We start from the raw sequence: 72,089 nt of genomic DNA on the forward strand, positions 1-72,089 counted from the left end.
CAGGACTACTCTCAATAATCTACCAAGGGACTTAAGAGTCTGGGGAGGTCCCAGCTGATTGGAAGCTAGCCAGTGTTATTTCAATTCACAAGGAGGGCATGAGGGAAGACCCAGAAAACTACAGACCTGTTAGTTTAACCTCAGTACCTGGAAAAATTATGGAGAAGATCATATTGGGTTTATGATTTTATTTTCATACTGAAAGGCATTTAAAGGACAAAACAATCATCATAGAATCATAGAATCATTACGGCTGGAGATGACATCTGAGATCAAGTCCAACCGTCAACCCGACACCACCATGCCCACTAAACCATGTCCTGAAGTACCACATCCACAAGTTTTTTGAACACCTCCAGCGATGGTGACTCCACCACTTCCCTGGGCAGTCTGTTCCAATGTTTGACCACTCTCTCAGTAAACAAATTGTTCCTAATATTCAGTCTAAACCTCCCCTGGTGCAAATTGAGGCCATTTCCTCTCATCCTGTCACTAGTTACTTGGGAGAAGAGACCACCACCCATGTCACCACAAGCCCCTTTCAGGTAGTTGTAGAGAGCGATGAGACCTCCCCTCAGCCTCCTCTTCTCTAGACCGAAGAATTCCAGTTCCCTTAGCCAGTCCTTATAGGACTTGCTCTCCAGGCCCCTCACCAGCCTTGTTGCCCTTCTCTGGACACACTCCAGCAACTCAATGTTGTTCTTGTAGTGAAGGGACTAAAACTGAACACAGTATTCAAGGTTCGGCCTCACTAGTGCCAAGTACAGGGGCACAATCACTTCTCTACTCCTGCTGGCCACACTATTGCTGATACAGGCCACGACGCTGTTGGCCTTCTTGGCTACCTGGGTATGCTGCTGGCTCATGTTCAGCCAGCTGTCAACCAGCACCCCCAGGTCCTTTTCCACCGGGCAGTTTTCCAGCCACTTTTCCCCAAACCTGTAGCATTGCATGGGGTTGTTGTGGCCCAAGTGCAGGACGCAGCACTTGGCCTTATTAAAACTCATGCAGTTGACCTCAACCCATCAATTCAGTCTGTCCAGATCCCTCTGCAGAGCCTTCCTATGCTCAAGCATATCAACACTCCCACCCAACTTGGTGTCATCAGGCAAAGTCAACATGGGTTCACAAAGAGAAAGTCCTGTCTAATTAATATGGTATCTTTCTAGGATAACGTCACCTGCCTAGTGGATAAAGGAAAGGTGGTGGATGCCAGTTTTCCAGATGTTAGTAAGACTTTTGATATGGTCCTTCACAGGAACCTTCTGGACAAGTCATCCAACTGAGAGATAAGCAGGTACACGCCATGCTGGGTGATGAACTGGCTGGATGCTAGGGCACGAAGTAGTGACTGGGACTATATCTGGCTGGTGGCCAGCCACTGGCGATGTTCCACAGGGCTCAGTTCTAGGGCCAGTTCTGTTGAATATCGTTATCAATGATCTGGAGGTAGGAGTTGAATACACCGTTGGTAAGTTTGGTGATGATACTAAACAGGGAGGTGCTGTTGACTCTCTTGACGGACAAGAGGCTTCGCAGAAGCATCTAGATAGATTGGAGCATTGGGCAGTCATCCACAGCATGAAATTTAACAAGAACAGTTGCTGGACTCTGCACCTGGGATGGAGTAACACCAGATACAAGTACAAATTGGGAGAGGAGTAGCCTGGAGAGCAGCCTTACAGAAAGGGATCGAGGGGTGCTGGTTGATGGTAAGCTCAATATGAGTCAGCAGTGTGCCTTGGCAGCCAAGGGGACAAAGCTGCATTCCGGGGTGCATCAAAGATGCAGTATAACCAGCTGCCCAAAGGAGGTGATTATCCTGCTGTATTCAGTGTTGATGCAGCCTCACCTTGAGTGTTGCGTGCAGTTTTGGGGCCCATAATTTAAGAAGGATGTTAATGTCCTTGAATGTGTCCAGAGGAGGACAAAGTAACTGGTGGAAGAGCTGGAAGGCATGTCCTGTGAGGAGCAGCTAAGGACTTTGGGCTTATCTAGTTTGGAGAAAAGGAGGCTGAGAGATGATCTCATTGCTCTCTACAGCTTTCTAAGAGGGGAAGTGGAGAAGGAGGTGATGATCTGTTCCTCTTGGGATCCAGTGACAATGTGCCTGGGAATGGCTGAAAGCTGCATCAGGGGAGGTTCAGACTTGACTTTAGGAAACGTTTCCTTACCAAGACGGTGGTCAAACACTGGAACAGGCTTCCTAGGGAGGTGGTTGATGCCCCAAGCCTGTCAGTGTTTAAGAGGCATTTGGACCATGCCCTTAATAACATGCTTTCACATTTGGTCAGCCATGAAGTGGTCAGGCAGTTGAACTAGATGATCATTGTAGGTTTCTTCCAACTAAACTATTCTATTCTAAGTGTCTCTGAGAAAATTATAAAACATTATTTTAATATTTCAATGAAATGTAACAATAAGGTACTTCTCTGACTACCTCTTTTAATAGTACTAAACAAGTGCCTGAATTAGGTTTCTGTTTGTTTCAAACATAACCCATAATGCCAATATGGTTATTTACTTGTCTGGCTTTTTTACAGAATTTCATAATACTCATATTTGTCAACCAAAATAAGAGTACCTGTGACTCTAAAACTGCTTTGAATTGTGGTTTTTTGTCCTTTCTTGATATTTGACTTTTACTCATCTTTCACTCATCTTTCTACTCATATTTTCAATTTGTTAGCTTTGGTTCTTTGATATTTGGTGAGAAATATTAATAATACTTCTTGTAAATATACCAAATGGTTACATTGCATTTGCTTAATACGTAAAAAGTGTGATACAAACCTGATGGAATTTTACATTAATTAATGCTGAATATATGAATAGCATTAGAGGCTAAAAAGAGAGAGATGCTAAAATTGAAACATATAGTTATGAACACTGACATTTTGATTAAGAAGAATGTAGTGAGTTCTGAATCACAAAATTTAAAGTCAGAGTATATTACAATTCTTTGCATTGTCAAGGACAGAATATAATATATTTCCTACTTTGTTCTACATCTGTCACATTTTGGCCTGTATAGTATTCTTTCAATGCAAATTCATATACCAAATAGCAAATAGAAAAGATCATTGTCATCATTATTTGTCCTGTGGCTACTGAAAACATCTACAAAGAATAAAGTAGTTTGGAATGTGAAAGGAAAGAATGAAATAAAAATGAGATTCATAGTCTAAAGTTATGACATAAGTAACTAATGCTAGGACATAATTGGCAAATAGAACTTTGTAGACAATAAACTATACCTCCACCGCTCCAGGTGTCTCAAAATTACCCATTCACTATGTCCAAATCCAATATTAAAAAAAAGAAATTTTGATTGTGTTTGACAAATTGGTTTTAATGTGTTTCTTTAAATTAAATATAACATCTTAAAATAATGGCTTTGGTATGATTTTTTAAGAGCTTATTCATCTAGATATCATCATCAATTCCATTCTCTGAGAGTTTATCTCCTTTAAAACCAGTCAGGAGCTAAGGAGGAACACCCACAAACTGTTTGATGACTTATTTTAAAAATTTTATTTCAACTTATTTAATTAGTGAAATAATAGTGTAGTCAGTTAGTGATTCAAATTCTAGCTTATCAAATGTTACCACAAATTTTATGAAACTACAAATCAATTCCAAAGAAAGTTTTGACCTAACAGAATATTGTCCTGAATGTAGAGGCTGTATCGGAGTGACAGAAGAGCTGCAGACTATTCTGCCATGCCTGTCCATACATTTTGCTGCACATCCAAAAGTCTAAAACCTTACTTACTGAATATTGACTGCAACAGGGCTGTACAAAAGGGGGGAAAAAAAAGTAAATAGGTAAAATAAAACTTGTGGGTAAAAAGAGCTCAATAATGAAAAAAAATTAATTGTGGTAAGCATTGTGTGGAGAATCAGTAGGAATGTTATTGCAAAAGTTAATAAAACCAAATAAATTGGATCTAAATTAATTTTTAAATAAACAAACCTGAAAGTCAAAATAAAATAAGTCTTAAAATGGACCTTTTTAAGGTCCAGCTTCAATTTTAAACATTGTATTGTATGACACAGTATTTGCAAAGATGTCCTTGTGATCAAGTCAGAGGTGCATTTTAGTGTTTTCCTGTGCAATGTGATCTCAATATCAGGAGATTACACAGAAGTTGGTCATGGATTTGCAAGAGACAACAAAAGGGTTCTAGATTCCCAGTAAGTCTGACTGTAAATTCTAGTCCCTCTCATGTTCTGTGATGATGTTTTAGTCTCAGAACTACGCTATCCATCATCCATTTTCTCTATCATAATTACTCAGGTCAGAATCTCACATTCTGGAAAAAAAAGACACCCCTGCCAGTGGAATTTAATCTCTTTTCAAGTGTTTATAGGGATATTTATAAGTATCCTAATAAATTTTAAACTAATAAAATGTATTTATCTAAATTCCATAATGGCAGAGGTCTTGATTTTTTTCTGAATTGTTTTAGGTACCCCAGTGTACTGGTTTTGGCTGGGATAGAGTTAAATTTCTTCAAAGTAGCTTGTATGGGGCTATGTTTTGGACTTGTGCTGAAAATAGTGTTGATAACACACTGACGTTTTAGTTGCTGTTGAGAAGTGCTTACTCAGCATCAAGGCCTTTTCTACTCCTCAGACTGCCCTGCCAGTGAGTAGGTTGGGGGTGCACAAAAAGTTGGGAAGGCACACAGCTGGGACAGCTGACCCCAACTGACTAAAGGGATCTCCCATACCATAAGATGTCATGCTCGGCACTAAAATTGAGTGGAGGGGAGGTTGGCAGGGTGGCCACTGCTCAGGGACTGGCTGGATATTGGTTGGTTGGTGGTGAGCAACTATTTTCATTTGCATCCCTTGTCTTTCTTGGGTTTTACTTTCTCTTTTTGTGGTTTATTTTTCTGCCCCTCTTTTCCTTATAGTTTGGTTTTTTTTAATAATTAAAATGTTTTTATCTCAAGTTTCTCACTTTTACCCTTCCAATTCTCCCCCCATTCCACACGGGTGAGGGGAGTGACTGGGCTGTGTGGTGCTTAGTTGCTAGCTGAGGTTAAACCACAACACCCAGGGAGGGAAAGCTGCAAGAGTTAGCTCTTCTGTGGCCATCAGACCCCCTTGTGGTGTAGCAGGTTTCTTTTGTTTCATGTCTCATGGCACTGTATGATCCAGCTTTTCAGTTGTGTGCCAAATCTGCAGGTCCCATTCATCAAAAGCCCTATCTTTCAGGAGGAAAAGTAGGGAAAGAGGGGAAAAATAAGCAGTGAACAACTAAATAAAGATGAATTTATCAAGTTATGAAAAGAAAGGAAGGAAAGCTCTGAAACAGTTCTAGCTGCATTCTCAGCTATAGTCAGACAAATAAATGCTGCCAAGAGCAACTGAGGGTTCATGGATTTATTTAACCTAAAGGATGCTTTTTAATCATCCTTTAAAGGATTTTAATCATCCTTTTGAGGACTACTTGGAATGCATTTTGGTAGCTGACTTAGATGCATTTCTCTCAATTCCTTACATTTTTTTTAGAAATGCTATGTTGCTTTGTTTTCCATCATTTAGCCCCCTTTATGCTTGCCCTGTGGGCTGAAAAGTTACTACCAAAGCCAACAAGGTGAATTTCCCTCCCTTTTCCAAAGAACTAGCTATCCCTTGAGACAGAAGGGAAGTGAAAAGAACAGTGTGAAGAATGGAGATGTAACTGATTTTCCTTGTTTTGGGTTGACATAGAGGAAAGAGTTGCTTTTCCCTTGGTAGCAGCTAATGCCTGTGCCTCTGGCACTCTGGAACGGATTCTGCACAGCACAGAAGCATCAGTCCATTTTCTTCTTTGACTTTACTCTGTGTCTAACACAAACTAGAATAAGCAGCATGTGGCCTGCAAGGTTTTACAAAAAAAAAACCAAGGACCTTGTGCCTACGTGTCCTTTCTAAATGTAATTTCTCTATACATATATATGCATATATATGTGTGTATGTATATACAAACTGGACATCTATTCTTTCAGCAAATTCAGTAACATTTTGATCTCTGAAAAACTCTTTCTAGGTGCCAAGAGCACAGTAAACGTAGACAATCAGCATGACAGTCTATTCTTTGCTTTTCCATAATAGCTCAGTGACATTACTTAAAAGCATAATAACACTTGTATTGAAAAACTTTCTTTCTCCAACTCCTGTGTCTGTCTAGGAGGCCATATAAATGTTAAATGTAGTGGAGATGAAGGCTGGAATGAAAAGTTAAAAATAAACATTGGCAATGGCTTAAGGAAGGGGATTAGCAGGAAAGTAATAAAAGCCATCCTTAAGGTGTGTCTGAGGTCTGCTCAACTTACAACCACCAGACTTTACTTTAGCAAAATCACTTTAGAAAATATTGAAAGCAAAAATTGTTAACTGAGACAAATCCTGGGAAAGGAGAATAAAACTTAATTATTAATATTCCTGCCGTAATACCCTGGAAGGGAGATGTGCAGCTTTTTTAGTTCAGTGTTTTACAACTGACTCCAATGGCAAAGTAATTTTGCAAGGAAAAGATGTGTATTTCCCAACCAGAATTACTTAAAAGTAGAAGTGTTGGTTCAGTTTAGCACTAGGAGGTGTTGTGGAAAGAAGATTAGGTTTACACCTGTGAATATGACTCCAGAGTGGGCTTTAGCTCATGTGGGGTGTAGGGTGTATCCTGTAAATAGTCAGAATCAGTGGGTGAATCCTGCCAGGATAGTAAAGATGGCCCCTGTTAAGAGGATGTAGGGTAAGTGAGCAACTACATAGTATGTGTCATGAAGGGCAATGTCTAGTGAAGAATTTGTGAGGACAATTCCTGTTAGTCCGCTGATGGTAAAAAGGAAGATGATGCCTAGGACTCACAGTATTGGTGTGTCTCAGTTGATGGTCCCTCTGTGTGGTGTGGCTTTTGGTGACCAAGAAATCAGAAGAGATGTTGGTACAGAACTGGGTCATTGCTTCCAGCAGGATCAAAGAATGTGGTGTTTAGGTTTCAATCTGTCAGTAGTATGGTGATGCCAGCAGCAAGAACTGGAAGTGAGAGTAGTAGTAGGATGGCAGTAATGAGGAAGATCATACAATTGGCGTGGGGGGGCATTGTGAGAGGGCTGGGAGTTTTATGTTGATAGAAGTTGTGATGAAGTTGATTGCCCCTGAAATGGAGGATACACATGCCAGGTGGAAGAAGATGGCTAGATCTACTGATGGTCCAGCATGGGCTTGGCTGCCGACTAGTGGTGGCTATACAGTTCATCCTGTGCCTGCTTCAGCGTCTACTGTGGAGGAGGCTAGAGGGAGTAGGGAGGAAGGGGGTAGCAGTCAAAAGCTTATATAGTTTATTAGTGGGAATGCTATGTTAGGGGCACCGATTATACTGGAACTAGTCAATTTCCAAATCTGCTGATTACAATTGGCATTTCTATGAAGAAGATTATTACAAAGGTGTGGGCAAGTAATGATTACATTGTAGACCTGGTCATGTCCTAGGAGAGTTCCTGGTTGTCCAAGTTCTATGCCAATGAGTAAGCTGAGAGCAATGATGACTATACTGGCTTATGTGCTGAAAATTAAGTATAGGGTGCCAATATCTTTGTGGTAGGTGGAGAATAGTCAGCAGTTAATGAAGGTCACAGGTAAGATGGCTGAGTGTTAAAGCGTTAGGCTGTAGTCATTTTTACAGAGGTTTAATTCCTTTTCTTAAAGGAGCTATTCAGTACAATGACAATATTCTAAATATTTACCAAGGTCTGGAATTAAACCTTTTGGTTTGAGGTGGATTTTTTTTCTCCAATGTCCTCACAAAGCAACAAATGTGATCTTTGTGACTTTAATATCTATGGATTTTGTACACCATTTTGAAATCCTGCTGTTCTACTGAACTCAAAATATTTCCAATAGCAACTTGAAGGAAGGTCCAATGAATTTCTCTTGGGTGCTTTCTGGGTTGGTAAAACTAACTGCTTTCAGTAATAAGCACTCTTTTTCTCTGTAGTTTCACGGAACCAGAAGAGAATGAAGCAAGAAAGTCAAGTCCCTGAGACCACTGGGACAGTAGTCCATAACTAGCAGAGAGTTTCCATTGTTTATTGTTCTTTATGTGTTGTTACCCTTTATTAAAATGCTTTAATAAAAAAAATCACAAGAAAACTTCATGTTTCCAGATAAACATAAATGAAAGTATCGAGCCACCTGTCTGAAATCAAAATGGCTGATGGTAACCTATGGCTGCATAAAACATGCATTTCTAAACACTAATTAAGTAGATAGTAAGTTTTTATTATTATTATTACTGTTTTATTTTATTACACTATATAGTCTATTATCTTTTAGTATGAAACACTCATGAGTTATCTGAACCTTGAATACTTAATCTCTGACAAAGGAAATATAATTCCCTCTGTAAAAATCTAAACTGCTCATCACAGATATGGTCCATTGTTTATTCCTGCTTCCCCTGCAGAAAGTTCTCATGTAAGAGGGAATCAAGACTTTTCCAGCTCTCCTGCTAAAGCTGTGTTTCACAAGCTCCCCAGGAAAACTCAGGTGTCAGAAATGCTCCTCATTGTCTGCTGTCAGTCAGAGAGTGTCATAGTGGCTAGCAGCAGTCATTAGAAGCTCTTCCAAAACAAAGACTGTTTTACTGGCTCCCAAATCATCCAGAGCAGCTACAGGTGTATTCTACTGCCCTTAAGCTATCCTGGGACAATATATTGGAGCTCTAAGGAGTTCTGCGAGTGTTACAGTATTCTGACTTCCAGTTGCAGGACATCCAAAAGAGATACAGTGCTTTAATGTTAAACAATTACTTTATAACTGCTTGTAAGAAGCCAGGTTAAGGTAAAAGCAAATTAAAATTACTTATCACATCCAGTTACAAAGATTTTTATATACACAGGTGACATAAAAGAGGAGAAAATAATTTCATCTCTTTAACCCAATATTAATTCCAAAAGAACACTCTTCCGCTGTTTTATCCAGATGAGAAGCTATAGATGCTTACCTGAGTAACTTCTGTTGTACCTTTTCAATACCACCTCTGTTATCACTAAAGAGAGCATCTGGCTAGGGAAGAATGCCATTCTTTGTTTGGGATTTATTCCAGTTTCATTTAGATTCTAATCTCCCCAGCCTCATTTTCTTCTCCAAGATTATTGATCCTTAGTTTATTTCAGGGGACAGTTTCAGCCCTGTCATCTTGGATTATGTACAGACAGTTTATCTGCTCTTATCTGACATCTTAACAAATCTTTTACTATAGAAGGGGGTACAACTCTTCTTTCCCTGCTATTGTAATATGGCAATCCTGAGTAAAACCTTTCCATATACCAATTTACATAAATGTACAAATCAACAACAATGTTTTCCCTGCTCATTACCAATTAAGACCAGACAAAAGACTAATTCACCAGTCTAGGACAAACGAATAACCTGTTTGAGATCTTTAAACTGTCATGTCTTCAAAGACCAAAAAGGTACAAAATGTGAAGTTTAGCAAATTCAAATTGCCTACTGAAGTAATGTCTGAGTTGGCCGAGCCCAAAAGGTGAAGCAGCAGAAATCTCGAAGCCTACTTAAGACTTTGCTTCACCAGAGGTTTTTACTTATATCTTCATATTGACTATACAATTGAATGAAAGCCTCCAAAGATTATGCAGGTTCCATGAGTTGAAAAACACTACCTTCTTATAGGCAATCATAATGTGCTTCCATGTGATGGGTAATATCCTTCTTCATATCATGGGAAGAGAAGCTGGTCAGGCAGTTTCAGAAAGGAAATGGAACATGGATTCCTTCAACTTTTGTTCTTCCTACTTGTCTCTTTCTCCCCACACTCAGTATGGGACAAGGAACATTAACACAATAATGAAAGGTAAGAAATATTGTGCCCCAGTTAGTGAGATAAATTCTGTGACATTCAAAAGTACATACTTTATGTCAGTTTCTGGGAATGTTTTTCACTCTCTCCCTATTGCATAAAAGCAACATCACATTATTTCCTTGGATGTTTTTCAGAGAGCCTGACATCATTGCATGCTCTAAGAGTTGGATTTGGTCTGCTTCTGCAGATGTTATGTGACAGAAGGAGACATTGCTATTTGCCTAAAGCGCTCTTTCTCATGTTAAGCCTGGTATTGAACCTCTGGTGTTTACATCAACTTTTACTCCATGCTGGCAGAAATGAAACACCCTACTAACTATCGAATGAAATTTTACTAAGGGGATTTTGGAAAAAAAATAACTGAACTGTCAATGAAAACTGAGCTTAGAAATGTATTAACACTTAAAGAAAATTCCAACTTCCTTGTGCAAAGTTTAGCTGAGCTAATAATTGCCTAGTACATATGTAATGAATGATTAATTGTACTTTTCTCATCTAAAATGCATTACAACATACAGTAAAACTAAACAACTCGACAGCATCATGATTGTGCTTACTTTAAGGTACGCTTCATTTTACATTTTGATTCAGTAATAGGATCCACAAGTGCCGTCTATGCCTACTTTTTTTAATGTGACATAGATTTAAATGAGCAACACTTCTTAAGAAGAAATGTGGTCATGTGTAGATTACAGCGTAAGACTTGTTAACCAGACTTTGAGAAAAACTATGCAAGCTAAAACTATGCAAGCACAGTGAACTCCAATAATTTTACTTTTGTTAACATAATTTTAGCCAAACAATATATGCTTCAGCCAACTTAGATTTTGCTCTCAATCAGAGGTCAAGATAAATTCACCTAGTGCAAGCCACAGAGGGTACACTATGTAGTTGCCTCTCTGAATGAGCTTCAGTTTGTTTTAAAACAAAGCCTCAGGATTTCTTTTTAACTTGGCTCACTTCCCATAGAATGAAAATTTTGGCTATGCAACTATAGAATTTTCCACCTATGCTTTGCTGGAAAAGCAAAAAATTCCAAGTCAACTCAGTGGAAGATGCTTTGAATATTTTACACTGAAACAATGTAATAACGCACACCTAGAGGTAATCAACACTGAGTAAAAAATACTGCTCAGTAGGATTGGTTTGCTCCTTGTGCTCTTACTGATTCATTTTTTGAGCCACCTGATGAAGAGTCGAAATTCAGTGACACTGCAACAAGAGGTCATTTTTCTGCCTCAAGAAATTCCTCATTAAGTTTCAATTATTTTGCCAGTTTGTACAACAGTCTTTCAGTCTTCCTTACATTCCTAACACATGGAGGTGGTTAATGTCTCTTCACATATGTTTCACAGCAGGTTCTGAACTATTAGAGCACGTAACAACTAAAAGTTTTTTTCCGGTAGAGCATGTAAATGTGACCCCTGTTGGTTGATGTGCCTATAGTACCTGATAAGAAGAATCACTGAATCAAGTATTACATTGCATGGAGGCAACTGTTCTTGTCAAATCACATTCTGATCTTTAATAATAAAGCAAAAGTAACCCACACTGTAGGTGCATTTCAATAAAATTATCTGTTTATTAGGACTGGCCAGAAAACATAAATTTTTTGTGATGTGTTGAGATTTTACACTTAGTTTTATTTTGGTTTTGTTTTTTTTAAATGGGGTAGCAAAATAAAAACAAAACCCCTGCTTTGATTTGTTTGCAAGTTGGATGCAGGGGGCATAAGGAAAGAAGCAGGATGGATGTGCCTTCTTCATGGCTGGAACTCTTGTCTGGTGCATGGGAGAGACACATTCAAGGCTCTGCCTGAGTCACTGTAGTGACTAGTTTTTCCATATCACAAATAATTAGGCCAACCACCAATCTAGGGAGTCCTGTGGGCTGTTTCTTTGCAGCTTTGATCAGAAAGACCAGTCTGTTCATGTCAGACACCATCATAACAATTAATTTTGAAAAATGTGCAAGTGAAAAGTTCCTAATTCAATTACTTGTGTTAAACCTGAGCCTCAGTGTTTGCTATAGATCTGATATGTATGTGAAATCTTTGCCTGCATATGTGCCCGTCTATTCTTTCACAAATTTACATATCTTCCCACATATAAAATTGCCATCACATTACTCCACATTTTACAGGAGTTTTAGTTCTGATCTCCTGTCCTTTGTAGAACAACGATCTGTTGATTGCAAAAGTATGGGCAGATTTACTGTGGGGCTTTGGGAGCTTTAAGAGGTTCTCATTAACAATATCTAATGTCATATGTTTAAGTCACACACTAAAGTCATCCAAACACTTGTGAGATCTTAAGACCATCACTTAAATGACATCGTAAATAAAAGGTCACAGAAAACAGTACAATGAGGTTAGGGAAAGTTATGCAGAGAAGCCATATTAAAACAAAACAAACAAACCAATAACAAAAGCACAAACCATCTAACAAAAAAACAGAGAAGTTATCCCATAAAATTCAGGGTAACAAGGGTGTACCCTTCAAATAGATGTAGCAGTTCTCAGTATCAGAGGAGCAGTACAGTACCTTGAGAATGATGCAGTGTTCTCTGGCTATTCTGTATTGCAAAATGATTCGGAGATGAAAATCAATTACTTAACAGGCTTGCCTACCCTAGTTTCCCTAAAACCTTTGTACCTGAGTAAGTGTTACAAAAATCCTACTATTTAAGTTCTGAAAGTAGCAAAAGCAAGCACTGTATTTGTAAACTGAAGAACACAACTAAATCCTTCATGTAACTCAGAGGGAGTTTCTTCTGCTAATCTGTGAGCAAACAAGGTGTATTCATACAAAAGTACCGATTAATCCCTCTTCTTTTCACTAATGTTCAATTAAAACGTGGAATTAAATATAAAATTCTCGATGGAGTTTGACCTTAACATAAAAAAAAAAAAACCTGCATTTTTTTTACTGTATAAACAACTTTTAATTATCTCATATAAATGCAAAATATATTTCCATAGATACACTAATAGTAGAATAACATTTGAAATTATTACCATAATTTAGCCTGAATTTAGAAGAATGAGAATCTCACGCTGTGCTAGCATTTTTCAACCTCCTAACACTATGCTAAACAGCATGTTCCTCTCAGAATAATGCTGATCCCTGAACACTAATATCAGTTAAAAAAGGGGTGGGGAGGGAGTTGAGGGGGAGCGTTGATGTAAACACATTGCAGTAAATTTATATTACAAATGGACTAAAAAAAAAGCTAATGTTTTATCTTTAAAGGCACATATATCTATCCCAGTCAACTGGTCTAACATCTTCCACATATTCCTTAATGCAAGTCTCAATCAGAAAGGCAAATAAACATTTCAGCTGAAGATCTCTCTTCACATTTTTATAAAAGATGTTGTTTTATTAAAAAAAATCTCAGTGAAAAAAACATGTAATGTATTAATGAAAACCTTTAATAGCTATCAAATTTAGGAAAGGTCTGCTTTATAACCCCATATTACAGTGATTCAAGGGAGAATTAGTCTACAAAAGAACCAGACTATCAGGGCTTAATATTTCCCTTATTTTCAGAAAATCTTGCATGAGCAGCTGAGCATTACAACAGAACATTGGCTGGTTTTCTCTAGCACAGCTTTTGTTATGTTACCTACAGAAAGGATTTGTATCTGTTTCTACTTCTCTCAAAAAACCCTAGAAAACCAGGTTTCATGTAGGTTAGGGAGAAGGTGCCCCAGCTGCCCCCCCCAGGCCGGCGGAGCGGGCTCCTGACGAGCGGCAGCTCTGACTCAGCGTGGGCGGGGCCCAGGGCAGCGGCAGCCAAAGCCCCTCGGCTACCAGAGCAGCCCCCGGGAGCGCGAGCGACCCGCAGCGCGGCGAACAGGGCGTGGCGCGTCAGAAGGGCGTAGCGCGGCAGTTTGCGCGGGCAGGGAAGGCATGCGGGCGGGGTACAGTACAAGTGGCCATCGTCCTCTCAGAGGAGGCTCAGCCATGGTCGCCACTCGGCTGAAAACCGGGGCCAGAAAGGACATGGCAACACAGGGAGAGCTCCCGCTCAGGCACGCGGCTGTCCAAGTATCCGGCTGCAAAGAGTGCCTGAGCCTGTCGGTTGTTCCAGAGACCGACGGGGACACCACTTGCGTGTGGTGCGACCAGGTGAGCAACCTGCTCAGCCTGGTGGCAGAGCTGAAAGAGGAAGTGGAGAGGCTGAGGAGCATCAGGGAGTGTGAGAGGGAGAGAGATTGGTGTAGCTGCACCCAGCCATCCCTGAGGCAGGGGCAGCTGGTGAAGGCTCCACAAGCAGCAGGGGATCCCCTGCCCTCTTGCTGCCGGGCAGAAGGAGGGGACCTAAGAGATGAGGGGAAATGGAACCAGGTTCCTGCTTGGAGAGGCCGGCGAATCCCCTCCCAGCCTCCCTCACCGTCCCAGCTGCCCTTACACAACAGGTATGGGGCTCTGGAACGTGAGGGACAGGAACATGAGGACCCTGACGAAGGTCCGTCCAAGGGGGTGCCTAGGGTGAGTCAGGCAGCCCCACGCATCAAGACGTCCTGTGTTAAGAAAAAAAGGAGGGTAATTGTCATAGGTGACTCCCTTCTCAGGGGTACAAAGGGCCCAATATGTCGACCAGACCCAACTCACAGGGAAGTCTGCTGCCTCCCTGGGGCCTGGGTGAGAGATGTCACCAGGAAACTCCCTGGTCTGCTTCAGCCCACTGATTACTACCCACTGTTGGTCATGCAGGCTGGCAATGATGAGGTTGCACTAAGAAACCCCAAGGCAGTCAAAACGGACTTGAGAGCACTGGGGCGACTGGTCGATGGAGCGGGAGGACAGGTGGTGTTTTCATCAATCCCTTCAGTGGCAGGGAAGAATGCTGAAAGGAACAGGAAAGCACACCTGATCGACACATGGCTCAGAGGCTGGTGCCGTTTTCAGAATTTTGGGTTTTTTGACCACAGGGCAGTTTACAGGGCACCGGGCCTCCTCGCAGCTGATAGAGTGCAACTGACTCCAAGGGGCAAAAGGATTCTTGCTCATGAGCTGGCAGGCCTCATCGAGAGGGCTTTAAACTAGATTTGGAGGGGGGAGGGGATAAAACCAGGCTCACTAAAGTTGAGCCTAGGGGTGGTGTGCCAGAGTTGAAATCGATAGCCCAGCTGAAGTGCATCTACACCAATGCACACAGCATGGGCACCAACCAGGAGGAGTTGGAAGCCATTGTGCAGCGGGACAGCTATGAGGTAGTTGCCATCACAGAAACATGGTGGGATGCTTCTCATGACTGGAGTGCTGCAATCAACGGCTATAAGCACTTCTGAAGGGATAGGCATGGAAGGAGAGGTGGTGTGGTGGCTCTGTATGTTAGGGAGTGTTTTGATTGCATAGAAATCAATGATTGTGAAGACCAAGTAGAGTACTTATGGGTAAGGATGAGGGGGAAGGCCAATGAGGCAGATATCCTGCTGGGGGTCTGTTACAGACCACCTAACCAGGATGAAGAGGCAGGTGAGACATTCTATAAGCGACTGGCAGAAGTCTCGCATTCGCTGGCTCTTGTTCTTGTGGGCGACTTCAATCTACCAGACACCTTTTGGGAGTATAACACAACAGAGAGGAAACAATCTGGGAGGTTCCTGGAGTGTGTGGAGGAGAACTTCCTGACACAGCTGGTGAGTGAGTCCACCAGGGGAGGGCTGGGACCTGCTGTTTACAAACAGAGAAGGACTGGTGGGAGATGTGGTGGTCAGAGGCCATCTGGGACTTAGTGACCATGACATGATAGAATTCTGTTGTGAGCGAAGTAAGGAGAAGGGTCAGCAAAACTGCTACCAGGGACTTCCGGAGGGCAGACTTTAGCCTGTTCAGGTCACTGGTTGAGAGAGTCCCTTGGGAGAGAGTCCTGAAGGGCAAAGGGGTCCAGGAAGGCTGGACAGTCTTCAAGAAGGAAATCTTAAAGGCGCAGGAGCAGGCAGTCCCCATGTGCTGTAAGAAGAGCTGGCGGGGAAGACGACCGGGCTGGCTGAACAGGGAGATTTTGCTGGGATTCAGGGAACAGAGGAGAGTTGATCACCTCTGGAAGAAGGGGCAGGCAATTCACGAAGAGTACAAGGATCTCATTAGATCAAGCAGGGACAAAATTAGAAAGGCAAAAGACCAGCTAGAGCTCAGTCTGGCCACAGTCATAAAGGATAATAAAAAATGTTTTTACAAATATATTAACAACAAAAAGAGAGGCAAGGAGAATCTCCATCCCCTACTGGATATGGCAGGGAACATTGTCTCTAAGGACGAGGACAACGCTGAGTTACTTAATGCTTTCTTTGCCTCAGTCTTTAATAGCCAGTCCAGGTATCCACAGGGTATTCAGCCTGAGCTGGAATGTGGGGATGGAGAGCACAATATACACCTCATAATCCAGGAGGAAGCAGTTAAGGACCTGTTAAGCTACCTGGACACCCACAAGTCTATGGGGCCTGATGGGATCCAGCAGCCAAGAGTGCTGAGGGAACTGGCAGAGGAGCTTGCCAAGCCACTCTCCATCATTTATCAGCAGTCCTGGTTAACAGGGGAGGTCCCAGAAGACTGGAGGCTTGCCAATGCGACACCCATCTACAAGAAAGTCCAGAAGGAGGATCCTGTGAACTACAGGCCTGTCAGCCGGACCTCTGTACCGAGAAAGATTATGGAGCAGTTGGTCTTGAGAGTGCTCATAGGGCATGTGCAGAACAACCAAGGGATCAGGCCCAGCCAGCACGGATCCATGAAAGGCAGGTCCTGCTTGACCAACCTGATCTCCTTCTATGACCAGGTGACCCACCTAGTGGCTGAGGGAAAGGCTGTGGATGTTGTCTACCTAGACTTTAGTGAAGCCTTTGACAGCATCTCCCACAGCATTCTCCTGGAGAAACTGGTGGCTCATGGCTTAGACAGGTTTACTCTTCGCTCCATGAGGAACTGGCTGGATGGCAGAGCCCAGAGTGTTGTGGTGAACGGCGTTAAATCCGGCTGGCGGCCGGTCACAAGCGGTGTTCCCCAGGGCTCGGTTCTGGGGCTGGTCTTGTTCAATATCTTTATCAATGATCTGGATGAGGGAATTGAGTGCTCCCTCAGTAAGTTTGCAGATGACACCAAGTTGGGTGGGAGTGTTGATCTGCTGGAGGGCAGGAGGGTTCTGCAGAGGAATCTGGACAGGCTGGATCGATGGGCAGAGGTCAACTGTATGAGGTTTATTAAGGCCAAGTGCAGGGTCCTGCACTTCGGCCACAACCCCATGCAATGCTTCAGGCTTGGGGAGGAGTGGCTGGAGAGTAGCCTGGCAGAAAGGGACCTGGGGGTGCTGGCTGACAGCCGGCTGAACATGAGCCGGCAGTGTGCCCAGGTAGCCAAGAAGGCCAACAGCGTCCTGGCCTGTATCAGCAATAGTGTGGCCAGCAGGAGTAGGGAAGTGATTGTGCCCCTGTACTCGGCACTGGTGAGGCTGCACCTTGAATCCTGTGTTCAGTTTTGGGCCCCTCACTACAGGAAGGATGTTGAGGTGCTTGAGCATGTCCAGAGAAGGGCAACGAAGCTGATGAGGGGGCTGGAGCACAAGTCTTATGAGGAGTGGCTGAGGGAACTGGGGTTGTTCAGTCTGGAGAACAGGAGGCTGAGAGGAGACTGTATCGCTCTCTACAACTACCTGAAAGGGGGTTGTGGCGATGAGGGTGTTGGCCTCTTCTCCCAAGTAACTAGTGTTAGGACAAGAGGAAATGGCCTCATGTTGCACCAGGGGAGGTTTAGATCGGGTATTAGGAAAAATTTCTTCATGGAGAGGGTGGTCAGGCATTAGAACAGGCTGCCCAGGGAGGTGGTGGATTCACCATCTCTGGAAGTGTTCAAAAAACATGTGGATGTGGCACTTCAGGACATGGTTTAGGGAACATGGTGGTGCTGGAATAATGGTTGGACGTGATGATCTTGAAGGTCCTTTCCAACCTAGTGATTCTGTGATTCTGTGATTTATAAGAGAACACAGAAGTCATGAAAAGGAGGGAAAACAAAATCCAGGAGATCACAGGTAATAAGAGACAGGAGACCAACTTTGAAGCTAAGGCTCTGTTACACTGTCACCAAAGACATAGTTTCAAACATTTCACTGTATGAAAAACCACATGGAAACAACTGCATTTCTGAGGCTGTTACCTGTATTTTACCCCAAATTTGTGGTGTACTAAAAGTTAGACTTATGAAACTAATTAGTGATTTTTCATTACTTATTCTACACTACATTCCTTTGGCTCAGTATGTTACATGATTTTGGTGTAAATCTTGGTAAAAGGGAACTTTTCTCCTCTAGTTAATTCCTATATGAAAACAGAGTTTGAAACAAAGAAAAAGCAACACATGGAAGCACAAAGGAATCAAATGAGGCTGCAGTGTCAAAAGAAGATAATGGCAGAACCGCCATAAAACTGGCAGTTTGACAAATACAAAAAAAGATCTGAAACCCAACATTTAAGTGTAGTGAAATGAATGAATTCTAATTAGAGATATCTAGAAACAGGGTGGCATGAGGATGGGATGGGGATGGCAATGACACCAAAACAAAACCCAAAAACCAATACAAGCTTTCTCAAAAAACAAACAACAACCAAACAAAAGAATGGAAAAGTCCTTTCAATCCCTGGAAGCTCATGACTACTGTCAGATTGCTGCGTTCCCTGTTATTTTCACTTCCATTCACCCTGCACTATCTTGAGAAATAAGCTTGTTCATGAAATTTTACATAGTTAGTGTCTTTCCCTTCTGCGGAACTCTGAAATTGAAGAAAAGCAGAGCTTTTTTGTAACCCATCTTAGAAAACTAAACTAATCCACAAATCTTCTCCTTTTCAGAAATTATTTCTGTGTTCCTTATTCTCAATTTACTAAAGAATTAAAGATTCTTTGCTTCTGATATCGAGCAAAATATAGTTAAATTTCAAATCAGTTTTGGTCTCTGAAGAATTTTTCCTAGAGCTTTTTTTGATTTTGATTTAGAGAACAAGTAGAAACCAAAGGCTTCATTATTAGTTGAGAACTAGATCAGAGAAATGTTTTCTCCACTAATTCCACATATTATCCTCTTTTTTTTTCACATTTGGTTCAGTTTGTTTATGTCCAATATTAAAGGTATAAACTATTAACAGTAAGGTTACAAATAGTCTGGAAAACATTATTTCCTATTTGTACTAGGGGTGGTCTGTCTATCACTGTGCCTCAGTAGTGACTTTCAAATATCTGAAGATAGTGTCTATTGTTGCTTTAGGGTTTCTTTTTTTCTTTGTTTGTTGACTTTTTTTTTGGTATTCAGTCTGCATGCATTAATCCTTGGAAGGCCACAGAGTATAACCTCTATTAATGTTTCTCTTCATTTCTTTTTATTAAGCTGTCTTGAAGCATTTAAAATTCAGCTGGCCAGTCTTAGATTCAACTTTTCTCACTACACTTTAAACACATGATGCAAATCTATTATTCTACCAGTATTATTCCAATCCATGTACATTTGATAGAAGAAAACGGAAGTTTTTTTCCAATGACAATAACAGGTTAAGACAACACAAGTAGCAGATCCTGTTTTTCTAAGGGACTTTTTTTTCATACAGGTTTCGAAGAAGTCTCTTCTATTCATTTTTGCCTTTTAGTGAACAGTTTGAAGAACAGTTAGAATATCCCAGAAACTGCAAGCAAAACACAGAATATGATGTGGGCCTGGTGGAAGATGGAAAAATGTTAAATGGAAACACGGTGCTGGCAGCAACTTGGCTAGGTCTGTAATTATTTGTACGTAAGGAAAAATTTATGATGCATCTTCAAACAAAAAAATAATTTACATGTTGGTGTGCACAACAACGTAATTGAGTTTTACTCAATGCATTGAAAATATTCTTTTTAAAAAATCACTGTGAAAACAAAAAATAATAGATCTTAAAATATGAGACATGACTTGTTTAAGAGTTTTGTGATCATTAGAATTCAAATACACAATGCAGTGAAGTACATTTTTTGTTGTTTTCACTTTACCAATTGGTGCATACTTTACCTAAACCACTACTAATATGTGTATGTCATTTTGAAGTGTTTGTTGTAAAGTACAACATTTTTTGTTGTCAAAGGAAAGCACTAGAGATTATTCATTAAGCTTCAACCTAAAGCTCTCCCAGAAAACTCATTTTGATCACAGATAGTGTTAATTTTTCAAAATAATGCAAGATGTATATACACTAATACAAGAATGATGCTGGACTCATTTAGCATAATTTATCACAAATCAAGATGAATATAGTTCCCATCTAGAATATTGCCACTAATTGTCATGATAAGTAAGTGAAAATAACTTGGAGTGGGACAAGAGCTGCTATGAATATTCATTAAGAGTATCATTTAGAGTACTGTTAAAATAGTTGTTATATTTCCATATGCTTATTTTCTTAGCAAGTTTGTATCGCTGTAATTATATTACTTAAAATGTTTTTCTCCTGTTTAGGAGACACCAGTGAAAGGTTATTTACCTGTCCCATCCTTTACTTAAAAGAAAGACATTATTTATGGCTTTTTTTTTTTTCTGATTTGAATTATTACCATTCAACAGTCAAGTGAATAATATGATAGCAACATCAGAATGGGATGATGGTGTTGTAAATGTGTATTTCAATGACAGATAAGCAGCTTGACGAAATTGGGGGCTCTATCTTCTTACTGACACCTTAATATAATTTTTGAGATTTGACCCCTTTTGTTGCAGTTATTTGGAGTTATTTGTTGTAGTTTAAAGGACACTACCATTGAAAGCAGTCCTTAGAAATCTAGTAATTAATTGTATTCTTTCAAATATAGAAAAATCTAAAATAAAACCCAGCCACGCAAGATACTATAATTACTTCATTTCCAATTTATTCTACGTGTATTTCTGTGGAAACTTTTCTAACTCTTTTTTGATAATTTTGATCTACTAACAAAGGTAATAATTACCCCTTTTCCTTTAATGCTAAACATTCCAGTTTTAGCAAGAGAGATTTAAATTAAAATATTATTTCCATATTTGAATATGGGAGGGGGGAAGAAAACTAAAAGAAACAAGGAAAAAAAATCATACCTGTTTCATACACTTTTCTGGTTTCAGCCGGGATGGAGTTGTTTTTTCTTCCCAATAGCTGGTATAGTGCTGTGTTTTGGGGTTGATATGAGAGTTATGCTGATAAAAACTGAAGTTTTTAGTTGTGGCTAAGTAGTTGTAGTGCTTATACTAAACCAAGAACTTTTCAGCTTGCCATGCTCTGCCAGTGAGGAGGTACACAAGAAGCTGGGAGGGGGCATGGCCGGGACAGCTAACCCAGACTGGCCAAAAAGATATTCCCTACCATACGACGTCATGCTTAGTATGTAAACTGGAGTTAGCTGGCGGGTGGGAATCGCTGCTCGGGGACGGGCTATCGATCACCAGGTGGTCATTGGTCATAACTTGTTCTTGTACATTGCTTTGTCAGTATTATTATTCTTGTTTTTATCATTGTTGTTTCTTCCTCTCTTGCTGTCCTATTAAACTGTTTTTATCTCAACGTACAAGTTTTTTCCAATTCTCTCCCCCATCCCACTGCAGGGCAGGCGATGAGTGAGCAGCTCTGTGGTGCTTAATTGCTGGCTGGAGCTAAACCATGATAAAACACAATACTGAAGAAACTGAACTGAAAGGTTGCTTCTTCTTGATGCTGTTATGCACTTCTGATTGGTTTTCTTTTCTTAGTTATTTGTTTGCTTACAGATGTTAACAGAATGATTTGTATGAAGTGCTGTGAAGCTGAGGAATGGAAATGGCATGTTGTTTGCTCAGTTCAGACCATTTGTGGTATGTTTTTTGCTCTGGCTATCTTTCTTGAGGAAAAGCTTGCCAAAATTTAAAGAAACAAAGCAAACCCCACACGTAGTGTAATTTTTTCACTGCCTGGTCATCTTAATGAGTTTTTGATAATATTTAGCTAACAGTCTCTTAATATTTCTTGTATTTCTTCTGGTAATATTTTAGCTCATGAATGCACAATTTCATAATGCATATGCAGGACATATGCCAGAGAGCAGTGATTTTTGTATTCATTTTAATAATTGTACAGATTTTTCACTGATTTTAAAGTTTAGGAAACATTAAAAAGTTTAAATGTTAATTCTTTGCTCTTTAGAAACCATTTTCTGAGCTATCCTTTGCTTTCTATCATAGTTCAACAGGTATAAAAAACCTGTTTCTGAAAGATCTAAATCCTAAAGCTGTCATGGATTTGCAACATTTCATTTCTTATGTCACCAGCCTGAGGAGGTAATGTATTTGAATTTCCTTGTATTATGTTTTCGGTAGGAATTGTAGTTCGAGTCCCATTTTCTTTACATTGGCCAGGTCATTTAAGAACTGCAGCTCCCAGAATCCATATCATGAAAAGAGACATAGAGACAGGAACATTTCCCAAGAGAAGGATGTCTTGTCTGGGTAAATTGATTAGTCAGTTCCTAATTATGGAGAAATGCTAATTGTATACTGTACTAGTTTTAAATTAACTGTTTCAGGATAGTTCATTAAGCCAAGGGGAATCTTTTAAACTGTTTTTCCTGACAAATGTTAAAATATTAAAATATCCAGAGAAGCTGAAATTCTAAAATTCATGTATCTCCACTCACTCTAGAAACTTTTGAGGTGTATGGTCTTACCAGGAGCAAAAGGCACAAACTTGTCTACATTCTCTCAAAAGTTTCAATTAATCACTGCTGCAATATATTTCTCTCCAAAACAGAGAGGTCTTTTTTTTATTATTATTAATTTCATTTGAAATTTCCTTGGATGCTGTTCAAAATTTCTTGTGTCTATAAAGTCTTCAAAAAATGGTTTAAGATTTTTTCTATTTTTCTCTCCATGCAAAGGGATGCTAAGCCGGCTCACAATTTATTAGTTTTGATTTTTACTCTTTTTAAAAAGTAGATTATTACTAAACATTCTTGTACTAGATTATCATTTTATATGACATAGGAATAATATTTATTCATGGCTGCCTGTAGGATTAGGTGTTTAAAATAGAAGCAGTAACCTTGTTTATTTGGACTTCAAATGTTGCAACTGAGACTAAGGAAATACATGTTACAATTGTATTAGAAGTGCTGCACAGAGACATTTTTGTTTTATAAACTGGTTGCTATTCTTAAAAGGTTTGTCATTCAAACTTTTCTCTGGAGATAAATGCATAGGACAGCTCCCATGCACAAGTATCCTGTGAGAACATCAGACCTATTCTCCACACTCTTTACTGACTTGCAGCAATATGATTTGGTAGGTTGACCTTGGCTGTGGCTACCAATACACAATACACCAATACACTTTCTCACTCCCTCTTCTCAGCAACACAGGAGGAAAAAAAAAGATGAAAAGCTGATAAGGACAGGGAGATCACTCACCAGTTACCATCATGAGCAAAACAGACTCAAACTGGGGAAGATTAATTTAATTTATTGCCAATTCATAACAGAGTAGGATAGTGAAAAATAAAAACACAACTAAAAACACTGTTCCCCCAACTTCTCTTTTTCACAGGCTCAAATTCACTCCTGACTGTTCTACCTCCTCCCCTCCTTGAGAAGCACAGAGGGATGTGGAATGAGAGTTGTGGTCTGTTCATAACAGGTTCTCTCTCCCACTTCTTCCTCCCCACACTCTTCCCCTGCTTTAGTGTGGGGTCCCTCCCATGGGATTCAGTCCTTCAAAAATTGCTCCACTGTGGGTCCTTTCCATGGGGTACAGTCCTTCAGGGACAGACTGCTCCAGCATAGGTCCCCCGTGAGCCACAGTTCCTGCCAGGAACCTGCTCTGGCAGGGGCTCTCCATGGACTGTAGTGTGGATATCTGCTCCAGCATGGTCCTTTGTGGGCTGCAGGGACAAACCTACATCACCATGGTCTTCTACATGGGCTGCAGGGGAATCTCTGCTCTGGAGCCTGGAACACCTCTTCCCCTTCCTACTTCACCAACCTTGATGTCTGCAGAGCTGTTTCTTCCACATTTTCCTCACCCTTCTCTCCCACAGCTGCTGCATAGTCTTTTTTTACCCTTTCTTAAATATGTTATTACAGAGGCGCAACCAGCATTTCTGAGTGGCTCAGCTCTGGGCAGCAGAAGGTCCATTCTGGAGCCAGCCGAATCTGGATCTGTCTGATATGAGAGCAGCTCCTGGTGTCTTCTCACAGCAGCAACCCCTGCAGATCCCGTGCCACCAAAACCTTGCCACCTAAGCCCAAAACATATTATTAACTCAAAGTCCATGCTCTCACTTCAGGGTGCTTATTTTCCCTCCCCATTTCATATAGGCATAAAGAATAAACCTTAGATGACAAATCCACTCCTTAGGCATTGTCGTGGTTTAGCCCCAGATGGCAACTAAGCACCACGCAACCGCTCGCTCACTCTACCCTCCCCCAGTGGGATGGGGGAGAGAACTGGGAAAAAACCTGTGGGTTTAATAGGACAGCAAGAGAGAAGGAAACAACAATGATAACAACAATAATACCAACAAAGGAATGTACAAGAACAAGTGATGCCCAATACAGCAATTGCTCACCACCCGGTGATCGACAGCCCGTCCCCAAGCAGAGATTTCTGCCCCCCGGCCAACTCCAGTTTATGTACTAGGCATGACGTCATATGATAGGGAATATCTCTTTGGCCAGTCTGGGTCAACTGTCCCGGCTGTGTCCCCTCCCAGCTCCCTGTGCAGCCCCAGCCTCCTTGCTAGCAGGCCAGCACGAGAAGCTGGACTGTCCTTGACTACTTAGCAACAACCCAAAACATCAGCACGTTATCAACAGTTTCTCGTCCCAAATCCAAAACACAGCCTCACACTAGCTTCTGTGAAGAAAACCAGCTCTACCCTGGCTGAAACCAGGACAGCATCCACCTCTTATTCCATACCATTTGCGTCATGCCCAGGCCCTACCTTTTTCAATACATTCCAATCATTCATCATTACTCTTCCTGTCTTTTAATATATACGCAGAGATACCATTCTTTTAGTCCATGGGCCATCACTTTAAAATGTTTGTGGAGTTCATTCAATCCATGACTCTGGGCATCATCTATCACAGCAGTCTCTCAGGGCAGGGGAGATGGTATGTGGTGTTGGATTGTTACCTGTCACGGTCGATGTCCATGATCTGCAGGTCGAAGATGTCAATCTCGAGGAAGTTGTTGGGCGCAAGCTGCTGAAGCCAGTTCTGGTTCCATCACCACTGCACGCTGCTTGGTTTCAGTGAAGCTCATTCATCATCAGTCTGGGTGATTCTTACTGTAATACCATTGATATGGTAGATAGCAACCATAGTAGTAATGTCATACTGTATTGTGTAACAATGAACATAATACAATTCAAATCATTGACTATTTTCACCCAAAATCAAGTCTCCTTGAGGTACACATTGGACTTCCTCATCCTTCTGCATTACCCAGCAAGTGCACCCAGGTCCATGGGCAAAGGCAATCCCACAAATGGGTTTGCCTTTGCCTGAGGCAGGAGTAACCCAAACTGTCTTCCCCAGCATATTTCTCACCACATGCACCACAGGGACTTTACCCCCTTCTACAGTACGTAAAAGTTTTGATTGGGGAGCGCTGGCTCTATTAGTAGATCCCTTAGTGTTGACTAACCAGGTGGCTTTTGCTAAATGTTTATCCCAATGTTTATCCCAATGTTTGAATGTCCCATCACCCATTGCTCTCAATGTAGTCTTTAACAGTCCGTTGTATCGTTCAACTTTTCTGGAAGCTGGTGCATGACAGGGGATGTGATGTACCCACTCAATGCCATGCTCTTTGGCCCAGGTGTCTATGAGGTTGTTTCGGAAATGAGTCCCATTGTCCGACTCAGTTCTCTCGGGGGTGCTATGTTGCCATAAGACTTGCTTTTCAAGGCCCAAGATAGTGTTCCGGGCGGTGGCATGGGGCACAGGATATGTTTCCAGCCATCCGGTGGTTGCTTCCACCATGGTAAGCACATAGCGCTTGCCTTGGCGAGTTTGTGGAAGTGTGATATAGTCAATCTGCCAGGCCTCCCCATATTTATATTTCAACCATCGTCCTTCATACCAGAGGGGCTTTAACCGCTTGGCTCGTTTGATAGCAGCGCATGTTTCACATTCATGGGTAACCTGTGCAATAGTGTCCATGGTCAAGTCTACCCCTTGATCCTGAACCCATCTGTATGTTGCATCTCTTCCCTGATGGCCTAAGGTGTCATGGGCCCACGAAGCTATAAATAATTCATCCTTATGTTGCCAGTCCAGATCCACCTGAGCCACCTCAATCTTAGCAGCCTGATCCACCTGATGGTTGTTTTGGTATAATTCAGTGGCCCGACTCTTGGGTACATGAGCACCTACGTGATGTACTTTTATGACTAGATTCTCTAATCGGGCAGCAATATCTTGCCACAATTCAGCAGCCCAGATGGGCTGCCTCTGCGTTGCCAGTTGCTCTGCTTCCATTGCTGTAGCCACCCCCATAGAGCATTTGCCACCATCCATCAGTCAGTATAGAGATAGAGTATTGGCCATTTTCCTCATTCAGCAGTATCTAAAGCCATCTGGATGGCTTTCACCTCTGCAAACTGGCTTGATTCACCTTGTCGTTCAGCAGCTTCTGTGACTCATCGTATAGCAGACATGTTGCTATACAGCATACATCAGCATAGACGCCATACAGCAGCTTTCCACCTTCTATGTTTGCCTACAATATGACAGGACCCATCAGTAAACAGGGCATATTGCCTTTCGTTCTCTGGCAGTTCATTATATGGTGGAGCCTCTTCAGCACGCGCCACCTCCTCTTCTGGTGATATTCCAAAATCTTTGCCTTCTGGCCAGTCCATGATCACTTCCAAGATTCCCAGGCGATTAAGGTTTCCTATTCGAGCCCACTGTGTAATAAGTGTGACCCACTTACTCCACGTAGCATGATGTGTAGAGGGGACCCTCCCTTTGAACATCCAGCCCAGCACTGGCAATCAGGGTGCCAGGAGGAGCTGTGCTTCAGTACCAATCACTTCTGAGGCCGCTCGAACTCCTTCATATGCTGCCAATATCTCCTTTTCAGTTGGAGTATAGTGGGACTCAGAACCCCTATATCCTTGACTCCAAACCCCTAAAGATCGACCTCAGGTCTCTCCTGGTGCCTTCTGCCAGAGACTCCAGGTAGGGCCATTGTCCCTGGCCACTGTGTACAGCACATTTTTAACATCTTGTCCTGCCCAGACTGGCCCGAGGGCTACAGCATGAACTATCTGCTGTTTAATTTGTTCGAAAGCTTGTTGTTGCTCAGGGCCCCATTTAAAATCATTCTTCTCCCGGGTCACTTGATATGGAGGGCTTACAATCAGACTATAATTTGGAATATGCATTCTCCAGAAACTCACAACACCCTAAAAATGCTTGTGTTTCTTTTTTGCTAGTTGGTGGAGACATAGCTGTTATTTTGTTGATCACATCCATTGGGATCTGGCGACGTTCACCTTGCCATTTTATTCCTAAAAACTCGATCTCCTGTGCAGATCCTTTGACCTTACTTTTTTTAATGACAAAATCAGATTTCAGAAGGATTTGACTTATTTTCTTCCCTTTCTCAAAAACCTCTTCAACGTGTCGCCCCATACGATGATGTCATCAACGTACTGTAGATGCTCTGGAGCTTCACCCTGTTCCAGTGCAGCCTGTATCAGTCCATGGCAAATGGTAGGGCTGTGTTTCCACCCCTGGGGCAGTCGATTCCAGGTGTATTGGACACCCCTCCAAGTGAAAGCAAACTGTGGCCTGCACTCCATCGCCAAAGGGATTGAGAAAAACACATTAGCAATATCAATGGTGGCGCACCACGTGGCTGCCTTTGCCTCCAGTTCATATTGAAGTTCTATCATGTCCGGCACAGCAGCACTGAGCGGCAGTGTGACTTCATTCAGGCCATGATAGTCTACTGTCAGTCTCCACTCTGAGACAGTCTCTCTCCGTCTTTCCAGGCCATTACTGCTAATGAGGTGGCATATGATGAGGTGCACTCCGTACAACCTTCCACCACATAGGTCACGCGCAATTGATTTCATCTGGATCTTTAGATGATTGACCATTGACCAGGTCACCATAAATCACTTCCAGCACAGCTAGCTCCCTCAGGTACTGGATACCTTTCTCCATGGTGGTCCACTTGCCTGGGTGACACAGAACATCTTCCTTGAAGGGATACCTTTCCTTCACAGCCGACAGCAGTCGCCTCCAGAGGCTGAGGACTCGTGCACCTTTTCCAATAGCTTTGTCAATGCCCCCTTCCCTAGAAAGGGATCCCAGCTGCTTGGCTTCCCTACCCTCTAATTCCAGGCTACTGGCCCCATTATCCCAGCATCGGAGCAGCCAAGTGACAATGTGCTCACCTGGACGGCTGAAATCCTTTCGCATATCTCAGAATTCACTCAGGGATAGAGATCAGGTAGTTACCGTCTCTTTTATGAGTTCTTCCTCTTCCTCCTCTTCAAGTGATGACTCGCTCTCTTCCCTCTTCAGTCCTTGTGATGGCCCTGCTTCAGAGCACTCTGCCTCCTCACTCTTTTCCTCTGCCTCCTTCTTAGAAGAATCTTCCTCGTCCCTTACTAAACGACCTGACTTCCACTTCCAAAATTTCTTCTTTTGTATAGGGGCAACTGATATCGGGTCGGGCTGGTTCTCTGGTTCAGCTGTAAAAATCTCAGTAGCTACAGTGCCTGTTGCAGGGGTTGGAGTAGTGGCAGTGCCTGTCACATTGTCGTCAGATCCAGAGACCCTCTCTACCCTTTGGATAGTGTTAAATAGAGCTCGGTAGGCATGGGCCAGGCCCCAGCACATTGCAATGATTTGTGTCTCCTTGTAACTGCCAGGCCGACAGCATACTTCTTCCAAATATTCTGCTAGTTTATCAGGTTTTTGCACTTGTTCAGGAGTGAAGTTCCAAAACACTGGAGGTGCCCAGGCATTTGCCCATGCTGTTCCACACACCCTGCCATTCATAACTATCCAACCTTGGGGCAGTTCTCTGGGTGATATTCTTAAATTGTTTGCTAACCTTAGACAAAACCGAAACAATGTTCTCAGAAGTAGCAATAGAAGTATTTTAACTCCCCAAGGGTGTTCAAAATGCTGAAAAGTTATTGTGATGAAGGAGGAAACGTTATGACAGAGGGTAGCAAAGGTACCATTCTGCATTTCAAAAGACCTTTCAGAGGCAGAAGTATAATTGCTAATTGTCTCCACAAGATAGTACCCTAAATACAGTGATGGCTTTAGTACAGAGCTCAGATACCACATTAAGCTCAAGGTCAGTGTTCTAAAAACAAATCTCCCAGGCAAGACATTACTGATCATTGCAGAGTACAGCAACCTGCAGACACCAACACCGATCTTTAACATGTACGGCAAAGACGAGAGCATGATGCAGATCAAATAAACTGATACCGTGACCTGCAATCATTATTATCTCAAGCCTTTCGGCCCCACGCTGGGTGCCAAAAAAGACTGTCATGGTTTAGCCCCAGCCGGCAACTAAACACCACGCAGCCACTCGTTCAGTCCCCCCTCCTGCAGTGGGACAGGGGAGAGAATTGGGAAAAAACTCATGGGTTGAGATAAAAACAGTTTAATAGGACAGCAAGAGAGAAGGAAACAACAATGATAACAACAATAATACCGACAAAGGAATGTACAAGAACAAGAGATGCCCAGTACAGCAATTGGTCACTACCCAGTGATCGATAGCCCATCCCGAGCAGAGATTCTCACCCCCTGGCCAACTCCAGTTTATATACTGGGCATGATGTCGTATGGTAGGGAATATCTCTTTGGCCAGCCTGGGTCAGCTCTCCTGGCTGTGTCCCCTCCCAGCTCCCCGTGCAGCCCCAACCTTCTTGTTAGCAAGCCAGCACAAGAAGCTGGACTGTCCTTGACTACTTAGCAACAACTCAAAACATCAGCACCTTATCAACATTTTCTCATCCCAAATCCAAAACATAGTCTCACATTGGCTTCTGTGAAGAAAACCAGCTCTATCCTGGCTGAAATCAAGGCAGGCATAAATAAATACTCTTATCCTAAGGGTTATGATCATCCTTGCAAGAAAGAGAACTTTGAAAACCAGTTTGGAGCTGTTTATTTCTCAAGAGCTGAGGACAAACACAGACCCTATCTTTTTCTCCTGGTGCAAGGAAGCATGTTTAGTGTCTAATCCTCCACTGTAAATCTGTATGCAAGATTACAGTGCAGATACAGTTATTGTATAGACATAAGGGATGAAGCAGAGAACAAATTATGAATGATAGTCACACTATTTCTTTAGTTTCATTTTATCTATAAATCCATAATTTACTAATATTTTACTACTGGAGAATGATTAGATACTATAGTGACTCTGAGTAGAGACATACTTTACTGTCTGTCAAGTTTCTAGCTTGCAAAATTTTGCATAGTTATTGATAGACTCAAGGGAAGATATTTTATGACATCTGAGGTTCTCCCTAAGACTATGACGGCCTTCTGTTCCGCTTCTCTTTTCTACAATGTCAGTAGAAGCAGCCATAGCTGACAAACCGGAAATGTATTTGAGCCCAGATGTTCTTCCTGTATATGAGCATCACTCCTATTCTTCCTTACCACAGGATCCATTTTCCTCTCTTTTTTATTCATATCTGAACAGACTTTAGGGTCTTGCAGGATTATAACTCGAACCTTGTTTCTGGCCACACGATCAAAATTTCTTCGCATTTTACCTGATCTCAATTTGGCCTCACAATAAGTCAGCTGGTTTCTACTGACTTCAAAGTAACTGAGCCTTCCCATGCATATGCTTCTAAACATGACAAAATAATTTAAATGTCAAAATAACATCAATGACTTCTCAATTTTTTTATATGAAGTATTTCTGTTAACATTTCCTTACCAAATATGGGAAAATGTGATCCTCCTGAAGTGTAGTAAGAAAAAGAACAGTAATGTCTCTAATTAATATTCAAGTTTGCAAACTGTACTCAAGATGTAAACAAGTTTTAAAATGGTCTTTTAAATCTGAAAGATTTCTGTATGGAAGATGAAATGTTTTGATTAGGGAAATTTTAAATCAAATGTCACACTTTTATATTCCTCACAGACTTTATAAATTACTTTTCTCCATAGTAAAAAAAAAAAAGGTGAATTATTTATATTTTTTGACAGAAAATCACTAGATGAAGAAATTTTGCTTCATGTCTCTTAATTCTGAAACCAGTCCAAAGAAAAAATTGCTAAGAAGGGGATCCAATAAGAAAACAATTAAGAATTTAGTCCAGATACTCAGTTCCCTGGTTCCATTGCAATTATCTGAAGTACTCCGAAGACTTATAATAAATTCCTGGAATCATCTTAACATGTAAAGATGATGGGATAAGCCAAAAAAAGATAAGCAAGGAATAGTTTCCGAAGTATTTGTTGGCAGAATGGGGCTTAATAACATTAATGACGAAGACTGAAATATTCTGACAGACACAAATATTATAAGTAAATAGCCTCACATCCTTCCTGTCTAGGCTAGTTCTGGGATTTTTATTAACTCAAAGAAAATTTTATATTGACAGACTCCAGTGTTACACAAAAAAGACTGTAAAAATATATGTCTACATTCCCATTGTACACTACAATTAATGAAAAACAACTAAAACATACTCTTATGGTAAGAAAACATCTCTCCACAGGTACTTATTTCCAAAAAAGTAAACTCTCCAATTTCCTAGAGCTGTGTTTTAATCCAGCATATGAGGATAAATAAGGAACAACTAGAAGTCTCTACTGAGAATGTGAAAATCATGCTGATCTGGTTGTTAACCAGTAAAAAATCAGTTAAACCAGCAAAAACTCTGTTAAACCAGCAAACTCACAGAGCAGAACCAGGCATTTAGACTATCTGTATAGAAGTTTTCCAGATTCAGATACCTGTATTGGAGGTGAATAAATGCATATATTTTTCTTCTCTTGCTGAGGTTCATATTTCTTCATCAGCAAATTTTCTTCTCTGTGGAAATCCTAATTTCAAAATTTTCTTTTTTTTTCATTGGCTTTTGTAGAATCTCTCCACATACTGTGATATATTCATACACATAGTTAGTCAATCCATTATGATGAAAAAGGACCACTTACATCATTCCCTTCAACGCTAAAAAAATAGAATTGATTGTACACAATTTTAACTTTCATAGCAATATTTTTACAGTTTGGGGTCATCTCTTTTCTTCAGATCCTGCCTGTGTTCTTTAAACCACGTAGCTGGCAGGTCTCATAACAATTTCTTCACAATGTTTTTAATTTAATTTAGAGATATAACATCAATATACAGGTAAAGAATTCCTGTAACTGCAATATCATGCAATACTAATGCATACTACAACTGCTGATCGAAGCAGGGTCTAAAGTTTTATTAGTTTCCATCCTCATCCTGAAAAACTGTCCTGGTTTTGGCTTGCATGGAGTTAATTTTCTTCCTGATAGCTGGTATTGTGCTGTGTTTTGGATTTGGGATGAAAAAACGTTGATAACACACCGATGTTTTTAGTTGTTGCTAAGCTGTCAAATACCTTTCAGTTTCCCATGCTCTGGCCTACTAGCGAAAAGGCTGGGGGTGCACGGGAAGCTGGGAGGGGACACCGACAGGACAGCTGACCCAAACTAACCAAAGAGATATTCCATACTGTACGACGTCATGATCAGTATATAAAGTGGGGAACTTGGCGGGGAGGCACCACAGCTTGGGAACTAACTAGGCATCAGTCAGCGGGTGGTGAGCAACTCTGCTGTGCGTCAATTCTTTTATATTTTTTTTATCATTATTATTATCATTATTATGATTCTTTTTTTTTCCCTGTCCTATTAAACTGTCTTTATCTCAACCCATGACTTCTACCCTTTTGCTTTTCCACTTCTCTCCCCCATCCTGCTGGAAAATTGCCTGCTGTTAAAGATTTGGTTCTATTGTTCTGGCTTACAAATTAAATGTTCTGTCTGATCTTTGGCACAACAGATAGTTCTGACACCTTTATTCATTACCTGTGGAGAATGTTTTTTAATCAACATTCTTATTGCAAATGGAGACACATTTTCTGTGTCTCTCGTCTCTTAGCAACACAGCTTATTGTCGCTGGCTTGTCATTTCAACAGATCTGTGTTCAGAATGCTTTTCATGGCTGTTAATTCTCTGTACAGATTCACTCATTTAATACTTTGATATCCCATATCAGAGCTAGTTTATTTTACTGTAACCAAGAGCATATCAAGCACCAGAATAACTTAAAATGACCACTACCTAAACTTCAAAACAAAACGAATTCTAAAAGAAGTATTTTACTTTTTAGAGACTATGCATAAGGTATGTGTTTTGGACACTGATTTATTTGTGGTCTAAAGTTTATCCTATTGGATAAAAAGGATTGAAAAATCATGTGAAAGGGCAAATATGCTCAACACTGCTCTATTTTCAGAAACAAACATATCTCTAAATATTTTGCAGTTTAGAATTTTTTAGTAAAAGCTACATTTCTGAATTTATTCTCGCATAAAAGAGTTGCATCTTTTATTACTTAGAGATGGCATTAGAATAAGAGATTGTCAGAAGTGGTTTGGTTGGGTTTTTTCCCATGCAATTGAAATTACTAGTTTGTATAATTGCTGTAGTCATCAAACATGGATTTAACACAGATGTGAATCTTGATGTAGCCTGAGCTTTGACTAGTACATATATTTCTTAACAATTTTTTCAAAGTGATTAAAGATTAAAGAAATATTTAATAGGAAAAACATACTATTTTTAACTTGTTAATGAATTAGTATAATTATTTTGCAAATGCAACATTATGTCTCTTAATTTAAAAGGAACAACATAGGTTAGAGAATTTTCTACCACTCCACAGCTAGGACTAATACAAATTAAATGAACTAGGCACTCATTTAAATGAAGAAAATATGTAGGAATTAAAGCAAAAAATAGTAATGTTAATGTGGATAAGCAACAGAACAGTCTTTCTTTAAGAATAGCATAAACAGATGACTTTGAAAAGGCTGGATAGTAACCCATAATCTTAGTAGTAATGACGTTATACTTCAGATACAGTTGTAAATCATGTTTCTTTTTCATTCTAAAGTATATCATAAAAGAAATGCAAAAGACTTTGGATCCAGTATAAATAGAAAGTATTTAAAAGGAGGATCTATAGAATGTTTGGTCACAACTTTCACAAAAATAGGACATACCCTTTTCATATTATAACAAAGGCAACACACTAGCATTAGGACATCAAACTGGCCAGGAGGTAACAATCTAGAAGGATGTTATGGAGTGAGAGTTAGTCCATAAAGTAAAAAGAGAGAAAAAAAAATGTAAAATGGAAATAGTGAAGTTTAGAAAAATTCAATTCAGAAGGAATTGAGATGGTAAGCAAGAAAAAGATCAGCTGAAGTGTGCTGTATGTCCTTCGCTATATGTAAGCAAAGAATTGTGTTGAAACTATCTAAAAGACCAGAATGAAATAAAAAAAAACCCACACAACAGAAAAGTGACTGTAAATTATGGTAACACAGCTATCACCTGATAAAAATGGAGCACAATTCAAAGTAAATTGACCTTTCTGACTTACTTCTTGTTGATGGATGCAAAGCAGAGGGTTCTCTCTTCAAGTCAGTGCTGTAGTGATGTACAGGGCATGACTTGTTCTTCAGGTCCCTCACAAACTTTGTTGCCCCTGTCTGGCCACACTCCAGCAACTCAATGTCCTTCTTGTAGTGAGGGGACCAAAATGAACACACTATTCAAGGTGCAAGCTCACCAGTGCTGAGTACAGGGGCATAATCAATTTCCTACTCCTGCTGGCCACACTATTTCTGATACAGGCCAGGACGCTGTTGGCCTTCTTGGCTACCTGGGCACACTGCTGGCTCATGTTCAGCCAGCTGTCACCCAGCACCTCCGGGTCCTTTTCTGCCAGGCAGCTTTCCAGCCTGTAGCGTTGCCTGGGGTGCTTGTGACCAAAGTGCAGGATCCAGCACATGGCTTTATTAAACGTCATACAGCTGACCTTGGCCCATCGATCCAGCTTGTCTGGATCCCTCTGTGGAACTTTCTTGCCCTCCAGCAGATCAACACTTCCGCCCAACTTGATGTTGTCTCCAAACTTACTGAGGGAGCACTCAATCCCCTCATCCAGATCATTGATAAAGATATTAAACAAGATAAAACTAAGTCCTGGGAAGCACAGCTTGTGAATGGCTGCCAACTGGATTCAACTTTCTTCTCCACAACTGTCTGGGCTTCGCCATCTAGACAATTTTTTACCCAGCAAAGAGTACACTTGTCTAAGCCACAAGCCTCCAGTTTCTCCAGAAGTCTGTGGGAGAAAGTGTCAAAGGCTTTCCTGAAGTGCAGGTAGACAACATCCACAGCCTTTCCCTCAACCACTGAGCAGGTCACCTGATCATAGAAGGAGATCAGGTTGGTCAAGTAGGACCTGCCTTTCATGAACCCATGCTGACTGGGCTTGATCCCCTGGCTGTCCTGAACATGCCACGTGATGGCACTGAAGTTGATCTGTTCCATAATCTTCCCCGATACCAAGATCAGACTGACAGGCCTGTAGTTCCTGTCTAGGAAATGCTCCTTCTAGCCCTTCTTGTAGACAGACATCACATGGGCAAGCTTCCAGTCATCTCGGACCTCCCCTGTTAACCAGGACTGCTGAGAAATGATAGAGAGTGGCTTGGCAAGCTCCTCCACCAGTTCTCTCAGTGCTCTTGGGTGGATCCCATCAAGCCCCATAGACTTGTGGGCATCCTGGTGGTGTAACAGTTCCTTAACCACTTCCTCTTGGATTATGGGGGGTTCATTCTGCTCTGTTGAATACCCTGATTTTACTTGGTCTGGCTATGAAAGATGAGGCAAAGAAGGCATTAAGTACCTCAACCTTGTCCTCATCCCTGGTGACAATATTCCCCAACATATCCAGTAAGGGATGGAGATTATCATTGTCTCTTTTTTTGTTGCTAATATATTTGTAAAAACATTTCTTGTTATCTCTTATGACCGTGGCCAGATTGAGCTCTAGCTAGGCTTTTGCCTTTCTAATTTTGTCCCTGCTTGACCTAACAAAATCCTTGTACATTTCTTAAATTGCCTTCCCCTTCTTCCAGAGGTGATAAACTCTCCTTTTTTTCCCCGAGTCCCAGCAAAAGCTCCCTGTTCAGCCAGGCCGGTCATTTTCCCTGCCAGCTCGTCTTGTGGTACATGGGGACTGCCTCCTCCTGCACCTTTAAGATTTCCTTCTTGAAGACTGTCCAGCCTTCCTGGACCCCTTTGTCCTTCAGGACTGTCTCCCAAGGGACTCTCTCAACCAGTGACCTGAACAGGCCAAAGTCTGCCCTCCGGAAGTCCATGGTAGCAGTTTTGCTGACCCCTCTCCTTACTTCACTCACACTTGAGAATTCTATCATGTCATGGTCGCTAAGCCCAAGACAGCCTCTGACCACCACATCTCTCACCAGTCCTTCTCTGTTTGTAAACAGCAAGTCAAGCAAGGCACCTCCCCTGGTAGACTCACTTACCAGCTGTGTCAGGAAGTTATCTTCCACATGCTCTAGGAACCTCCTAGACTGTTTCATCTCTGCCATGTTATACTTCCAGCAGATGTCCAGTAGATTGAAGTCCCCTACAAGAATAAGGGCCAGCAAATGCGAGACTTCTGCCAGACGTGTGTAGAAAGTTTCATCTGCCTCTTCATCCTGGATGGTCTATAACAGAGTCCCAGCAGGATATCTGCCTCATTGGCCTTCCTCCTCATCCATACCCATAAGCACTTGACCTTGTCATCACAATTGTTGAGCTCTATACAACCAAAACACTCCCTAACATACAGAGCCACCCCACCGCATTGCCTTCCTTGCCTATCCCTTCTGAAAATCTTATAGACATCTATTGGAGCACTCCAGTCATGTGAGTCATCCCACCACATTTCTGTGATGATGACTAAGTCATAGCTGTCCCGCTGCACAATGGCTTCCAGCTCCTCCTGTTTAGTGCCCATGCTGCATGAATTGGTGTAGATAGACTTAAACTGGGCTATTGATTTCACCCTCAACATCGGCATGCCACCCCTAGGCTCATCTCTAGTGAGCCTGGTTTTATCCCCTTCCGCCTTCAAATCTAGTTTAAAGCCCTCTGATGAGACCTACCAACTCATAAGCGAGAACCTCCCCATGATAAAAAACCCCAAATTTCCACCGATGGCACCAGTCTCTGAGTCACATGTTAACCAGGTGTCGTTTTCTGTTCCTTTCAGTGTTCTTCCCTGCCCCTGTAGGGGTGGAGGAATATACTGCCTGTGCTCCTGATCCTTCAGCGAATCACCCCGGTGCTCTGAAGTCCCTTTTGATCACTTTTGGACTTCTCTCCACAACCTCATCACTGCCAACCTGCATAACAAATAGCGGGTAATAATTGGTGATCCATACCAGACCGGGGAGTTTCCTAGTAACATCTCTCACTCAGGCCCCAGGGAGGAGCAACCTTCCCTGTGGATTGGGTCTGGTCAGCACATTGGGCCCTCTGTTCCCCTCAGAAGGGAGTCACCTATGACAATTACCCTCCTTTTTTCCTTAAGAGAGGAAGTCTTAATGCGTGCGGCTGACTGACTCACTCTAGGCAACCCCCTGGATGGACCTTCATCTACATCCTCATTTGCCTGGCTCTCAAGTTCCAGAGCTCCATATCTGTTGTGTAAGGGCAACTGGGAAGGTGAGGGAAGCCGGGAGGGGATTAGCCTCATGCCCCAAGCAGGGGCCTGTTTCCATTTCTCCCTGTCTCTTAAGTCCCCTCCTTCTGCCTGATAGCAAGGAGGACTGAAAGGAGTGAATTAATTCCTTATTTTTCTTTGCTTGAGTGTGCAGCTTTTGGTTTACTTATTAAACTGGCTTTATCTTAACCCATGAGTTTTCTCACTTTTACCCTTCTGACCGTCTCCCCATTCTACTCAGAGGGGAGTGAACAATTGGCTTTATGTGCTTAGCTGCCTACCAGGGTTAAACCAGAACAGTCAGTGTTCCATCCTCTTCTGATTAATTGATTTTTACCTTCTTTAAGTTATTGAAAATCTTTCTGTGCTATGGAATTGGTCCTGAATAAAGAGGCAACCAATTTTAGCCTAGAGAGTAGATCAAATTGAGTCCATTGAAATCACAAAAGGGTTTTACCATTGATTTTGAGGGGTAGCTAGAATGTCACGCTCTTCAACTAATGGCTTATCACTGTCTTTTCCTTCTAATGACTCTGTTAAAAACAGCAAAAAAGCTTTTTAGATAATATTCTCCTAGAACTCCATTTTCTTTGGAGTACCTTCCTTTGTTTAATAAACCATAACCAAGATTTGTTGATACTGATGCCAAGTTGTAAAAAGTATCTTTCTAAAGAGTCTATTGATTTCTCTATCTGTGGTTCTCTTCTGTTTTGTTGTGGGGTTTTTTTCAGTATAACTGTGCAGTGTAATCATTTCCCCCAGTATTTAAAACATAACAAAACCAACTAGATATTGTTGTATAAAGCTAAGTAATCAGCAATATATCTGACGTATAATTTTTTTTTTTTTTCCAAAATTATTTGTGACAGTTGAGAACTGAAGATGTAGGAATTCAGGGAAAAAAGTGCACTCAGTATTCAAGATGCCTAAGAATTCCTCAAAGCTTGAAATGTCTTCCCTCTTCACTATTCCATAATTTAACTCAGAAGCTTAATAAATGTTCTCCTAATTTTTTTATTTAAACTGTATCTAATCTGTAGCTTATTTTTATGTCACATAACACTGCATATTTTGTTTGGAAAAGTTTTTGTTCATGCTTCACAACTTTTCTATAAACCAGTCATGATGGTCATAGCAAATCACTGAAGTACATTCGAGTAAACCTATGAGCAACTCCACTAAAAATCAGGAGACTAATCACACACTTAAAATAAAGCATTTGCTTTTTTCCTTCTTGAATTGGAAACCTAATGTTCAAAGGGCTGATGAAACATGTCAGGGTTAATAGTTCATGTCATTTAAATGTATGTAAGAAATTTACTATAGTGTATGTGGTTAGACTGTGAGTTCTATTTAAAGCACATTGCGATAAAACACAATCACTTTGCCCACAAAATGTTTTCTGTTTCTTGTTTTGCTTTTCTTCACTAGCTATTATGCAGCAATGAGTTTCACCCATCATGCTACTATTGTATGTTAATTGCAATCAAGCTTTCTGGAGCTGTGTGAAGATGACAGTGTATGTTTATTAAGAAAAGATTATGTGATATATTGCTTTCGAATATTGTACATTCCACATGTCCTCTTACTACCTGTTAAAACAGCCATGTGAACACTTTCTAGTTACATTGAAGAAAAAAATTAAACAGCATAACAATACAAGTACCTTGGAAGATATTTTTAATCACATTTTAAAAATTGGATCACTAGTATTCATGTAAGCAGATGATCAAGAAGTAAAAGTAACATAACAAGATTTTTTTTTTGGTCAATATATTGAGCATTTTCTGCTCAGTGACCCTTAAATGGAGTGATGTATCATTGTGGAATGCAGTTGTAAGTTATGGATTTCAGACTGTCACCTTTATAAATCTGTTATTGACAAAACAGTTTGGAAAGGATACACTAAAAAGATCTCTCAGAAACTGAAGAAAAATAACTTGCATGCAAATTTGTCTAAGAGAAGGTGGTCAGACTCAGTGTTGTAAGGCAATTTCTAGTGTAACAGAGAAAGGAAAATATGTTTATCTTAAAGGCTAGTTGTCTGCTGTCAAATTCTTTTTGTCTAAAATTATTTTTAAATACTAAGCATTCCAAAATGTTATTTGCTTTAGCACAGGAGAAGCTTTAAAATAACAATATTGTTAGCTTTCACAATCACAGCTGGAGGCATTAAATCTAATGAATTTTTATGCATTCAAAATGTACATGTAAATAAACATGAAGTGAAAGTTATTAGAAACAGCATTTTATTTTCAGTAGTGGCCATAGCAGTTGGAACAGTGGATAGTAGAAGACAGTGAAGTTTTCTCCTTGTGGTGATTTCTGTGATTAAGCCAGCAGAATCATTATAGAAATCAGTTCTTTTTTTTTTTTTTTTTCTTTTTTTTTTTTGGTTGGTTTTTTTGGGTTTTTTTTTTCCTGTGATTTCTGCCTAGTTACTGCTGAGGACTTGACTGCTTCTTAATCAGATAGGAGAAGACGAGGTATTTTTTCTGGCAAATTCCCTTGACACTATCTAGACTACCCAATTGATGTGTTTTATATAAAAAGAGATTCATTTGTCTTGGCTAGTTGAACAAGCAAACAAACCTTATTTCTTCCTAAAGCAAGGAACATAAGCAAAATCCCTGACAGTTCTTAAGATCTGGTGGCAAGGCTCATTTAATCAAGGCGCGGCTCTTGGATTAGTAAGGGGGAGGGGGGAAAAGAAAGAGTTTTCTTCCTGTCATGCTTGCAGAAAGACCTAGAAATCATAAACCCCAAGAAAGGACTGTCAATACACAGTTGTTGTTATACACAGACAGCTAATTTAAAACCGACATTTTTTAATTGCTTTTTTTTCCATTGTGATTGAGGTTTAGGTTTTGTCTGGTTTAGATGGACAATCGTTCAGCCATTGTTATTGTAAGACAGCTCTTTTTAGTCCGATTTTCCATCTCCGACAGTTGTCACAGGGAAAAAATGCCCAGTATGTGTAGTTTGAACCAAATCAGGCTCAGAGCGGTTTATTGATTTATTAACAACATGTAATTAAGCAGCAATTACTGAGCTATATGTTCAGGATCAATATCAGTAAGACACCAAATAAAACACAATACTAGACTATTACAAAATTTACAGTCAATCTAGAAATTTCTACACACCTTTTTGTAACTAATCTTAATATGGTCTGATCATGCACATGTGTTCGCACATACACAGTTACTTGATCACGGCGGCTCTCTCCCCACCCAGGTAAACCTCTCCCCACAACCACTAATGCACCCATTCCTGGTGGTATCATGCCAAGTGTGTCTACAGATATCTTCACTCCACAATTTACCTCTGCTGTAACAAACTTTCCTGCTCTTTTATACTTCTTGGCAAGCAAAGTCCCTCTTGTAAATCCGTACTGTTTACTCTGGCCAATAGTCATCTTACTCTCTAATATGATTAGCTGGTGGCAAACCTTCTGTCAGGCAGTTTTGAGCATTTGATCCATGCTTGTTTTGTGCATTACAGTCCTACTGCAGAATTGGACTACATAAGCATACTGAAAACAATGACTAAACATTGCTCAAGTTTTAAAGGATTAAATGAAATGTAGGGTAAAAAAATGTATTGGTATTTATTTTTTATTTCAGAAGAGCATTTTTAATTTTTGAACTAGTTAATATGAGTATGAACATCAAAATTTTTCTTCTTTTCTACAATGTCTTTACCTGCGTTGGACTATAAAAGTTATTTTTAGACATAACTTTACAAACAGGTGAATTTGAAACAATCTTGCCAAGCTACTAAGTATCGATACGTATCATCAAGCTACTAAGTATCAATAAGTATCATAATCAGTACCTGATAAAAATTGTATCATTGGAGAAAGAGCCTTTTATGAACCTGAAGTAGTGGCAAAATAGCACAACAACTTTATGTCTGGTCCATTTTAGCAGAATGATTGAATAAAATTATCTGGCAGGAGAAACTGTATATGCACAGTTACAGCAATAATAGATATATTCACTCCTTAATGATGACATTTTAATTATAAATCAAGAAAAAAAAACAGCAGTCATTTATAATGTGCAGATCTTCTAAAGCAACAAATGGTGGCGCTTGTTTTAATTGTTTGCATCTTGTCTTTAAAAGCATGTGACCTGAAAACTGATGTTTTGATCAATAAAATACACAGAAAAGATTTAATGTTTATGCATTTGGAACAATCAAAAACTGTTTCTTAAAGAAATAGCAGTATAATATGGCTTTATTTTTTATAAAATTTTCAAACAATTTGCTCAAAATGAATTTTTGCATCTAGAAGAGGACATATTTGGAAATATTTTCTATATAGAAATGAGGAGACAAGCAAAAAAGACTACTTTATCTGGAAGAGTTGGTTTATGACTAAAAATCTTGTCTCAACAAAATTAACTGAAATGAGACTAGCTTGTGTTTGCAAGAGAATATGAAATGCATATAGCCTTAGTGGAATTTTCATTACTATATACAGATGGATCAAAATATAGCTGAAAATTATTCAAAAAAATCTGTGTATTTTCAGGAAAAATTTGTATTTGTAGAAAATAAATAATAAATTTAAATCAGTTCTTTTTTGAGGTGTGCAACATGGATGGTGCAACAAGGGTACCTTGTAATGCTCACAGATATGCTCTTGGTGTCCTTAAAGGAGATAATTAAAAAGTAAATGAATGTGGGATATGCTAGTCAGTAAGAGCCAATAAAGGTCTGTACAGTTTATATTGCAAAATGAAACATGTTTTCATTAGTTCATAACTAAATAATTTGAATTAGTTTTAAAGTAAACTAATATTTTCATAGTTGTTTACAAAAGTTTATTGATATTACAAATTTTTACAGATATTATTCTGTACATATCCATGCAAATATATTTCTTAAATTTACACACATATACAAAATTAGACACAAATATGCACAATATCTGAAGTGAAAATATTGTTTTTTCTCTTCATTAATACAATCCTGAATAACTGACAGTTCACTTTTAAAATAAACACAGTGGTTTTGAATAAATGCCTCTTTCCTGCCAAGGGTACAACAGGACAGAGGTAGGAGGTTTCATTTTCCACATGCTTTGTGCAAACGTTTTCTTTGGGTTCCATCTCTATGAGTTTGCAGTTGCTGAAATTGGATTTGAAGTATATATTTGAATGGGTTCCAAAATCACTAATGCAACTGAACCTCAGATGCCAGTTTTTGCTTTATTTTTACTGCTCTGGTCCCCCAGTGGTGAGCCAAATACAAAGATCTTCCATCTGAGCTGTCCTGAGTTTTTCATCCTACTTACTTTTCTCACAGGCGTCCTTCTCCAAAGAACAAAATTTTTCATTTTCTTCTTGCTTCTCAATGTCTTTTTGCCCTGTCCATGTATAGAACCTGAGTCAGAACTGTATTTTCTAACTACCTCAGCTAGACTAATAAAAGATATTACTGACGACACCTACATGTGGGACTTTCCATGCTTTAATGTCTTTTATTAAGCAAAAAATTCCCATTATACCAAGCATGCAGTAAGAAGAGCAAGATGTGAAGTTGTAATAATGTTAAGCTCCAATTTCTTTCATTTAGATTGTTTAATAAATCCTTTACAATCAGTTGACTGTCCTCATTCATTTATATTCCCCACTTTGTAACGCAGTTGTCAGCTGTCAGTCTTTCAAACTTATTGACAATGAAAATTTCTTGGATGATGCTGTCCTCCTCTTCAGTAAAAATTACACAGCAAATGAAGGGCACTTTTTTCTTGCTCTGTCAAGTACTAAAAGTGGGAAGGTTGTTAGAAGCTGTGTTCACCAAATTCTGATTTACCAAGAGATGTGAGGCAACACACTTCCTGGATATCTAGATCCTTCCATACCAACACAGGAACTTATCCAGACAAATAATCCAGATGCTGCTAAGAAAACAAAACAAAATTTCTACAGACAAACTCAACAATGACGTAAAATATAATCCCTAATCCTGAACATTATGAGAGCAATGCCCACAGCTTACCTTAATATACTAGTTCTTCTTGATCATATTCATCATTGAGAAATAAGTGTTCATTCTGTCAGGTAGGGAAGCTCAAGTGATACTCCCTCTTCCATAATGTATCATCTCAAATGAAAGAAGTCCTTCAAGCACCCACAACGTGTCTTGGTTTATAACACTTTTCAGGTGCTACTGGCTGTATGGTTATACCCACACAGGAAGACTGAGGCAAGAAAACTTTGTGGTTTAATTAGAATCAACTGTGTTCACAGGGCTCTTCTGGGACATACCTGGCAATAAGCCACTTCCAGTCTTTAGCAGTCCTATGACAGATGGGACATGATCTGACATGACAGATATCTTGCTGCCATAATTTCAGTTGCTGATCCTTATATTTCCATGCCTAATCAGTGGTTAAACCCTGGCCCCCAACCCTGGCATGGGCTTGCATATGCACACAGTCATATACACACACGCACACAAAAAATCCTGCATATTCTGGCTCTCCCAGTCCAAAAAGACCTGGACTTACAGCATCGTGTTTCACTATAGCCTTTTAGACCAAAGCTGAGAATCCTGGTTCTGCCTTAATTTTTTAATTATTTTAATAAATACAGTACAGTAATTCCTTTTGTGGCTGTTTCTTGGCTATAAAGGTCTATGAAAGCAGCATCAGCTTCTCACGAGTTTAACCTGGCTTTTGATTTTTAGATTCATTTTACCAAGCAATGCAGCTGTAAACTGTTAGAGCAATTGAGTTCAAAACCCTGCAGTTCCATGTGTCCATGCATTCATCCAGAATGTGCTACTGTATTGGCTTTGCATGGCAAGGATGGCTTTGCATGCTCTTTTTCTGATTGAGCCAATGACAGTCAGCCCCAAGACAGACCTGCTGCTGGCCAAGGCAGAACCAATCAACAACGGTGGTAGCACCTCTGGGATAATGTATTTATGAAGGGGTAAAAAATTGCACAATGACACCTGAACTGAGCAGAAAGAATGTGTGAGAGAAACAAGCTTGCAGACACCAAGGTCAGTGAAGAAGGAGGGGCAGGAGGTGCTCCAGGCACCGGAGCAGAGATTCCGTGGTGAAGATCATGGTGAGGGAGGCTGTCCCCCTGCAGCCCATAGAGGAGGTCCACACTGGAGCAGATATCCACCTGCAGACCATGGAGGACCCCATGACGAATCACCTGGGTGCCTGAATGAGTCTACAACCTCATAGGAAGCCCATGCTGGAGCAGGCTCTTGGCAGAACCTGTGGACACATGGAGAGAGAGGAGCCCACACTGGAGGTTTGCTGGCAGGACTTGTGACCCTGTGGGGGATCCAGGCTGGAGAAGTTGTGAAAGCTATCAGGACTTTCCACCACACAACCTTTACACTGAAGAACTGTAGCCTGTGGGAAGGACCCATGTTGGAGAAGTTCATGGCAGACTGCCTCTTGTGGGAGAGACTCCACAGTGGAGCAGGGGAAGAGTGTGAGGAAGAAGGAGTGGCAATGTGTGATGAACTGACAGCAACCCTCATTCCCTGTCCCCCTGCACCACGTGGGGGTAGAGGCAGAGAAAATTGTGAGTGAAGTTAACCTGGAGAGAAGGGAAGGGTGGGGTGGAAAGTTGTTTTAAGGTTTTTTTTTTTAATTATTTCTCACTACACTACTCTGATTTGATTGGTAATAAATTAAACTGATTTCCCCAAGTCATATCTGTTTTGTCTGTGACAGTAATCAGTGAATGATCTCTCCCTGTCCTTATCTTGACCCACGAGTCTTTCATTATATTTTCTCTCTCCTGTCCAGCTGAGAAAGTGAGTGACAGAGTGGCTTTGGTGGGCACCTGGCATCCAGCCAGGCTCAACCTGTCAAAGCTACTCCATCCTTGTGGAGAAGCTGTCAGGACTTTCCGCCACACAACCTTTACACAGCAATTAATAAAGCAGTAAATAAACTTGAAAAGGTACATCATCACTTTGCTGTATCTTTGTATGTTACTGTGGTTGGTTGACCTTGGCTGGACACCAGGTGCCACCAAGCTGCTCTATCACTCCCCTTCTCAGCAGGGCAGGGCAGGGCAAATTAAGATGGAAGAAAAAATAACCAAACACATGGGTCAAGGTAAAGGCAATTTAATAAACAGAAAGCAAAGGTCACATGCGGAAACAAAAGAAAACAAAAGGCTTACTCTCTAATTCCCATCAGCAGGCGGTGTTCAGCCACTTCCAGGGAAGCAGGGCTTCAGTATGTGTAGCAGGTGCTCCAGAAGACATTGGAAAAAATGAATGCCCCCCATCCCCTTTCTCTTAGCTTTTATTGCTGAGCTGACATCACATGGTATGGAATATCCCTTTGGCCAATTTGGGTTAGCTGTGCTGGCTGTGTCCCCTCCCAAGATCTTACCCACCCCCAGCCTACTGATGGGAGGGAAATGTTGGAGAGACAACCTTGATGCTGTGCAAGCACTGCTCAGCAGTAGCCAAAACAGTGCTATGTTATCAACATTGTTCTGTCTAGCAATACAAAGCACAGCACCATGAGGGCTGCAACAGGGAAAAATAACTCCGTCTCAGTGAGACCTAATACAGTTAGAGATTTGCTCATCATATACAAATCAGATTGTTCATCATTTACAAATCAAATTACAAAGATGAGGAAATGTATATTTCAACTTTTGAATAAAATTTTTAGCACAATTTTGGTGGAGTACAAGTAAACTGATATATTAACAGGTAAAATTAATATACCTCTGTGCTTAAAAGTGAAATAATATTTTTTAAAATATGATTTCTTGATACAAAAATCTAAACAAATCCATCTGAGGCAATGGGATTCTTGCAGATAGGTGTGTGCATTTTTTATTAATCATTCTATCTCAAAATTATCACAAAATTTTCATCAGAATTAGCAGGTATTGGAGACTAACAATTATTATCATTAAAAGCACCAATTATTTTCCAATAAGAAACTTACATTTTTATTTTAACTTGTTGAAGATATGTTGTATAGTGGAGTTCAGTCTGTGTGCTTTTATTTTTCATTCTTTTTTCTCATCTTGATCCAAGTGAAAATGGTTAAATCAGATGCACAATCTAAATACATACTGAAACTTAGAATGCAAGCAGTATAAATTAAGATTTAGTAATTTTCATAGCTTTCTTGCCTAAATTTATTTAGGAAATATAAAAATGCGGTTATATGCCACTTCATGAATAAACAAGACAGTAAAGAGAAATGAAAAAACTGGCAAATATCAAACTCAGTAATCCTGATGCAAATATTTGAGGTTGGTTCCTGAATCAGAGAAGTCACCTTCAGAAATAGAGTTTTTCACCTCTAACTCACTAATAGAAACCTGTCCCCTATGGGCAGTTTCAGCAGTGAGGCATTGTGAATTCCTCGTTTACTGCCAACTGTTGCCTCTTAGACATGCCTTCTGGGCTGTTTTTTACAAGTCCTCTTCTTTGAGGCAATGAGGAGCTCAGGCTCCAAGCTGCCATGTACAAGAACCTCCTCTGACTGACTGCAAAACTGTAACATCTAAATTTAAGTTCTCTGAATCACTTCTTATTATCTGTCTGAAGTAGCCTCAAGATGATCTGAATACACCCCCTGAAACTCTTCAAGAAATCACACTGACAATCTCATATTAATAGGTGTCTTCAATGTTTTTTTTTTGTATTTCTTGGTTTATCTGTGTTTAAAGTAAATAGTGAGCAAACATTTCTTGAGGAGTGCTAATACAACCCCTTCAAATTTTGAAATAAAATGAAGAATAAAGAGGTCAGTTAATTGAGGTATGCTTTGACTTCATTCTGAATTTTATTCAAATAAATCTATTAGTCTGCAGTTCTAAGTTGTTAGATTTTAAAGCAACTTTGTCATCTCAGCTGCCTTGGATGAGAATTTCATATTTTTCCATACTCTACCAGAAGTTCTGCAATAGGTGTGCTTCCATTCACAGCAAGTGATGAATCACCCTGGCCTCCTGATGATGATGTGGAACCAGAGAACGACTTCACAGCAGCAAGATGTCAGGCAGTCAGTGAGGCAATGCTTACCAGAGTGAGTTAAAGCAGTTAGTATACACTCAAGATTATGCCATAAGAAGCTCACACCACCACAAAAACCTCCAGTTATAATGCCACTAAAAAGTATGACTCAGGCAAAAGTCAGAAACTAAACAGAGATTTATGATTCTTTAGATCTATATTTGTCACCAGCACCTGAAGTAGTTTTTTTCTCTATCATGCAATGACAGCTAGAGTAGCTTTCTCTAGCTTTCAGGCCTTCTGTAAATTACAGGCATTGACATTTCTCTCCCAACCTCATTTGGAAGTCTGTTTTTTGTGATTCAACAGGTAACAGAGTAGCACCAGTTTTTGTAACTACTGTGTTTCTTTAAAAATCCGAACAGAAAAATATCCACAAAGTCATCATTGATACTGCGTGGAAAGAAGATGCAAAATACAGAAACAAACCAATTTGAACTACATTTCCAAATATATCAGCGTGTTGCATAAACCAAGAAAAGTGAAACAAGCTCCCAGCTGGGAAAACTTGTAATTGCAACCAGCCAAAACATTGAAACTGAGACAGCAAAACCACTAACAAGGGAAAAAGAAAATTTAAGAGACAAATTAAGGAAGTATTCTCATACGTACAACATGAGCTCCAGTAAATATGATAAAAATGTTCATCAGTGTCAGAATGTTGAACTAGCATGAAGAAAACATAAAAGTGATTATTACAATAACATGTAACACAGACACCACGTAACACAACAGAAATCTGCTTAGAAAAAAAGAAAAAAAAAGCAGAAGGAAAGACCGTAGGACAAAATTAAGGGGGAAAATGTAAATCAACAAACAAAAATGCCGGAAGCAACCTGTTGCTAGAATTCCACCCTCAGCAAATGGAATCAAGACTAATAGTAACATTATGACAACAGAAAAATTGATATTCTGTCAATATGCCCATCTATACCCTCAGCATGTGTGGCATTAGGATAATGCAATCTAAAAAAATAATACCTATTAAAATAGAATAAAAGGAAAAATAACTTTTTTTCTGAACAGGGGCTAGTTTGTATCCTAATGCTTTCTGTATATCTTAAGCAGCCAAAAGAATACTGCACACCCTGACACTAATTTCCCATTTACTGTTACAGCTGTTTTTTATTATTATTAATTTATCCTTATTCTAAAGCTATACAAATAAAATGTTCATGAGAACTCTAGAACTATGTTTATTACACTTCACTTCTGAAAAAAACAGAATGTATTTTCTCAACAAGGTGCTCAGTCAGACCAAAAGTTGTGTAAGTTAACATTATCATTGGGTGATCTTAAAAATAGTTCAGACTTTCAATTTAAATAAGCACACTAGGATATGAATAGTTACTTAAATAATCTCTCAGTTATCTACTCTGCCAGAATACGCATAGCTGGTTCAGAAAGACCAGGAAAGTCAACAGCTCTATTTCCTTCTTTTTTTAATTAGGTGTTTATTGATTTTATAAGCATAAAAACATTGGCTTTTGCATAATTCTTCCACTTATACTGCTGAATTGCATAGTCTGGCAAGAAATAGAACCATAAAGCTTAAAGAACAATTTCAACCATTATTTAATTTTGGTTAAGTGATCATGTGGCCACTGATGGGCTGCTGCTCCTCTGATAGAAGAAACTGCCTCTCAGGCAATCCAAAGCATTTCTTTTGCACTTCTAAAGGTGGTAATCATGACCGAAACAACTTGTAGCAAATGTTTAGAATGGTAAAGTAAAAAGTGTTATAGTGAGTGGGAAACTGCATTGTTAAAAGATGAGACTTTTGCCGATGTAAAAGTCTGTTGAGGCCAAGAAATTACACATATGGCCAGTGGAAGTGAAGAGTTTGGAACACAGCTGTGACAACAACAGGGACAGAGGCAGGGAAGAAGTCCTGGAACATAGGTGCAGACTGGGAGGTGAAAGAGAGGGACCACCAACTAGGCACATGGGTTGGTAGTTGAAGAGACAGATCAGCTGAAGACTATTTTGTGATAGGTTATTCAGTGAAGAAAAATTCCTGAAGAGAAAGAAAGGTTGACAAAAAGGAGTCGTCAAATGAGCAAACACTAACATTGAATGCTCTTACTTAGAGTTCCAAACTGCAATAATAAAAAAAATTATATGAGGTTGCACAGATAAGATAGAAATTTAAACTGACTCTCAGACTTCAAATGCTCCCTACATAGTGTTTTCTGAAATTCTAAAATGCACAGACTCCAGGCCTTGTGGTCTGTAAGAGATGGAATATGTAATGTTTACATTCAAACTGAGAAGTTGTTCAAACATCAGATTCTCTTTCACTGAGACTTAGCTCACTGAGATTTACTGTGCAAAATTATTGTATCCAGTCATCAGTAAAAACTTCAAAGACATAGATACTGTATTCGGCTTATGCTAATTTTAAAAAAGCTGATTTATTAATTTGTTGCTATTCTACCTACTTTTTCACTTTAATTCCTTTTTTTCTTAATAATATTAAAAAAGTTGATCACCACCTTAGCATTTAAATACACTGTATGTGTCTTGTAAGACAGAAATAACAATTCCAAAAAATAGATTTAGAATTATTTAAAAAGACAACAGCTCTGAAAAACTGGTTAGGAATCTGTTGCTATTAATTTCTATATTGCAAAAGTAGAAATAGTAACATGAAAACTATTTGAAAAGATTGTTCCACAATCTGTTAATTATCCAAATGGTAGAAGATAAAGAGTTGAAATTCCTTTTAATTTCTGTTTGTCTTACAGAATTAAAAAAAATTAAAACACTTTAAACTTTTCTTTGGATGTAGTAGTAGTAGGAAAGACAACCCATGGGAAACCAAAAGTAGATAATGGGACATTCATGCCTTAAACACATATTATCAACACTACAATAAATAATTGAAAGGAAACAATATAAGTTTGCAACTGCTTAGAGTTTGTTTGTATAATTAAGTAGATGATAAACCCAAATAAAAAATGTAAGAAAGTGACGGAGGTTGTTACCAGGTGGAAATGTGCAATGACAACTTTAATGATCAGATTGTCAATTAGAATGGACCAAAATCTACTTATTTACTACCTATTTTCTATATCATCTAATTTATATGATTTATCTAATAACCTTCATAAATATAGAATTACAAATTTTGTATCATGAGGATCTCTCTGCTGAAGATCCATTTTCATTCTTTCACGCACCAATGGGGCATGTTAGAGCTCAACAGAAAAGAAAAACACACTGTTTAAAAGACAATTTAGAGGCTACCTCTGTGCCTGATAAAGAAAAAGACAGAAGCACAATAAAGGCAAAAGTCTTTGACAAAAAAACCCAAAAGATTGTGGCAACTATTTAAGTAACAATATGCAAAAAATAAGCTTGAATTAATGAAAAATTTCAGTTGCAGCTTTTTAATTTTTAACCATAATAACCTATCATCAATTTTTGTGAAAAGCAACTGAAATCAGATAACAGAATTTCTGTCTTTGCTTAAAATTGGAGTTATCAAACTAATAATTTTTTTCTGAAATAAAAATGTAATCCTTTTTCTATAGTTAAAAGACTTTTAAAATGTATGTGCATGTGTCTTTGTATGTTTTTATGTTCCAAATGACTCATATAACTGTTGATTTCTGAAAGACAGGAGCTGAAATATTTGCCAGGATAATATTTCTGTTCTTTCTTTGATTCTCAAAAAATTTGTCTCATTTGGTTTTTAAAGTATTTAAGATTTTCCTGGTTATTTCACCACCTCATAAACCAGCCTCTTAACTCCAGACAGTAATGAAAAAGTAGCTTTTTACTGGCCCCCATAATGACTAGCTCTCCAGAGGGCTCTTTGGGCACTACCTCATCCAAGAGGTATTGCTGCTGCAATGATGACTTGAAGCAAGGGAGCTCTAAATAATGGATTAATATGAGAAGCAACAAAAATGCATCTTTCTTTTAGGCCTGTGTTTTCCCATATTGTGTTGGAGCTCTACTCTGTCCTTTGAATGTCTTTCAAAACTACAGTGGAGTATTTCTTCATTAGACATCCATATTGCTGATCATGATTTGGGACCAGCTCTGAAGTTCAGTGAAGGTATTCAGTGACTGCCTAACTCTGAAATGACACTGTTTCTTGACTACTTATAATAATAAAGATGATTATTCACTTGCATATTCTGCACCTCTGTATCTTGTGGTGATGATACATTAAGATCCACAGCAAAAAGAAAGTAAAAAATGAAAAAAACTTCTCATGTGAGGGAGTAAAAACTATCCATGAAAATGACAGGAATGTTACAATTTCCCTTGTCTTGAGGAAGAATAAAAATGGACTTTAGAAAAATAAACAGTGATTGGGGAAATCTGCAGTGTGAATTGAGAAACTTGAAAAGTATGAATTTATTTCTTGTACATACTAATGATTCTATAAGCGCTGCCTTATAGATATAAAAATAAATGCATTTTTTATATGCTACACATGTTAGTTTTATGGTATACGCATGCTATATTAATCTAATAAAATAAAGAATATATTTGGAAGTTATGTTCAGTGCCAACTGTAATGAAAGTCTCTGATAGCAGTGATGCAAGATTACATGTTAGTGGTGACTTAAATACAGAGGTTCTTGTGCTTCCTTCAATGAAATGGCTGTCACTAGCCTCTAACTTAACTGAATCAAGGCATACAGTGCCAGTTCACCATTCACAATTGTATTTAAGATAAGTAAACATCCCTGCCTTGGAGGAGTAAACACTCCATTAAAAACACATTGCATTTTGTAATGCTAGATATTGATGTTAAAACTTTCTAAGAAAGCCATTATGTGAATTTTCAGGCTATATAAAATACAGTCGTAGTAGAACAAAAATAACATTTTATGCAGATATTTGCATTTTGTTTTCCTTGTATGTGCGTGGGTGTGTATACACACATGTGTAAGTGACTCAGTAGATGTAGTCAGAATTATCTTTTTTTTAATGACAGCACACAAGGAATTTGTTGTGTTGCAGTGTGTGATGCCTGTGGCTATTTACAGGGAAACCTACCAGCCCTCGATAAGGTGAAAATTTTCTTGAGTGGAGCAATGCCATAGCGGTCACTGAACCAGAGAAATTCAATTTGCCTACTGTAAAGTCTGTTTTGTCTGTCACAGAAAATAATTCAATCCAAAATTACTTGCTAAATTCAGCCACACTAGTCAGTGAAGGGTGTCCAGTCCCTGACAGCAGAGTGGGGATCATAGGTAGGAACTGCCAAAAGCACTTACTGTTGTTACTCTATCTAGGGAGAGTAGATGTGGCTTTTTCCTGAGGAAGGGTTTGGAGTTAATGTTCAAGACTCCCAATTCTAGCAGTTTTTCCCCTCACACTTGGAGATGAGCACTGTCAAAACAGTATACCCTCAAAGTTTTTGGTGTTTAAACTGATTTTGCAGGTCAGTTTCTCCATCTCTCCATATCTCTCCCATGGGCTGCAGGGCAATCTCTTTTCCGGTGCCCAGAGCACCTCATCCCATCCTTCGCTTCTCACCTTGGTGCTTGCAGGGTTGTTTCTTATACTTTTTTGCTCACTCCTCACTGCCTGTGCACCATTTTTCTCTCTCTTATATCTGCTTTTACAGACGTATCACCATCTTGACTGATGGACTCATCTGGGTCCTATGGTGGGTCCATTGGAGCTTACTGGAACTGGCTGTGTCCAACACGTGGCAGCCCCTGACTTCCCCACTGGTGGCAGCACCTTGGCACCTACACCCAGTGCAGCTATCCAGAGTACGGATGCAAAACCTTAAGTGGACCTATATTCACTGGAAGTTAGGCTCTGCTGTCTTTGACAAGTTCTCAACTCAGAAAGAACCTTCCAGAAAAGCTGATCTAATTTTCGAGTTCATTTAAAAAAAAAAAAAAAATTAAACAAGGCAAATTTGAATGACAGAAAAAACACTTTACAGAATATGTTCAACCTTGGTGTAACTACAGAGTCTTCTGAGAAAGTATGCTCCTATGTGATTGCAGCCAGATTTCTTTGTCAGAGTACCTGTGATCAGTTTCTGTGAGTCTTATCCTGACTTCAATGAACAGGTGAAGCTCCCACCATCAGCTGGGATGTCACTCAAAAGATTACTTTTAGACTCTGAACCTGCAGTGATTGACTACCACAGGAGTTTATTTTTCTGTTTAAATCACCCTGTACTGTTTTTTCCTCCTGTGTCGATGACATATCTAACAACACTGAGTCGCTGAGGCAAGCAGCTCCTGTGCCAGGACGATCCGCAGCAGAGCACACTAGTGTGATGCATAGGAGAGGCTGCCAAACTGGGAGAATCTCCACAGGAGCTGAGAGAGATGCCAGGAGCTTGCAGATAGCAGACAGTGGCTGATGAGACCTAGGTGGGACCAGGAGCAATGGCAGCCAAGCCCCCCTTCACACATGAAAGAAGCCCTTAGGGAGTGCTAGCAACCAGGCTGGGCAAACAGAGCATGGTGTGGACAAGTGTGCAGGAAGGGCACTCTAAGCTCTGACAGCTTGACCAGGGAGCAATGGTATCCATCTGGCAGAAAGCCATGGCCTCTCTAAGCTCTGCACCCACCATGACTGATGCAGCTTCCCTGGTGGAAATATGTTGCCACCCAGGTGTCAGGATGCAGGGTGTGCACTAATCTTATGCCAGTGTCAGATGGCAATAGTGAGCACACCTGTAGTAGGTATGTCCAGGTAGAGGAATTCCTCTGCTTAGTGACAGTGCTCCAGGAGGAGGTGAGTAGGTTGAGGAGTACCTGGGAGTGTGAGACAGAGATAGACTACTGGAATTGCACCCTACCTTCCCTGGGACAAGCCCAACAGGCAGACAGGATGCACGATACAGAGGATTCCTTATCCTCCCACTGCCTGGCTGAATACAGTGACTTAAGGGATCAGGAGGAATGATGACAAGCTCCTGCCCAGCACAGAAGATGCGTCTCTGTGACTACCCCACCTTCCCAGGTATGAGGGTCTGAAACTGGAACCAAGCAATAATGAGGACAATGGCTCCTCTAGCTTGGAGGTGTCACCAAGGTTAAATCGGCCTATGCCTTGTGTCAAAACTGTTTCATAAAGAAAAAAACACAGGTCATTGTCATACCAGACTCTCTTCTGAAGGGAACAGGAGGCCCAATATGCAGATCAAACCCATTTCTTAAGGAAGTCTGCTGCCTCCCTGGGGCCTGGGTTAAAGATGTGAAGAGAAAGCTTCCTACCTTGGTATGGTCCTCAGACTGTTATCCAGTATTGAATTTTCAGGTAGACAGTGATGAAGTTGCAACAAGAGGTTGAAGGCAATCAAGAGAGACTTCAAGGCCTTGGGACAACTCATTCAAGGGATCAGGAGCATAACAGTGTTCCCCTCTACCCTTTCAGTTGCAGGAAATTATGTTGGAAGAAACAGGAAGACCCAGCAGAACAATACCTGGCTCCATGACTGGTGTCACCAGCAAAATGTGGGGTTTTTTGATCATGGATCGGTCTACATGACACCAGGCCTGCTGGTGACAGACAGGGTACACCTGTCTCAAAGGGGGAAAAAGAGTCTTTGCACAGGAGTGAGCAGGGCTCGTTGAAAGAAGCTTTAAACTGGATTTGAAAGGGGGAAAAAGGATAAAACCAGGCTCACTACAGATAAGACTGAGGGCAGCATGTCAATATTTGAGGGACAATGTGTTAACTAAGCCCCTTGTTCTGCTCCACAATGTGCTGAGTACACTAGAGCACTTTTGAAATGTCCCTGTACTAACGCATGCAGCACCTTAGTCAACTCAGTGGAGGTAAGGAACAGAGATCCTTGCATAAGCAAAGACGCCAGGGTTGTTGTTGTGTTAGAAACCACAGAAGTGCCTGAGAACAGTCACATAGGAATTAGGGCTTCTTCCCCAAAAAAGTGATGGGATCAGTAGCCCAGCTGAAGTGCATCTACAACAATGTATGCAGCATGGGCAGCAAACAGGAGGAGCTGGAAGCCATTGTGCAGCTTGTCCTGTTTTGGCCTGGGATGGAGTCAATTTTCTTTACAGAAGCTGGTGTGAGTCTATGTTTTGGATTTGGGATGAAAATTATGTGGATATTTTCAGGTGTTGCTAAGCAGTTACAGACTGTTCAGTTTCTCACGGTGGCCTGCCAGAGGAGCAGCAGAGACACCACCTGCGTGCGGTGCGATCAGGTGAGCGACCTGCTCAGCCTGGTGACAGAGCTGAAAGAGGAAGTGGAGAGGCCAAGGAGTATCAGGGAGTGTGAAAGGGAAATAGATTGCTAGAGCCACACCTGGCCATCCCTGAGGCAGGGGCAGCTGGTGGAGGCTCCACAAGCAACAGGGGATCCCCTGTCTTCTTGCTGGTGGGCAGAAGAAGGGGACCTAAGAGAAGAGGGACAATGGAAGCAGGTCCCTGCTCAGGGCGGCAGGCGAATCCCCTCCCGGGCTCCCTCACCCTCCCAGCTGCCCTCACACAACAGGTATGGGGCTCTGGAACTTGAGGGCCAGAAACAAAGGTCCATCCAGGGGGGTGCCGAGTGTGAGTCAGCCAGCCCCACGCATCAAGTTAAAAAAAAAGGAGGGTACTTGTTGTAGGTGACTCCCTTCTGAGGGGTATAAAGGGCCCAATATGTCAACCGGACCCAACTCACAGGGAAGTCTGCTGCCTCCCTGGGGCCTGGGTGAGAGATGTCACCAGTAAACTCCCTGGTCTGGTTCAACCCACTGATTACTACCCACTGTTGGTCATACAGGTTGGCAACAACGAGATTGCACTAAGAAGCCCAAAGGCAATCAAAAAGAACTTCAGAGCACTGGGGTGACTGGTCAATGGCGTGGGAGCACAGGTGGTGTTTTCATCAATCCCTTCAGTGGCAGGGAAGAATGCGGAAAGGAATAGGAAAGTACACCTGATCAACACATGGCTCAGGGGCTGGTGCCGTCATCAGAATTTTGGGTTTTTTGACCACAGTGCGGTTACACGGCACCGGGCCTCCTGGAAGCAGATGGAGTGCAACTGTCTCCAAGGGGCAAAAGGATTCTTACTTATGAGCTGGCAGGCCTCGTCGAGAGGGCTTTAAACTAGATTTGAAGGGGGAAGAGGATAAAACCTCTACTAGAGATGAGCCTAGGGATGGCATGCCAGAGTTGAAATCGATAGCCCAGCTGAAGTGCATCTACACCAATGCACACAGCATGGGCACCAACCAGGAGGAGTTGGAAGCCATTGTGCAGTGGGACAGCTATGAGGTAGTTGCCATCACAGAAACATGGTGGGATGCTTCTCATGACTGGAGTGCTGCAATGGATGGCTATAAGCTCTTCTGAAGGGATAGGCATGGAAGGAGAGGTGGTGGGGTGGCTCTGTATGTTAGGGAGTGTTTCGGTTGTATAGAGCTCAACAATTGTGATGACAAGGTCAAGTGCTTATGGGTAAGGATGAGGGGGAAGGCCAATGAGGCAGATATCTTGCTGGGAGTCTGTTATAGACCACACAACCATGATGAAGAGGCAGATGAGACATTCTACAAGCAACTGGCAGAAGTCTCGCATTCGCTAGCCCTTGTTCTTGTGGGGGACTTCAATCTACCGGACATCTGCTGGAAGTATAACACAGCAGAGGAAAAAGTCTAGGAGGTTCCTGGAGTGTGTGGAGGATAACTTCCTGACGCAGTTCGTGAGTGAGCCTAGCAGGGGAGGTGCCTTGCTTGAGTTGCTGTTTACAAACAGAGAAGGACTGGTGGGAGATGTGGTGGTCAGAGACTGTCTTGGGCTTAGTGACCATGACATGATAGAATTCTCAATTGTGAGCAAAGTAAGGAGAGGGGTCAGCAAAACTTCTATCATGGACTTCCAGAGGGCAGACTTTGGCCTGTTCAGGTCACTGGTTGAGAGAGTCCCTTGGGAGATGGTCCTGAAGGACAAAGGGCTCCAGGAAGGCTGGACAGTCTTCAAGAAGGAAATCTTAAAGGTGCAGGAGCAGGCGGTCCCCATGTGCCATAAGAAGAGCTGGCGGGGAAGGCGACTGGCCTGGCTGAACAGGGAGCTTTTGCTGGGACTCAAGGAAAAAAGGAGAGTTTACCACCTCTGGAAGAAAAGGAAGGCAACTCACGAAGAGTACAAGGATCTCGTTAGGTCAAGCAGGGACAAAATTAGAAAGGCAAAAGCCCAGCTAGAGTTTAATCTGGCCACGGTCGTAAAGGATAATAAAAAATGCTTCTACAAATATATTAACAACAAAAAGAGAGGCAAAGAGAATCTCCATCCCTTACTGGATATGGCGGGGAACATTGTCTCCAAGGACAAGGACAACGTTGAGGTACTTAATGCTTTCTTTGCCTCAGTCTTTAATAGCCAGTCCAGGTATCCACAGGGTATTCAGCCCCCATGAGCTGGAAGATGGGGATGGAGAGCACAATGCTCTCCAGAAAGTGGGGGGACATTCAGAGTTATGGTGTTTGTTTTCCCAACTATTTATTCTATATGATCAAGCCCTGCTTTCCGAGAGATGGCTGAACACCTGCCTGCTGATGTGAAGCAGTGAATGAATACCTTGTTTTGGTTTGCTTGTGCATGTGGTTTTTGTTTTACGTATTAAACTGTCTTTAACTCAATCCCTGAGTTTTCACACATTTATTTTTCTGATTCTCTCCCCCATCCCACCATAGAGGAAGTGAGCTAGTGGCTGTGTGGTGCTTAGTTGCTGGCTGGGGTTAAACCATGACAAGCTAGAAAACTATGATGTAATTGTAATCATGGAAACATGGTGGGAAGACTCACACAACTGGAGTGCTGCAATGGATGTCTATAAACTCTTCAGAAGGGATAGGCAAGGAAGGAGAGGTGACAGGGTAGCCCTGTAAGTTTAGGGAGTGTTTACTGTAGACTGATTATCTAGAGCTTAATGATGGTGACAATAGCATTGAGTGTTTATGGGCAAGAATCAGGGGGAAGGCCAACAAGGCAGATATCATGGTGGGAATCAGCTACAGACCACCCAACCAGGATGAAGAGATGGGTGAAATAATCTATAATTAGCTGGGACAATCCTCACAATAGCCAGCCCTTGTTCTCATGGGGGACTTTAACTTACCAGATGTCTGCTGGAAGTACAATACAGCAGAGAGGAAACAGCCTAGGATGTTCCCGGAGTGTGTGGAAGATAACTTCCTGACACAGTTGGTAAGTGAGACAACTAGGGAAAGCAGCCTACAGGACCTGTTGCTTATGAACAAAGAAGGACTTCTGGGAGATGTGATGCTTGGAGGCTGTTGTGGTTTAGCCCCAGCTGGCAATTAAGCACCACGCAGCTGCTCACTCACTCCCCGCCCCGCAGTGGGATGGGGGAGAGAATTGGGAAAAAAAACCTCGTGGGTTAAGATAAAAACAGTTTAATTGGACAGAAAGAGAGACAGAAACAACAATGATAACAACAATAATAATACCGACAAAGGAATGTACAAGAACAAGTGATGCCCAATACAGCAATTGCTCACCACCCGGTGATCGATAGCCTGTCCCCAAGCAGCAATTTCTGCCCCCCGGCTAACTCCAGTTTATGTACTAGGCATGACGTTATATGGTATGGAATATCCCTTTAGCCAGCCTGGGTCAGCTGTCCTGGTTGTGTCCCCTCCCAGCTTCCCATGCACCCCAGCCTTCTTGCTGGCAGGCCAGCACGAGAAGCTGGACTGTCCTTGACTGCTTAGCAACAACCCAAAACATCAGCACATTATCAACAGTTTCTCGTCCCAAATCCAAAACACAGTTTCACGCTAGCTTCTGGGAAGAAAACCAGTTCTATCCTGGTTGAAACCAGGGCAGTATCCACCCCTTATTCCATACCATTTACGTCATGCCCGGGTCCTACACTTTTCAATACATTCCAATTATTCATTATTGCTCTTCCTGTCTTTTAGTATATACACACAGATATCACTTTCTTAGTCCACGGGCCATCACTTTAAATTATTTGTGGAGTTCATTCAATCCATGACTCTGGGCTTCATCCATCATAGTAGTCTCTCAGGGCTGGGGAGATGGTATGTGGTGTTGGATTGTCATCTGGCACGGTCCATGTCCATGATCTGCAGGTCGAAGATGTCAGTCTCGAGGGAATTGTTGGGCGCAAGCTGCTGAAGCCAGTTCTGGTTCCATCACCGCTGCACGTTGCTTGGTTTCAATGAAGCTCATTCCTCGTCCGTCTGGGTGATTCTTACTGTAATACCATTGATATGGTAGACAGCAACCATAGTAGTAGTGTCATACTGTATTGTGTAACAATGAACATAATACAATTCAAATAATTGACTATTTTCACCCAAAATCAAGTCTCCTTGAGGTACACATTGGACTTCCCCATCCTTCCGCATTACCCACCAAGTGCACTCAGGTCCATGGGCAAAGGCAATCCCACAAATGGGTTTGCCTTTGCCTGAGGCAGGAGTAACCCAGACTGTCTTCCCCAGCATATTTCTCACATGCACCACAGGGACTTTATCCCCTTCTACAGTACGTAAAAGTTTTGATTGAGCAGGGCCGGCTCTATTAGTAGATCCCCTAGTGTTGATTAACCAGGTGGCTTTGGCTAAATGTTTATCCCAATGTTTGAATGTCCCATCACCCATTGCTCTCAATGTAGTCTTTAACAGTCCGTTGTATCGTTCAACTTTTCTGGAAGCTGGTGCATGATAGGGGATATGATACACCCACTCAATGCCGTGCTCTTTGGCCTAGGTGTATGAGATTGTTTCGGAAATGAGTCCCATTGTCAGACTCAGTTCTTTCGGGGGTGCCATGTCGCCATAAGACTTGCTTTTCAAGGCCCAGGATAGTGTTCCGGGCAGTGGCATGGGGCACAGGATATGGTTCCAGCCATCCGGTGGTTGCTTTCACCATGGTAAGCACATAGCGCTTGCCTTGGCGAGTTTGTGGAAGTGTGATATAGTCAATCTGCCAGGCCTCCCCATATTTATATTTCAACCATCGTCCTTCATACCAGAGAGGCTTTAACCGCTTGGCTTGCTTGATCGCAGCGCACATTTCACATTCATGGGTAACCTGTGCAATAGCATCCATGGTCAAGTCCACCCCTTGATCCCGAGCCCATCTGTATGTTGCATCTCTTCCCTGATGGCCTAAGGTGTCATGGGCCCACGAAGCTATAAATAATTCACCCTTATGTTGCCAGTCCAGATCCACCTGAGCCACTTCAATCTTAGCAGCCTGATCCACCTGATGGTTGTTTTGGTATAATTCAGTGGCCCGACTCTTGGGTACATGAGCACCTACGTGATGTACTTTTATGACTAGATTCTCTAATCGGCAATTCAGCAGCCCAGATGGGCTGCCTCTGCGTTGCCAGTTGCTCTGCTTCCATTGCTGTAGCCACCCCCATAGAGCATTTGCCACCATCCATCAGTCAGTATAGAGATAGAGTATTGGCCATTTTCCTCATTCAGCAGTATCTAAAGCCATCTGGATGGCTTTCACCTCTGCAAACTGGCTTGATTCACCTTGTCTTTCAGCAGCTTCTGCAACTCGTAGTGTAGGGCTCCATACAGCTGTTTTCCACCTTCGATGTTTGCCTACAATACGACAGGACCCATCAGGGCATAATGACTTTCGTTCTCTGGCAGTTCATTATATGGTGGAGCCTCTTCAGCACACGCCACCTCCTCTTCTGGTGATATTCCAAAATCTTTGCCTTCTGGCCAGTCCATGATCACTTCCAAGATTCCTGGGCAACTGGGGTTTGAGCCCACTATGTAGTAAGCGCGACCCACTTACTCCACGTAGCATCAGTCGCATGATGTGTAGAGGGGACCCTCCCTTTGAACATCCAGCCCAGCACTGGCAGTTGGGGTGCCAGGAGGAGCTGTGCTTCAGTACCAACCACTTCTGAGGCAGCTCAAACTCCTTCATATGCTACCAATATCTCCTTTTCAGTTGGAGTATAGCAGGACTCAGATCCCCTATATCCTTGACTCCAAAACCCTAGAGGTCGACCTTGGGTCTCTCCTGATGCCTTCTGCCAGAGAATCCAGGTAGGGCCATTGTCCCTGGCCACTGTGTAGAACACATTTTTAACATCTTGTCCTACCCGGACTGGCTCGAGGGCTACAGTATGAACTATGTCCTGTTTAATTTGTTCAAAGGCTTGTTGTTGCTCAGGGCCCCATTTAAAATCATTCTTCTCCCAGGTCACTTGATAAAGAGGGCTTACAATCAGGCTGTAATTTGGAATATGCATTCTCCAGAAACTCACAACACCCAAAAATGCGTGTGTTTCCTTTTTGCTAGTTGGTGGAGACATAGCTGTTATTTTGTTGATCACATCCATTGGGATCTGACGATGTCCATCTTGCCATTATATTCCTAAAAACTGTATCTCTTGTGCAGGTCCTTTGACCTTACTTTGTTTTATGGCAAAACCAGCTTTCAGAAGGATTTGAATTATTTTCTTCCTTTTCTCAAAAACTTCTGCTGTGTTGCCCCATATGATGATGTCATCAACATACTGCAGGTACTCTGGAGCTTCACCCTGTTCCAGTGCAGCCTGTATCAGCCCATGGCAAATGGTAGGGCTGTGTTTCCACCCCTGGGGAAGTCGATTCCAGGTGTATTGGACACCCCTCCAAGTGAAAGCAAACTGTGGCCTGCACTCCGCCGCCAAAGGGATTGAGAAAAACGCGTTAGCAATATCAATGGTGGCGTACCACTTGGCTGCCTTTGACTCCAGTTCATATTGAAGTTCTAGCATGTCCGGCACGGCAGCACTGAGCGGCAGTGTGACTTCATTCAGGCCACGATAGTCTACTGTCAGTCTCCACTCTCCATTAGACTTTCACACTGGCCATATGTGGCTGTTAAAGGTTGAGCGAGTCTTGCTGATCACTCCTTGACTCTCCAGCTGACGAATCAGCTCATGGATGGGGATCAGGGAGTCTCTGTTGGTGCATTATTGCCATCCGTGCACTGTTGTGATAGCAATCGGCACCTATTGTTCTTCAACCCTCAGCGACCCCACAACAGAAGGGTCCTTAGAGAGACCAGGCAAGGTGGACAGCTGTTTAATTTCTTCCGTCTCCAAGGCAGCTATACCAAAAGCCCACCAATACCCTTCTGGGTCCTTGAAATACCCTCTCCTGAGGTAGTCTATGCCCAGGATGCACGGAGCCTCTGGGCCAGTCACAACGGGGTGCTTCTGCCACTCATTCCCAGTTAGGCTCACTTCGGCCTCCAGCACAGTCAGCTGTTGGGATCCCCCTGTTACTCCAGAAATACAGATGAGTTCTGCCCCTATATGTCTTGATGGCATTAGGGTACACTGTGCACCGGTGTCCACTAAAGCCTTATATTCCTGTGGGTTTGATGTGCCAGGCCATCTAATCCACACAGTCCAATAAACTCGGTTGTCCCTCTCCTCCACCTAGCTGGAGGCAGGGCCCCTCTAGTCCTGGTCATAGTACTCGTTACCCACTTCTTGTAAACAGGAATCAGAAGTCCCTTCAAGAGGATCAGAGGTGAGATCAGCTCTTCTATGCTTTCTGGGGAACTGCCCACTGGAAAGTGGAGTAACCATTTTTCTGGAGGAACCTGAACCCCCCTTTGTAATTGTCTTTCCTTGCATCTTGCATACTCGTGCCTCTAGGGTCGAGGCAGGTTTTCCATCCCACCTCCTCATGTCCTCTCCGTAGTCACGCAATTGAAACCACAGGTTGGCTCGCGGTGTGTATCCTCTATAACCTTTTTCTTGAGCAGAAGAACGCTGAAGAGTGGCAGTGCCCGTTGCAGGGGTTGGAGTAGTCACAGTGCCCATCGCGGGGGTTGGAGTAGTCACAGTGCCCGTCGCATTCTCATCCGATCTAGAGAGCCTCTCTCCCCTTTGCATAGTGTTAAATAGAGCTCAGTAGGCATGGGCCAGGCCCCAGCACATTGCAATGATTTGTGTCTCCTTGGAGCTGTCAGGCTGACAGCATACTTCTTCCAAATATTCTGCTAGTTTTTCAGGATTCTGCACTTGTTTGGGAGTGAAGTTCCAAAACATTGGAGGTGCCCACCGCCCTAGGCATTTGCCCATGCTGTTCCACACACCCTGCCATTCATAACTATCCAACCTTGGGGCAGATCTCTGGATGATAATCTTAAATTTCTTGGTAACCTTAGAGAATACCGAAACAATGTTCCCCAGAAGTAGCAATAGAAGTATTTTAACTACCCAAGGGTGTTCAAATTATGAAAAGTTTTTGTGATGAAGGAGGAAACATTATGATAGAGGGTAGCAAAGGTACCATTCTGCATTTCCTCCGTAAAAAGTCTTTTGAAGGCAGAAGTATAATTGCTAATTGTCTCCACAAGATAGTACCCTAAATACAGTGACAGTTTTAGTACAGAGCTCAGATACCACAATAAGCTCAAGGTCAGTGTTCTAAAAACTAATTTCCCAAGCAAGACGTTACTAATCATCGCAGAGTACAGCAGCCCGCAGAAACCAACACCGATCCTTAACATGTACGGCAAAGACCAGAGCATCATGCAAATCAAATAAACTGATATCATGACCTGCAACCATTATTATCTCAAGCCCTTTGCCCCACGTTGGGTGCCAAAAAGGACGGTCATGGTTTAGCCCCAGCTGGCAACTAAGGACCACACAGCTGCTCGCTCACTCTCCCTCCTGCAGTGGGACAGGGGAGAGAATTGGGAAAAAAAACCTTGTGGGTTGAGATAAATACGGTTTAATAGGACAGAAAGAGAGAAGGAAACAATGATAACAACAATAATAATACCGACAAAGGAATGTACAAGAACAAGTGATGCCCAATACAGCAGTTGCTCACCACCCGGCAATCGACAGCCTGTCCCTGAGCAGCAATTTCTGCCCCTCAGCTAACTCCAGTTTATGTACTGGGCATGACGTTGTATGGTATGGAATATCTCTTTGGCCAGTCTGGGTCAGCTGTCCCGGCTGTGTCCCCTCCCAGCTTCCCATGCACCCTCAGCCTTCTTGCTGGCAGGCCAGCACGAGAAGCTGGACTGTCCTTGACTGCTTAGCAACAACCCAAAACATCAGCACATTATCACAGTTTCTCATCCCAAATCCAAAACATAGTCTCACGCTAGCTTCTGTGAAGAAAACCAGCTCTATCCTGGCTGAAACCAGGACAGTAGCTGTCTTGGGCACAGCGATCATGAAGTTACAGAGTTTTCAATACCTGGAGAAGTAAGGAGGGGGCTAGTAGAACTTCCACCTTGGACTTCTGGAGGGCAGAGTGGCCCGTTTAGGAGACTGGTTGACAGAGCCCCTTGGGAGACAGTCTTGAAGGGCAAGGAGTCCAGGAAGGCTGGACATCCTTCAGGAAGGAAATCTCAAAGGTGCAGGAGCAGGCTGTCCCTATGTGCCAAAAGAAGAGCTGATGGGGAAGATGACTGCCTTGACTGAACAGAGAGCTTTTGCTGGAACTCAGGAAAAAGAAGAGAGTTTATGACCTTTGAAGAAGGGGCAGGCAGGAACTCAGGAGGACTACAAGAATGTCGTGAGGTTATGCAGGGGAAAATTTAGAAGGGTCAAATCCCAACTAGAACTTAAGTTGACTATTGCTGTAAAAGATAAATAAAAAAAGATTTTTTTTTTTTTCTTTAAATGCATTAGTGACAAATGGAGGGTTAGGGGGAATCTCTGTCCTTTATTGGGTGCGGGGGAAAACATAGTGACAACGTTTGAGGAGAAGGCTGAGGTACTTAATGCTTTCTTGTCCTCAATCTTTAATAGTAAGACCCCTTGTTTTGAGGATACCCAGACCCCTGAGCTGGAAGACAGGGACAGGGAGAAGAATGAAGCCCCCATATTTCCAGGGGAAATGGTTAGCAACCTGCTACACCACTTAGACACACACAAGTCTACAGATACAGATGGGATCCACCCAAGGGTAGCGAGGGAGCTTGCAGAAAATCTTGCCAAGCCACTTTCAAACTTTTACCAGCAGTCCTGGCTAACTGTGGCGGACACAGTTGACTGGAAGTTAGCAACTGTGATGCCCATCTACCAGAAGGCCCAGAAGGAGGATCCAAGGAACCACAGGCCAGTCAGTGCCTGGGAAGGAGCACTGGAGCAGATCATCTTGAGTGCCATCACATGGCACGTACAGGACAGCCAGGGGATCAGGCCCAGTCAGCATGGGTTTATGAAAGGCAAGTCCTGATTGACTAATCTGATCTCCTTCTCTGACCCAGTGACCTGCCTAGTGGATGAGGAAAAGGGCTGTGGATGTTGTCTACCCTGGACTTTACTAAAGCCTTTGACACAATTTCTGACAGCATTGTCCTAGAGAAACTGGCTCCTCATGACTTGGACAGGTATACTTTTCACTGGGTAAAAAACTACCTGGGTGGCTGGGCCTAAAGAATTGTGGTGAATGGATTTAAATCCAGTTGGTGACTGGTCTACAAGTGGTGTTCCCCAGGGCTCAGTGTTGGGGCCAGTTCTGCTTAATATCTTTATCAAGAATCTGGATGAGGGGATCAAGTGTACCCTCAGTAAATCTGCAGATGACACAGTTCTGTGGTTTTTGATGTTGGGATGCCCTACATGACATAAAAAAAAGATGACCTGGGCTCCCAAGTTAATAGAAGCCAACAGGTAAACACCAACAAAAGACCTTAGTGGAAGTAAGGGGTGTTCCCCTAAGAGGGTGACATGACCAACAGCCTAGCCAAACTGCATCTACATCAATGCATGCAGCATGGGCAACAAACAGGACTTGGAAGCTACTGTACCGCTAGAAAGCTACAACCTGGTTGCCATTACTGAAATTTGGTGGTATGAATCCCAAGACTGCAATGTGGCTATTGATGGCTTGAAGGAACAGACAGAAGGAAGGGAAGAGGCGTTGCCCTCTCTATCAAGAAATGGATACAGTGTGATTCACTGGATTGAAATGGATTCAGTGTCTCTGAAGAGTAGGCATGAGTAAGTTGAAAGCTTACGGGTAAGACTCAGACACCATGGCAACAAAGGGAACCTTGTGGTTGGTGTCTACTACAGGCTGCCCGATCAAGGGGAGCCAATTGACCAAGCCTTCTTACTCCAGATACAGGAGGCATTGTGCTCGTAGGGTCTTGTCCTGCTGGGGGACTTCAACCATCCCGACATCTACTGGAAAAGTAACATGGAAACCTATGGGTAATGCAGGAAGCTTCTGGAATGCATTGAGCATAACTTCATAAGCCAGGTATTAGACAGCCCTAACATGGGGATGGGATACTGGATGTGTTGTTCACCAACACAGGTGAGTTAATCAGTGATGTCAAGCTAAGAGGCAGCCTGGGCTGCAGTGATCATGCAGTTCTGAGGGATATGGGTCAGGCAAAGAATAAAATCAGGACCCTGAATTTTAGGAAAGCAAACTTCCAGCTCTTCAGGGAGTTAGTCAATAGGAACCCCTGGGAAACTGCCCTCAGGGACAAGGGAGTGGAACAGAGCTGGCAGATCTTTAAGAATGCTTTTCACAGAGCAGAAGATCCACAGGTGTAAGAAATCAGGAAAGGAAAGCAAGAGACCAGTACGGCTGAATGGAGACCTGCTGGTCAAAACAAAGGGCAAGAGCAAAATGCACAAGAAGTGGAAGCAGGGACAGGTACCCTGGGAATAGTACAGGGATGCTGTCAGGTTGTTGAAGGATGGGGTCAGAAAGGGCAAGGCACAGATGGAGCTGAACTTGGCAAGGGATGTAAAGAATAATAAGAAGGTCTTCTACAGGTATGCCAACCAGAAAAGGAAGTGTACCTTCCCCTATGAGCAAAACCAGCAGACTAGCAACAACGGTTGAGGAGAAGACTGAGGTACTCAAGAACTTCTTTGCCTCAGTCTTCACTGGAAATCTCTCTTCCCACACTTCTCAGATGGGCAGACCTAAAGACAGAGACTGGAGGAACAAAGTTCACCCACTCTGAGAAGACCAGGTTTGAGACCATCTGAGCAACCTGATCATACACAAATCCCTAGGACCTGATGAGGTGCACCCCAGAATCCTGAGGGATTTGTCTGATGTAGTTGCCAACCAACTCTCCGTGATATTTGAAAAGTCATGGCATAGTCCCTGGAGACTGGAAAAAGGGAATATGACACGCTTTTTTAAAATGGGTAAAAAGGAGGACCTGGGGAACTATGGACCAGTCAACCTCACTTCTGCGCCTAGGAACATCAGGGAACTTCCTAGAAGCTATGCTAAGCCATATGGAGGAGCGGGAGATTATTCAAGACAGCCAGCATGGCTTCCCCAAGGGCTGGCCCTGCCTGATCAACCTAGTGACCTTCTATGATGGAGCAACTACATCAGTGGACAAAGGAAGAGATAGCAACGTTGTCTATCTGGACTTCTTTAAGGCCTTTGACAGGGTCTCCCCACAACAACCTTCCCTTGAAATTGGAGAGATATGGATTTGCTGGGTGGACTGTTGGATGATTGCATCCAGAGGGTTACAGTCAGTGGCTCAATGGCCAGCTATAGATCAGTGATGAGTGGTGTCCCTCAGGGGTCTGTACTGGGACCAGTACTCTTTAATATCTTTGTTGATGACATAGACAGTGGGATCGAGTGCACCCTCAACAAGTTTGCAGGCAACACCAAGCTGACTGGTGCAGTTGACATGCCTGAGTGATGGGATGGCATCCAGTGGGATCTGGACAAGCTTGAGGAGTGGGTCTATGTGAACCTGAACCGAACTGCACCTCAGTCAGGGCAATCCCGGTATCAATACAGGCTGGGGGATGAAGAGATTGAGAGCAGCCCTGCTGAGAAGGACTTGGTGGTATTGGTGGATGAAAAGCTGGATGTGAGCCGGCAATCAGTGCTTGTAGCCCAGAAGGCCAACCACATTCTGGGCTGCATCCAAAGAAACATGGCCAGCAGGTGGAGGGAGGTGATTCTGCCCCTTTACTTTGCTCTGGTGAGACCCCACATGGAGCCCTGCATCCAGCTCTGGAGCCCTCAGCACAGGGAAGACATGGATCTGTTGGACCAGGTCCAGAGCAGGGCCACAAAAATGATCAGAGGCATGGGACACCTCTCCTCTAAGGACAGGCTGAGAGAGTTGGAGTTGTTGAGCCTGGAGAAGAGAAGGCTCCAGGGAAACCTTCTTGCAGCCTTAAGCCTTAAAGGGGGCTTATAAGAGCGATGGGGACAGACCTTTTAACAGGGCCTGTAGCAATAGGACAAGGTATAATGGTTTTAAACTGAAAGAGAGTAGATTTCAACTAGATATAAGGAAGAAATTTTTGACAGTGAGGGTGGTGAAAAGAGAGATGGTAGATACTCCATTCCTGGAAACTTTACAGGTCAGGTTGGATGGGGCTCTGAGTAACCTGATCTAGTTGAAGATGTCCCTTCTTATTTCAGGGGGGTTGGACTAGATGACCTTTAAAAGTCCCTTCCAACCCAAACTGTTATATGATTCTGTGACAGCAAGTTGGGTAGGATTGTTGATCTGATTGAGGGTAGAAATGCTATACAGAGGCATCTGTACAAGATGAATCAATGGGCCAAGGCCAACTGTGTGAGGTTCAAAAAGGCAAAGTGTCAGGTCCTGCACCTAGCTCACAACAACCTCATGCGATGCTACAGGCTTGAGGAAGAGTGGCTGGAAAGCAGAAAGGCAGAAAAGGACCTGGGAGTGGTGGTCAACAGCCAGCTGAATATGAGCCAGCAGTGTACCCGGGGGGGCATGAAGGCCAATAGCATCCTGGCTTATATCAGAAATAGTGTGACCAGCAGGATTAGGGAAGTGATTGTCCCCCTGTACTTGGCACAACCTGGAGAAAAGGAGGCTCAGGGGACACTCTATCATTCTCTACAACTACCTGAATGGAGGCTGTAGTGAGATGGGTATCAGTCTCTTCTCCCAGGTAACAAGTGACAGGACAAGAGCAGATGGCCTCAAGTTACACTGGGCGAGGTTTAGATTGGATATCAGGAAAAATTTCTTCACTGAAAGTGTTATCAAGCATTGGAACAGGCTTCACAGGGAAGTGGTTGCGTCAGCATTCCTGGAGGTACTTAAAACATGTAGATGCGGTGCTTAGGGACATGGCTTACTGGTGGACTTGGCAGTGCTAGGTTAATGGTTGTACTTAATGATCTTAACGGTCTTTTCCAACCTCAATGATTTTATGATTCCATGATTCTAACACAACCTCACCTCTCAATCTTCAATTAACACCAAATATAAGTTTCAAGCGTCTATTTTATTTATCCAATATTAATTTGACATATAGATAAAATTAAAATGGAATGAGTCGAACAATAATGAATGACAGTTATTCTAGAATCTGTGGTCTTTGTATTACTGTGCTTATGTTTTGCAAATACATGTAAGATTTTTTGTGTGGTCTTAATTCATTTATTATACAGTATTTCACTAATTAACCTTTCTAATTTGTTATCAAAATGGCCGTGGGATTTCAGGGGCTCCTAGATCCCATGCTACAGTTGCACAATTAAACACATAAAACACACTTCTTGTTGCAATCTTTCTGGTCACTTCCCTCTTCCACTTAACCTTAAAATCTGTTCGTAGTGACTCCTTTGAAAAATGCCTTGATATCTTTTTATGCGTTAAGCCATTTACCATTTCAGAAAGGTCAACTAAGATGAGGGGTACAGACCTATTTTTCTTGTTTTTCTCTTCTGGCATTTTACATTATTTTTTTTATTGTTCCTTGTGGTTCTATTTATTTTATTTGATCACTTTGAGGGGTCTTTTTTTGTCTTTTTCTAGCAAACACAACCTTATCGTAGTGGAGTTAGGCCAAGTTTACCCTATGCTAGAAACCGTCTTTAAAATATTGTACTATCTTTTAGAAATGAACATACTTTGTTAATGTTACAGTGACAACTTGTGCTGGTCTTAGCCATAAATGTCAGAAAGTTGTCACAACAAATGTTCTTAGCAAGAAGAGACCAGCCTTTCCATACCTTCCTTCTTTGATGGTGGAAAAAAAGTACATTTTGCACAAACAGCTTCCAATGACTTCTTTTCTGTGAACACTTTTAAGTGTGAAAAGGAGCAATAACAACCTTCTAAAATGCCCATAATTCTTGCTACTGTATATTCACATTTGGTTTAATATACAGGATTAATGACAGAGAATATGATATACAGCCTTGGGTAACAATGAATTTCATCCTGAAATACTGCTATTCTTTCTGAACTCATAGAATATAACTGTTGGGTAACAGAAAAATGGGAAAGTCCTATCAATTTGTAGGAAAGAATGTTATCAAAAGGAGACTGTTTGTGACACTAGGATTTTACTTGCTAATATCTCTGCACACATGTATCGTGCTATCAAACTTTACAACAAACAAGTGAGAATGTTGAAATCTTTTTTTCAAACTAGAACTAGAATCTTCAGATCTGGTTGCCAAATACACTATCACAGTACATTAAAAAAAAATCTAGTGGCAAATCCTAGACCTGCTGTCAGATAAGACATTGACAACCTAGATGAAAAAGAACATTCTTAGAATGCAATGACGATAGAAAAGCAACCTGCTTTCTGAAATGGTCATATTGCATTATATGGTACTTTATCTGAGGTGTTTTGTTCCCCTTGAGACCTCATCTAGGCTGAGACTTGAACTAATCAGTGAATGAACTTTCAGGTAGTAAAAGAACAGAGAACTGAAGCTTTTTTCAGCTAGTATTATTAAAAGAGTCTTAGGAAAACATTCCTGAGACTGAAAAGAGTTTGAAGAACACAAAAAGAACAGACACAAGAACGTCATCACATGAAAAATATATGACATCATTGTGAGAGAAAATAAAACTGTTTCAGCAAATAGTAAGTATGAAAAAAAAAAGATAGCTTGAAGGTTCAGGAACTTTGTCAAATACTTTCAATAGAAAACCTGAAAAAGCACTAGAAAGAAGTGAAACATTTTAAAAGATTGTGAAGATTAGAGTACAGTAATATAAAATATTATGTTCTGTTTATATACATGTAAACATTTATGTGTGTATATAGATAAACTGAACTTTATAAGGGGGCTTATCAGACAGGTGGAGAGAGACTTTTTACCAAGGCCTGTAGTGACAAGACAAAGGGCAACAGTTTTAAGCTGAATTAGTGTACAGACTTAGATTGGACATAAGGAAGAAATTTTTTATGATTAAAAAATTGAGACACTAGAACAGGTTGCACAGAGAAGCTGTAGATGCCCCATCATTGGAAATGTTCAAGGTCAGGTTGAATGGGGCTTTGAGCAACCTGGAAGCACCTAACCTTTTATTTTGACAATTTCTAAAACAAAAAAAATATTTCTCCATTTCCATGGTTTTGTTTGTTTGTTTGTTTTGTTTTGCTTTTTT

Source organism: Phaethon aethereus (assembly GCF_964289735.1).
Source record: "Phaethon aethereus genome assembly, chromosome: Z".
Lineage (NCBI taxonomy): Eukaryota > Metazoa > Chordata > Aves > Phaethontiformes > Phaethontidae > Phaethon > Phaethon aethereus.